This window comes from Meriones unguiculatus, chromosome 2 (genome assembly GCF_030254825.1).
Source record: "Meriones unguiculatus strain TT.TT164.6M chromosome 2, Bangor_MerUng_6.1, whole genome shotgun sequence".
NCBI lineage: Eukaryota > Metazoa > Chordata > Mammalia > Rodentia > Muridae > Meriones > Meriones unguiculatus.
This window is the reverse complement of record NC_083350.1, coordinates 93,660,126-93,730,933: the sequence shown is the minus strand read 5'-3', so window position 1 is coordinate 93,730,933 and position 70,808 is coordinate 93,660,126. Positions and strand designations below refer to the sequence as shown.

The window sequence follows — 70,808 nt, the reverse complement described above, 5'->3', positions numbered from 1 at the left end:
GATAGTTTACAGCTGGTTGAAGGTAGTTGACAGCTGGTCGTAGATAGTTTACAGCTGGTTGTAGGTTGTTGACAGCTTTTTGTAGGTAGTTTACAGCTGGTTACAGGTAGTTTACAGCTTGTTGAAGGTAGTTGACAGCTTGTTGAAGATAGTTTACAATGGGTTGAAGATAGTTTACAGCTAGTTGAACATATTTTACAGCTGGTTGTTAGTTGTTTACAGCTGATTGAAGGTACTTGACAGCTGGTTGAAGATAGTTTTCAGCTGGTTGTAGGTAACTTACAGCTGGTTGAAGATCGTTTACAGCTGGTTGTAGGTAGTAGACAGCTGGTTGAAGATAGTTTACAGCTGGTTGAATGTAGTTGACAGCTGGTTGAAGGTAGTTTCCACCTGGTTTAAGATAGTTTACAGCTGGTTGTACCTAGTTTACAGCTGGTTGTAGGTTGTTTACATCTGGTTGTAGGTAGTTTACAGCTGGTTATAGGTAGTTGACAGCTGGTTGAATGTAGTTGAGAGCTTGTTGGAGATAGTTTACATTGGGTTGAAGATAGTTTACAGCTGGTTGTAGGGAGTTTACAGCGGGTTGAAGGTTGTTGATAGCTGGTTGAAGATAATTTACAGCTGGTTGAAGATAGTTTACAGCTGGTTGTAGGTAGTTTACAGCTGGTTGAAGGTAGTTGACAGCTTGTTGAAGATAGTTTACAATGGGTTGAAGATAGTTTACAGCTAGTTGAAGATATTTTACAGCTGGTTGTAGGTTGTTTACAGCTGGTTGAATTTGGTTGACATCTGGTGGAAGATAGTTTACAGCTGGTTGAAGATAGTTGACAGCTGGTTGAAGATAGCTTTCAGCTGGTTGTAGGTAATTTACAGCTGGTTGAAGATAGTTTACAGCTGGTTGTAGGTAGTAGACAGCTGGTTGAAGGTAGTTTCCACCTGGTTTAAGATAGTTTTCAGGTGGTTGTACCTAGTTTACAGCTGGTTGTAGGTAGTTTACAGCTGGTTGTAGGTAGTTTACAGCTGGTTGTAGGTAGTTGACAGCTGGTTGAATGTAGTTGACAGCTTGTTGAAGATAGTTTACATTGGGTTGACGATAGTTTACAGCTGGTTGTAGGGAGTTTACAGCAGGTTCTAGGTAGTTTACAGCTGGTTGAAGGTAGTTGACAGCTTGTTGAAGATAGTTTACAATGGGTTGAAGATAGTTTACAGCTAGTTGAAGATATTTTACAGCTGGTTGTTGGTTGTTTACAGCGGGTTGTAGGTAGTTGACAGCTGGTGGAAGATAGTTTACAGCTGGTTGCAGATAGTTTACATCTGGTTGAAGATAGTTTTCAGCTGGTGGTAGGTAATTAAAGCTGGTTGAAGATAGTTTACAGCTGGTTTTAGGTAGTAGACAGCTGGTTGAAGAGAGTTTACAGCTGGTTGTAGGTTGTTTACAGCAGGTTGTAGGTAGTTTACAGCTTGTTGAAGGTAGTTGACAGCTTGTTGAAGATAGTTTAAAATGGGTTGAAGATAGTTTACAGCTAGTTGAAGATATTTTACAGCTGGTTGTAGGTTGTTTACAGCTGGTTGAATATAGTTGACAGCTGGTTGAAAATAGTTTAGAGCTGGTTGAAGATAGTTGACAGCTTGTTGAAGATAGTTTTCAGCTGGTTGTAGGTAATTTAAGCTGGTTGAAGATAGTTTACAGCTGGTTGTAGGTAGTAGACACCTGGTTTAAGATAGTTTACAGCTGGTTTATGATAGTTTACAGCTGGTTGCACATAGTTTATAGCTGGTTGAAGATAGTTTACAGCTGGTTGAAGATAGTTTACAGCTGGTTGTAGGTAGTTTACAGCTGGTTGTAGGAAGTTTACAGCTGGTTGAAGATAGTTTACAGCTGGTTGTAGGTAGTTTACAGCTGGTTTTAGGTAGTTGACAGCTCGTTGAAGATAGTTTACAGCTGGTTGTAGGTATTTGACAGCTGGTTGTAGGTAGTTTACAGTTGGTTGTAGGTAGTTTACAGTTGGTTGAAGATAGTTTACAGCTGGTTGTAGGTAGTTTACAGCTGGTTGTAGGTAGTTTACAACTGCTTGAAGGTAGTTGACAGCTGGTTGTAGATAGTTTACACCTGGTTGAAGATAGTATACAGGTGGTTGTAGATAGTTTACAGCTATTTGTAGGTAGTTTACACCTGGTTGTAGTTGGTTTACAGCTGGTTGTAGGTAGTTTACAACTGCTTGAATGTAGTTGACAGCAGGTTGTAGATAGTTTACAGCTGGTTGAAGGTAGTTGACAGCTGGTGTTAGGTAGTTGACAGCTTTTTGTAGGTAGTTTACAGCTGGTTGTAGGTAGTTTACAGCTGGTTGTAGGTAGTTTACAGCTGGTTGTAGGAAGTTTACAGCTGGTTGAAGATAGTTTACAGCTGGTTGTAGGTAGTTTACAGCTGGTTTTAGGTAGTTGGCAGCTGGTTGAAATTAGTTTACAGCTGGTTTTAGGTAGTTGACAGTTGGTTGAAGATAGTTTACAGCTGGTTGTAGGTAGTTTACAGGTGGTTGTAGGTAGTTTACAACTGCTTGAAGGTAGTTGACAGCTGGTTGTAGATAGTTTACAGCTGGTTGAAGATAGAATACAGCTGGTTGGAGATAGTTTACAACTATTTGTAGGTAGTTTACAGCTGGTTGTAGGTAGTTTACAGATGGTTGAAGATAGTTTACAGTTGGTTGAAGGTAGTTGACAGCTGGTCGTAGATAGTTTACAGCTGGTTGTAGGTAGTTGACAGCTTTTTGTAGGTAGTTTACCGTTGGTTGTAGGTAGTTTACAGCTAGTTGCAGGTAGTTTACAGCTTGTTGAAGGTAGTTGACAGCTTGTTGATGAATATTTACAATGGGTTGAAGATAGTTTACAGCTAGTTGAAGATATTTTACAGCTGGTTGTTGGTTGTTTACAGCTGGTTGTAGGTAGTTGACAGCTGGTGGAAGATAGTTTACAGCTGGTTGAAAGTAGGTGACAGGTGGTTGTAGGTATTTGACAGCTGGTTGTAGGTAGTTTACAGTTGGTTGTAGGTAGTTTACAGCTGGTTGTAGGTAGTAGACTGCTGGTTGAATGTATTTGACAGCTTCTTGAAGATAGTTTACACTGAGTTGAAGATAGTTTACAGCTGGTTGTATGGAGTTTACAGTGGGTTGAAGGTAGTTGATAGCTGAATGAAGATAGTTTACAGCTGGTTGAAGATAGTTTACAGCTGGTTGTAGGTAGTAGACAGCTGGTTGAAGACAGTTTACAGCTGGTTTCAGACAGTTTATAGCTGGTTGAAGATAGTTTACAGCTGGTTTAAGGTAGTTGATAGCTGGTTGAAGATAGATTACAGCTGGTTGTACGTAGTTTACAGCTGGTTGAAGATAGTTACAGTTGGTTGTAGGTAGTTTACAGCTGGTGGCAGAGAGTTTACATCTGGTTGTAGGTAGTTTATAGTTGGTTGAAGATAGTTTAGAGCTTGTTGTAGGTAGTTTACAGCTGGTTGTAGATAGTTTACAGCTGGTTGAAGATAGTTTACAGCTGGCTGTAGGTAGTTTACAGCAGGTTGTAGGTAGTTTACAGCTGGTTGAAGGTAGTATACTGCTGGTTGTAGGTAGTTTACAGCTGGTTGACGATAGTTTACAGCTGGTTGAAGATAGTTTACAGCTTGTTGTTGGGAGTTTACAGCTGGTTGAAGGTAGTATACAGCTGGTTGTAGGTAGTTTACAGCTGGTTGAAGATAGTTTACAGCTTGTTGTAGGTAGTTTACAGCTGGTTGTAGGTAGTTTACAGCTGGTTGTAGGTAGTTTACAGCTGGTTTTAGGTATTTGACAGCTGGTTGAAGAGAGTTTACAGCTGGTTGTAGGTATTTGACAGCTGGTTGTAGGTAGTTTACATTTGGTTGTAGGTAGTTTACAGTTGGTTGAAGATAATTTACAGCTGGTTGTAGGTAGTTTACAGCTCGTTGTAGGTAGTTTACAACTGCTTGAATGTAGTTGACTGCTGGTTGTAGATAGTTTACAGCTGGTTGAAGATAGTATACAGCTGGTTGTAGATAGTTTACAGCTATTTGTAGGTAGTTTACAGCTGGTTGTAGGTAGTTTACAGCTAGTTGTAGATAGTTACAGCTGGTTGAATGTAGTTGACAGCTGGTCGTAGATAGTTTACAGCTGGTTGTAGGTAGTTGACAGCTTTTTGTAGGTAGTTTACAGCTGTTTGTAGGTAGTTTACAGCTGGTTGAAGATAGTTTACAACTGTTTCTAGGTAGTTTACAGCTGGTTGAAGATAGTTTACAGCTAATTGCAGGTAGTTTACAGCTTGTTGAAAGTAGTTGAAAGCTTGTTGAAGATAGTTTACAATGGGTTGAAGATAGTTTACAGCTAGTTGAAGATATTTTACAGCTGGTTGTAGGTTGTTTACAGTTGGTTGAAGGTAGTTGACAGCTGGTTGAATATAGTTTAGAGCTGGTTGAAGATAGTTCACAGCTTGTTGAAGATAGTTTTCAGCTGGTTGTAAGTAATTTACAGCTGGTTGAAGATAGTTTACAGCTGGTTGTAGGTAGTAGACAGCTGGTTGAAGACAGTTTATAGCTGGTTTCAGACAGTTTATAGCTGGTTGAAGATAGTTTACAGCTGGTTGAAGGTAGTTGAAAGCTGGTTGAAGATAGATTACAGCTGGTTGTAGGTAGTTTACAGCTGGTTGTAGGTAGTTTACAGCTGGTTGAAGATAGTTTACAGCTGGTTGTAGGTAGTTTACAACTGGTTTTAGGTAGTTTACAGCTTGTTTAAGGTAGTAGACAGCTTGTTGAATATAGTTTACATTGGGTTGAAGATAGTTTACAGCTGGTTGTAGGTAGTTTACAGCTGGTTGTAGGTAGTTTACAACTGCTTGAAGGTAGTTGACAGCTGGTTGTAGATAGTTTACAGCTGGTTGAATATAGTATACAGCTGGTTGTAGATAGTTTACAGCTATTTGTAGGTAGTTAACAGCTGGTTGTAGGTAGTTTACAGCTGGTTGAAGATAGTTTACAGCTGGTTGAAGGTATTTGACAGCTGGTGTTAGGTAGTTGAAGCTTTTTGTAGGTAGTTTACAGCTGCTTGTAGGTAGTTTACAGCTATTTGCAGGTAGTTTACAGCTTGTTGAAGGTAGTTGACAGCTGGTTGTTGGTTGTTTACAGCGGTTTGTAGGTAGTTGACAGCTGGTGGAAGATAGTTTACAGCTGGTTGCAGATAGTTTATATCTGGTTGAAGATAGTTTTCAGCTGGTTGTAGGTAATTTACAGCTGGTTGAAGATAGTTTACAGCTGGTTGTAGGTAGTAGACAGCTGGTGGAAGATAGTTTACAGCTGGTTGAAAGTAGTTGACAGCTGGTTGTAGGTGTTTGACAGCTGGTTGTAGGTAGTTTACAGTTTGTTGTAGGTAGTTTACAGCTGGTTGTAGGTAGTAGACTGCTGGTTGAATGTAGTTGACAGCTTCTTTAAGATAGTTTACATTGGGTTGAAGATAGTTTACAGCTGGTTGTATGGAGTTTACAGTGGGTTGAAGGTAGTTGATAGCTGGTTGAAGATAGTTTACAGCTGGTTGAAGATAGTTTTCAGCTGGTTGTAGGTAGTTTACAGCTGGTTGTAGGTAGTTTACAGCTGGTTGAAGATAGTTTACAGCTGGTTGTAGGTAGTTTACAACTGGTTTTAGGTAGTTTACAGCTTGTTTAAGGTAGTAGACAGCTTGTTGAATATAGTTTACATTGGGTTGAAGATAGTTTACAGCTGGTTGTAGGTACTTTACAGCAGGTTGTAGGTTGTTTACAGCTGGTTGAAGGTAGTTGACAGCTTGTTGAAGATAGTTTACATTGGGTTGAAGATAGTTTACAGCTGGTTTTAGGTAGTAGACAGTTTGTTGAAGAGAGTTTACAGCTGGTTGTAGGTTGTTTACAGCAGGTTGTAGGTAGTTTACAGCTTGTTGAAGGTAGTTGACAGCTTGTTGAAGATAGTTTACAATGGGTTGAAGATAGTTTACAGCTAGTTGAAGATATTTTACAGCTGGTTGTCGGTTGTTTACAGCTGGTTGAAGATAGTTGACAGCTGGTTGAAAATAGTTTAGAGCTGGTTGAAGATAGTTGACAGCTTGTTGAAGATAGTTTTCAGCTGTTGGTATGTATTTTACAGCGGGTTGAAGATAGTTTACAGCTGGTTGTAGGTAGTAGACACCTGGTTGAAGATAGTTTACAGGTGGTTTAAGATAGTTTACAGCTGGTTGTACGTAGTTGACAGCTGGTTTAAGATAGTTTACAGCTGGTTGCAGATAGTTTATAGCTGGTTGAAGATAGTTTACAGCTGGTTGAAGATAGTTTACAGCTGGTTGTAGGTAGTTCACAGCTGGTTGTAGGTAGTTTACAGCTCTTTGAAGATAGGTTACAGCTGGTTGTAGGTAGTTTACAGCTGGTTGTAGGTAGTTTACAGCTGGTTGAAGATAGTTTACAGCTGGTTGTAGGTAGTTTACAGCTGGTTGTAGGTAGTTTACAACTTGTTGAAGGTAGTATACAGCTGGTTGTAGGTAGTTTACAGCTGGTTGAAGATAGTTTACAGCTGGTTGAAGATAGTTTAAAGCTTGTTGTAGGTAGTTTACAGCTGGTTGAAGGTTGAATACAGCTGGTTGTAGGTAGTTTACAGCTGGTTGTAGGTAGTTTACAGCTGGTTGTAGGTAGTTTACAGCTGGTTGTAGGAAGTTTACAGCTGGTTGAAGATAGTTTACACCTGGTTGTAGGTATTTGACAGCTGGTTGTAGGTAGTTTATAGTTGGTTGTAGGTAGTTTACAGTTGGTTGAAGATAGTTTACAGCTGGTTGTAGGTAGTTTACAGCTGGTTGTAGGTAGTTTACAACTGCTTGAAGGTAGTTGACAGCTGGTTGTAGATAGTTTACAGCTGGTTGAAGATAGTATACAGCTGGTTGTAGATAGTTTACAGCTATTTGTAGGTAGTTAACAGCTGGTTGTAGGTAGTTTACAGCTGGTTGAAGATAGTTTACAGCTGGTTGAAGGTATTTGACAGCTGGTGTTAGGTAGTTGACAGCTTTTTGTAGGTAGTTTACAGCTGGTTGTAGGTAGTTTACAGCTGGTTGAAGATAGTTTACAGCTGGTTGTAGGTAGTTTACAACTGGTTTTAGGTAGTTTACAGCTTGTTTAAGGTAGTAGACAGCTTGTTGAATATAGTTTACATTGGGTTGAAGATAGTTTACAGCTGGTTGTAGGTAGTTTACAGCTGGTTGTAGGTAGTTTACAACTGCTTGAAGGTAGTTTACAGCTGGTTGAAGATAGTATACAACTGGTTGTAGATAGTTTACAGCTATTTGTAGGTAGTTAACAGCTGGTTGTAGGTAGTTTACAGCTGGTTGAAGATAGTTTACAGCTGGTTGAAGGTATTTGACAGCTGGTGTTAGGTAGTTGACAGCTTTTTGTAGGTAGTTTACAGCTGGTTGTAGGTAGTTTACAGCTATTTGCAGGCAGTTTACAGCTTGTTGAAGGTAGTTGACAGCTGGTTGTTGGTTGTTTACAGCGGTTTGTAGGTAGTTGACAGCTGGTGGAAGAAAGTTTACAGCTGGTTGCAGATAGTTTACATCTGGTTGAAGATAGTTTTCAGCTGGTTGTAGGTAATTTACAGCTGGTTGAAGATAGTTTACAGCTGGTTGTAGGTAGTAGACAGCTGGTGGAAGATAGTTTACAGCTGGTTGAAAGTAGTTGACAGCTGGTTGTAGGTGTTTGACAGCTGGTTGTAGGTAGTTTACAGTTTGTTGTAGGTAGTTTACAGCTGGTTGTAGGTAGTAGACTGCTGGTTGAATGTAGTTGACAGCTTCTTGAAGATAGTTTACATTGGGTTGAAGATAGTTTACAGCTGGTTGTATGGAGTTTACAGTGGGTTGAAGGTAGTTGATAGCTGGTTGAAGATAGTTTACAGCTGGTTGAAGATAGTTTTCAGCTGGTTGTAGGTAGTTTACAGCTGGTTGTAGGTAGTTTTCAGTTGGTTGTAGGTAGTTTACAGCTGGTTGAAGATAGTTTACAGCTGGTTGTAGGTAGTTTACAACTGGTTTTAGGTAGTTTACAGCTTGTTTAAGGTAGTAGACAGCTTGTTGAATATAGTTTACATTGGGTTGAAGATAGTTTACAGCTGGTTGTAGGCAGTTGACAGTTGGTTGAAGATAGTTTACAGCTGGTTGTAGGTTGTTTACAGCTGGTTGTAGGTAGTTTACAACTGCTTGAAGGTAGTTGACAGCTGGTTGTAGATAGTTTACAGCTGTTTGAAGATAGTATACAGCTGGTTTAAGATAGTTTACAGCTGGTTGCAGATAGTTTATAGCTGGTTGAAGATAGTTTACAGCTGGTTGAAGATAGTTTACAGCTGGTTGAAAGTAGTTGACAGGTGGTTGTAGGTAGTTGACAGCTTTTTGTAGGTAGTTTACAGCTTGTTGTAGGTAGTTTACAGCTGGTTGTAGGTAGTTTACAGCTGGTTGTAGGTAGTTTACAGCTGGTTTTAGGTCGTTGACAGCTGGTTGAAGATAGTTTACAGCTGGTTGTAGGTAGTAGACACCTGGTTGAAGATAGTTTACAGGTGGTTTAATATAGTTTACAGCTGGTTGTAGGTAGTTGACAGCTGGTTTAAGATAGTTTACAGCTGGTTGCAGATAGTTTATAGCTGGTTGAAGATCGTTTACAGCTGGTTGAAGATAGTTTACAGCTGTTTGTAGGTAATTTACAGCTGGTTGTAGGTAGTTTACAACTGCTTGAAGGTAGTTGACAGCTGGTTGTAGATAGTTTACAGCTGTTTGAAGATAGTATACAGCTGGTTGTAGATAGTTTACAGCTATTTGTAGGTAGTTTACAGCTGGTTGTTGGTTGTTTACAGCTGGTTGTAGGTAGTTGACAGCTGGTTGAAGATAGTTTACAGCTGGTTGAAGGTAGTTGACAGCTGGTCGTAGATAGTTTACAGCTGGTTTTAGGTAGTTGACAGCTTTTTGTAGGTAGTTTACAGCTGGTTGTAGGTAGTTTACAGCTATTTGCAGGTAGTTTACAGCTTGTTGAAGGTAGTTGACAGCTTGTTGAAGATAATTTACAATGGGTTGAAGATAGTTTACAGCTATTTGAAGATATTTTACAGCTGGTTGTTGGTTGTTTACAGCTGGTTGTAGGTAGTTGACAGCTGGTTGAAGATAGTTTTCAGCTGGTTGTAGGTAATTTACAGCTTGTTGAAGATAGTTTACAGCTGGTTGTAGGTAGTAGACAGCTGGTGGAAAATAGTTTACAGCTGGTTGAAAGTAGTTGACAGCTGGTTGCAGGTATTTGACAGCTGGTTGTAGGTAGTTTACAGCTGGTTGTAGGTAGTAGACTGCTGGTTGAATGTAGTTGACAGCTTCTTGAAGATAGTTTACATTGGGTTGAAGATAGTTTACAGCTGGTTGTATGGAGTTTACAGTGGGTTGAAGGTAGTTGATAGCTGGTTGAAGATAGTTTACAGCTGGTTGAAGATAGTTTTCAGCTGGTTGTAGGTAGTTTACAGCTGGTTGTAGGTAGTTTTCAGCTGGTTGTAGGTAGTTTACAGCTGGTTGTAGATAGTTTACAGCTGGTTGTAGGTAGTTTACAGCTGGTTGTAGGTAGTTTACAGCTTGTTTAAGGTAGTAGACAGCTTATTGAACATAGTTTACATTGGGTTGAAGATAGTTACAGCTGGTTGTAGGTACTTTACAGCTGGTTGTAGGTAGTTTACAGTTGGTTGTAGGTAGTTTACAGCTTTTTGAAGATAGTTTACAGCTGGATGTAGCTAGTTGACAGCTGGTTTAAGATAGTTTACAGCTGGTTGCAGATAGTTTATAGCTGGTTGAAGATAGGTTACAGCTGGTTGAAGATAGTTTACAGCTGGTTGAAAGTAGTTGACAGCTGGTTGTAGGTAGTTCACAGCTTTTTGTAGGTAGTTTACAGCTGGTTGTAGGTAGTTTACAGCTGGTTGTAGGAAGTTTACAGCTGGTTGAAGATAGTTTACAGCTGGTTGTAGGCAGTTTACAGCTGGTTTTAGGTAGTTGACAGCTGGTTGAAGATAGTTTACAGGTGGTTGTTTGTATTTGACAGCTGGTTGTAGGTAGTTTACAGTTGGTTGTAGGTAGTTTACAGCTTTTTGAAGATAGTTTACAGCTGGTTGTAGGTAGTTTACAGCTGGTTGTAGGTAGTTTACAACTGCTTGAGGTTGGTGACAGCTGGTTGTAGATAGTTTACAGCTGGTTGAAGATAGTATACAGCTGGTTGTAGATAGTTTACAGCTATTTGTAGGTAGTTTACAGCTGGTTGTAAGTAGTTTACAGCTGGTTGAAGATAGTTTATAGCTGGTTGAAGGTAGTTGACAGCTGGTCGTAGATAGTTTACAGCTGGTTGTAGGTAGTTGACAGCTTTTTGTAGGTAGTTTACAGCTGGTTGTAGGTAGTTTACAGCTATTTGCAGGTAGTTTACAGCTTGTTGAAGGTAGTTGACAGCTTGTTGAAGATAATTTACAATGGGTTGAAGATAGTTTACAGCTAGTTGAAGATATTTTACAGCTGGTTGTTGGTTGTTTACAGCTGGTTGTAGGTAGTTGACCGCTGGTGGAAGATAGTTTACAGCTGGTTGAAGATAGTTGACAGCTGGTTTAAGATAGTTTACAGCTGGTTGTATGGAGTTTACAGTGTGTTGAAGGTAGTTGATAGCTGGTTGAAGATAGTTTACAGCTGGTTGTAGGTAGTTTACAGCTGGTTGTAGTTAGTTTTCAGCTGGTTGTAGGTAGTTTACAGCTGGTTGTAGATAGTTTACAGCTGGTTGTAGGTAGTTTACAGCTTGTTTAAGGTAGTAGACAGCTTATTGAACATAGTTTACATTGGGTTGAAGATAGTTACAGCTGGTTGTAGGTACTTTACAGCTGGTTGTAGGTACTTTACAGTTGGTTGTAGGTAGTTTACAGCTTTTTGAAGATAGTTTACAGCTGGATGTAGCTAGTTGACAGCTGGTTTAAGATAGTTTACAGCTGGTTGCAGATAGTTTATAGCTGGTTGAAGATAGGTTACAGCTGGTTGAAGATAGTTTACAGCTGGTTGAAAGTAGTTGACAGCTGGTTGTAGGTAGTTCACAGCTTTTTGTAGGTAGTTTACAGCTGGTTGTAGGTAGTTTACAGCCGGTTGTAGGTAGTTTACAGCTGGTTGTAGGAAGTTTACAGCTGGTTGAAGATAGTTTACAGCTGGTTGTAGGCAGTTTACAGCTGGTTTTAGGTAGTTGACAGCTGGTTGAAGATAGTTTACAGGTGGTTGTTTGTATTTGACAGCTGGTTGTAGGTAGTTTACAGTTGGTTGTAGGTAGTTTACAGTTGGTTGAAGATAGTTTACAGCTGGTTGTAGGTAGTTTACAGCTGGTTGTAGGTAGTTTACAACTGCTTGAAGGTAGTTGACAGCTGGTTGTAGATAGTTTACAGCTGGTTGAAGATAGTATACAGCTGGTTGTAGATAGTTTACAGCTATTTGTAGGTAGTTTACAGCTGGTTGTAAGTAGTTTACAGCTGGTTGAAGATAGTTTATAGCTGGTTGAAGGTAGTTGACAGCTGGTCGTAGATAGTTTACAGCTGGTTGTAGGTAGTTGACAGCTTTTTGTCGGTAGTTTACAGCTGGTTGTAGGTAGTTTACAGCTATTTGCAGGTAGTTTACAGCTTGTTGAAGGTAGTTGACAGCTTGTTGAAGATAATTTACAATGGGTTGAAGATAGTTTACAGCTAGTTGAAGATATTTTACAGCTGGTTGTTGGTTGTTTACAGCTGGTTGTAGGTAGTTGACAGCTGGTGGAAGATAGTTTACAGCTGGTTGAAGATAGTTGACAGCTGGTTTAAGATAGTTTACAGCTGGTTGTATGGAGTTTACAGTGGGTTGAATGTAGTTGATAGCTGGTTGAAGATAGTTTTCAGCTGGTTGTAGGTAGTTTACAGCTGGTTGTAGGTAGTTTTCAGGTGGTTGTAGGTAGTTTACAGCTGGTTGAAGATAGTTTACAGCTGGTTGTAGGTAGTTTACAGCTGGTTTTAGGTAGTTTACAGCTTGTTTAAGGTAGTAGACAGCTTGTTGAACATAGTTTACATTGGGTTGAAGATAGTTTACAGCTGGTTGTAGGTACTTTACAGCTGGTTGTAGGTAGTTTACAGCTGGTTGTAGGTAGTTTACAGCTTGTTGAAGAGAGTTTACAGCTGGTTGTAGGTAGTTGACAGCTGGTTTAAGATAGTTTACAGCTGGTTGCAGATAGTTTATAGCTGGTTGAAGATAGTTTACAGCTGGTTGAAAGTAGTTGACAGCTGGTTGTAGGTAGTTGTCAGCTTTTTGTAGGTAGTTTACAGCTGGTTGTAGGTAGTTTACAGCTGGTTGCAGGTAGTTTACAGCTTGTTGAAGGTAGTTGACAGCTTGTTGAATATAGTTTACAATGGGTTGAATATAGTTTACAGCTAGTTGAAGATATTTTACAGCTGGTTGTTGGCTGTTTACAGCTTGTTGAAGGTAGTTGACCGCTGGTTGAAGATAGTTTACAGCTGGTTGAAGATAGTTGACAGCTGGTTGAAGATAGTTTTCAGCTTGTTGTAGGTAGTTTACAGCTGGTTGAAGGTAGTATACAGCTGGTTGTAGGTAGTTTACATCTGGTTATAGGTAGTTTACAGCTGGTTGAAGGTAGTTGACAGCTGGTTGAAGATAGTTTATAGCTGGTTGAAGATAGTTTACAGCTGGTTGTAGGTAGTTTACAGCTGGTTGTAGGTGGTTACAGCTGGTTGAATGTAGGTTACAACTTGTTGAAGATAGTTTACAGCTGGTTGAAGGTAGTTTACAGCTGGTTGTAGGTAGTTTACAGCTGGTTGTAGGTAGTTTACAGCTGGTTGAAGGTAGTTGACAGCTGGTTGAAGATAGTTTACAAACTGGTTGAAGATAGTTGACAGCTGGTTGTAGGTAGTTTACAGCTGGTTGTAGGTAGTTTACAGCTGGTTGTAGGTAGTTTACAGCTGGTTGAAGATAGTTTACAGCTGGTTGTAGGTAGTTTACAGCTGGTTGAAGATAGTTTACAGCTGGTTGAAGATAGTTGACAGCTGGTTGTAGGTAATTTACAGCTGGTTGTAGGTAGTTGAGTGCTGGCTGTAGGTAGTTTACAGCTGGTTGTAGGTAGTTGACAGCTGGTTGAAGATAGTTTACAGCTGGTTGTAGGTAGTTTACAGCTGGTTGTAGGTAGTTTACAGCTTGTTGAAGATAGTTTACAGCTGGTTGTAGGTAGTTGACAGCTGGTTTAAGATAGTTTACAGCTGGTTGCAGATAGTTTATAGCTGGTTGAAGATAGTTTACAGCTGGTTGAAGATAGTTTACAGCTGGTTGAAAGTAGTTGACAGCTGGTTGTAGGTAGTTGTCAGCTTTTTGTAGGTAGTTTACAGCTGGTTGTAGGTAGTTTACAGCTGGTTGCAGGTAGTTTACAGCTTGTTGAAGGTAGTTGACAGCTTGTTGAATATAGTTTACAATGGGTTGAAGATAGTTTACAGCTAGTTGAAGATATTTAACAGCTGGTTGTTGGCTGTTTACATCTTGTTGAAGGTAGTTGACAGCTGGTTGAATATAGTTTCGAGCTGGTTGAAGATAGTTGACAGCTGGTTGAAGATAGTTTTCAGCTTGTTGTAGGTACTTTACAGCTGGTTGAAGGTAGTATACAGCTGGTTGTAGGTAGTTTACATCTGGTTATAGGTAGTTTACAGCTGGTTGAAGGTAGTTGACAGCTGGTTGAAGATAGTTTACAGCTGGTTGAAGATAGTTTACAGCTGGTTGTAGGTAGTTTACAGCTGCTTGTAGGTGGTTACAGCTGGTTGAATGTAGGTGACAGCTTGTTGAAGATAGTTTACAATGGGTTGAAGATAGTTTACAGGTAGTTGAAGATATTTTACAGCTGGTTTTAGGTAGTTTACAGCTGGTTGAAGGTAGTTGACAGCTGGTTGAAGATAGTTTACAAACTGGTTGAAGATAGTTGACAGCTGGTTTTAGGTAGTTTACAGCTGGTTGTAGGTAGTTTACAGCTGGTTGTAGGTAGTTTACAGCTGGTTGTAGGTAGTTTACAGCTGGTTGTAGGTAGTTTACGGCTGGTTGAAGATAGTTTACAGCTGGTTGAAGATAGTTGACAGCTGGTTGTAGGTAGTTGAGTGCTGGTTGTAGGTAGTTTACAGCTGGTTGTAGGTAGTTGACAGCTGGTTGAAGATAGTTTACAGCTGGTTGAAGATAGTTTACATCTGGTTGAAGATAGTTTACAGCTGGTTGTAGGTAGTTGACAGCTGGTTGAAGATAGTTTTCAACTGGTTGCAGATATTTTACAGCCGTTTGAAGATAGTTTACAGCTGGTTGAAGATAGGTTACATCTGGTTGAAGATAGTTTACAGCTGGTTGAAGATAGTTTACAGCTGGTTGAAGATAGTTTACAGCTGGTTGTAGGTAGTTGACAGGTGGTTGAAGATAGTTTACAACTGGTTGCAGATAGTTTACATCTGGTTGAATATAGTTTACAGCTGGTTGAAGATAGATTACAGCTGGTTGAAGATAGTTTACAGCTGGTTGCTTATAGTTTTTCGCAGTACAGTTCACCCTGCCCTTCAGGAGCTCTCTGCACCTGGCTTCAGTTCACATAATCACAGTTGTTTTTCTCTTTCCTTTGCGGCCCCTCACTACCTGTGAGTGCTTGTTAGATGGCAGGATCTGTCCTAACACCGGAATGTGGGTTTGTGTGCGTTTGTGTGGGTTTGTGTGCGTCTGGCAGGAAGTCTGTTCCATTCACTTTTTCTTCTTGGTCTCCCCTCTCAAAAAGGAAGTGCTTGAGGTGCTAAGATGAGAGGCAGCCAGAAGCTATTGAACAGGATTACTTTTCCCCCCAAACAAGATTGCTTGAATAATCTTTTATCTCATTTATTGACTCCTTCAAACACATTCTCTCTGGACTGACTCTGGGACTTGGGGAAATTTGTTGACCTGAAAATTAATAGCTCAAGTTGATTGAGACTTCCCGGTGTGTCTGGGGTTCTAGGAATGCAAAATCAAATAAAACCTTGACCTTGCAGGATCCATATTTTTATTTGTGGTGGTGATTGAAAGGAAATAAATAAAATGTGGTGCTACAGTGTGTTAAGAAATATGTCCAGATACGGAGGGAGGCGACACTCACTCTTCCTGGCCAGACAGACACTTGCCAGAGAGGGGGACTTGACGAGCTGTGCTCGCTCTCTGCTGCTGGGAAGAAATACCTGATGTAAATAAACGAAAGACGGAAAGAATTTTTTGCCAGCTCACAGTTCATTGGGCTCAGTCTATGGTCACTTGGCTCTGGGTCTCTGGAACAGCTGGTGGCAGAACCACGTGAAAGAGCTGTTTCACCTCATTGGGGAGATGACAGGACGGGACAGAGGAGGGAAGGAGAGGAGAGGAAATGAAAAGAGGTGAAGAGGGAGGGGAAGAAGAGGTGGTGGTGGTTTGACTGAAGGGGAAAAAGACAAGACAACCCTGAGCCTCTGACCCAATGACCTATTTCTTTCCCGCTAGGCCTCCACCTCCCAAAGTTTCCATGACCTCCAAAAAACAGTGCAACCAACTGGATACTGTATTTTCAAAACATGAGCCCATGGGGGACATTTCATATTCAACTCACCACATGGCCTTTGGTCAAAATATGGCGGTGAAGGTGTCCAGGGGAGGAGGAAGAGCACACCCACCAAGAGCTCCTGTGCTAACCCAAATGCGATCCTGAATGTCTGTTTGAAGAACTCATGAAAAGCTGGAGGTCGGACAAAAGGAGGCAGGGTCAGACTATGAAAAGGGTGGAAACTATGCCTGGTGGTGAGCCCTGATCGTGGTAGTGGTGGGAGCAATATCAGGCATTCAGTAGCAAAGTCATATGCATTAAGGCAGGAAGAACAGTTGGCATCAGGCTGGGTATGTCTGCTTCCTCTTCAGGGTACCATACCTGTCTCCTCCATCTGGATAGCATCACTCAGTTGATGTGGCCTCCTGGAGGCTGTCTTGCCTGATTTTCCTCATGGCCTTCTCACCATCCTCTTCTGTGGGTCTCTACCAAGTCCTGGGTGTGTGTGTAACAGAGCACACTTCAGCAGCCTGAGAGCTGGCATTTTGAAACGGTCATCACTTAGCATCCTGCATTCTACTATGGCTCAATAATATTTGTTCTCAAATGAATGAGAATAATAATCCTCTCCTTTAAATTTCCTGAAGTCATACATGAATGATAACTCCCAATGATCAAATGCTTACGTACCATTTGTGGGGTGCTTTATGGTCCTGGTTAATCCCCACACAAAATGATTAGCTAGTAACAGCATGGTATTCCTATTATATTTTTATTCTTAAACAAACCCTCATTAATAATTACCATGTGCTGGGCATGCTAACTCACTTAATTCTCAGAACAACTTGATGCAGGTACTCACTTATTTACCTTTTTGACAAATAGGGAAACTGAGTCACAGAATGACCAAGTAACTTGCTAGTAGATGGTGAGGTCAGAATTTGGACACAGGAGATCTGGCTTTTGAAGCTCTTTGTTGCATCTGTTCTGCCCATGCCGTAAGCAGAAGAGCTTAGGGACTGTGGACCAGCCTGCCATCCGTGGTGGTTGCTGTGTCTTTGGCTCCCAAGCTCTAAGCCTGCAATTTCCTGCCCTGGTCTAGTGTAAACATAATGTGAGCGATCACCAGGGTTATTGCTGAGACACTCAGAAAACTGGATTTCAACTAAATAAAGCCCCACAGGGAGAAATCTGACTCAGGGCTGGCAGAGGCACAGCTGGCTCTGACTACTGGTAGCTTAAAAGCTCGAGTGAGAAGAAACGGGAAAAAAAGGGGGGGCTGGGAAACTGAGTCTGTAAGGAGTGGGGCAAATGGGGAACTGTGGGGCTGGGGAGGTGCTTCGGCGGGCACAGCTCTTGTTGAGTCCATGTGAAAACCAGGCACAGTGCTGGGGCTGTTGGAGACAGGCGGATCCCAGGGTTCAGGTGCTAGGTCATCCAACTAAAATAGGGCTCTCCAGGTTCACTGAGAGACCCTGTCTCCAAAAATTAGGGGTGAAGCAATAGGTAGACATCTGATGCAAGTGTACCTGTAAGTATACCTGTGTGCCCATGTTTGCATGTACACACACACACACACACACACACACACACACACACAGGAATGGGACTCAGAAGGAAGCTCTGATCTAGAGGGGTTTGGCTTGAGATGACCCATTTTAAGGTCTTTAAGCTTGGAAGCCCCTCAGCCATTTAATCTTGAGGTCTCCTTATGCTTCCTGACATCTGCTGTAGCATTTCCAATCAGAAAAGGATGTCCTCATTATGCGTCTATGCCCCGCCTTGTCTCCTCTGCTCGCAGGGCTTTGCCTGAATTAGGAAATTGCTTCCTTCGGAAATCCTCTAAGTCCAGGTTCCAGACACAGGATTCCAAATGTCTTCTGCCTTAGCTAATGACTCAGCGGCTGCCTCTCCACCTTTCCTTCCTCTCTTCCAAGCGATTTAATCATAACTGCCCCTGGATGTTGTTTAGTTAGTCATGGTAACAGAGCCATTTCATAGGCCAATTAGCAACACAGACACGATTGACATTCTGGCTGCGTGAGGCGCATTTCTGAGATCCTAGTGTAAAGGGCTGACTGATTTCCATGCATCTCCCAAAATGTGGCTGATGAGGGTGTCATGGCTGAGGACCGTCTCGCTCATATGCATGTGAGCACAGTGCTCTTGGACCCGTTTGTCAGGCCATCATGGGAGGTGGGAATATGGCATGTTTGGTCTCATTTAAAGTGCCTACGAAGTAAGGGTGCAGGGGGAGGGATTCCTTTGCGAGAAGAGGACTATCCAGGAGAGGCGTACGGTCCAGAATTTCAGTATCAAGCTTCTTTTCCCACGTAGAGACAAATCTGCAGCTGTTAAAATTCGGTTTTTGAAAATTGAACTTATAAAACCACAAACCACTGTGATGAAGACGTCAATGTACATGCACTCCAACTGCCGCCCGGGCTTCCCACAAGACTTCATAGCATTTTGCATTTAAATATGACAAAAAGAAAATAAAATTCAAATTAAAAGGCTACGTTCAGTAAATAGTTGTAGATAGATAGCAAATCAATAAATGGATTTTTACTTTATAGTGTTTTGTATGTGTTTTTAGTCATCAAAAATTATACAACCATATTTCAAATCTTTAACAGTAATATGCCAACATTTATAAATGGAAATTAGAATAAAAGATTTTAGGTGTAGGCTGGGTGTGGTGGTACACACCTGTAATCCCAGCACTTGGGGAGGCAGAGGCAGGAGGAGTTTGAGATCAGCCAGGTCTACAAAGTGAATTCAGGACAGCCAAGGCTACACAGAGAAATCCTATCTTGAAAAACCAAGAAAAAAAAAAGATTTTAAGTGTGTTCCATTCTGTAAGTGAGGAGACCAGTACATTTAACATCACTTAAACATTATTTGATGCATGCATGCCTTGAAATGTCACAGGGTACCCACAGGCACAAACAATTTCCTTCCTTCTTTCCTTCCTTCCTTCCTTCCTTCCTTCCTTCCTTCCTTCCTTCCTTCCTTCTTTCTTTCTTCTTTTTTTCAAGCCAGTGTTTCTCTGTGTTGCCCTGGCTATCCTGGAACTTGATTTGTAGACCAGCCTGGCCTTGAACTCAGGAATCTGCCTAGCTGGGATTAAAGGTATGTACCACCACCACATAACAAAAAGCTAAAATTTAAAAATATAAATTAAAAAATTTCAGAAAAATTAGTTCCTGCCCATGGTTTGAATCATAGTGTAATATTCCTTCAGTTATCGGGTACACTCATCCAGTTCTGTGGGCTAATAGGTGCCTATTATATTGTGAGCACTGATGCAAAAAAAAAAAAATGCTCTCAATTCCTCAGAAAAGAGTGAAGATGTTTCCTAAGTAATATACTTCCACGAAAAGGACATGCCGCCCGTTTATTTCACAAGTGTGTTAAACCGTCATCATGGTGCTGAGTAGGTGCTAGGCAATGGGTTTGCCTAGAACCCTGCCTCCTAGAAATCATTCTCTCCTTTCTCCTCCCTACCCCCCATCTCCTCCCCACACCCCTTAGAGAAACCCAGTGACTCTAAACAAACCTTTTACTTCAGATCTTAGTTTGTCCTGAGGGTCAGTAAGTCCACAGGAGCACAGAACAACGTGAAGCTTTCACGGGGTAAAACTTCTACATAATCAAGTGTAAAGGGTAGCAGTGTCTCTACTTGCATGAGAGGCAAATCTATCCAGACAGAGAGCAGACTATTGGGGGTGGGGTGAAGGGTTGGGGCATGGCTTTTGGTGGGTTCCAGGCTTCCTTTGGGGGAGGTGGACATGTTCTGGAATTAGACTGTGGCTTTGGCAGCACAACACTAAGGATGCTCTATGCACTTCGCATTGGTTAATTCATGCTTTGCGAATTTGTAGGTGCTGGCGATGTGAGGAAATAGGTGTTTTTAAAGGGGATCTGCTGCCTGGTTTGAGCCTTTGCTAAACCTTCCCTTAGTGAAACGGGGAAGCTATGTGACAAAGTAGACAGAGCCTAGATATCGTGGGATTGGAATGGAATCCCACCAGGCTCCTCATGTCAGAACTGGATCACTTTTCAGATCACTTTTCTCCATTCTCAGGGTCTGCCTGTGCTGCGGTTGCCAAGCATTGCACCCTGGATTCTTCTGGTGTGTGTGGGGGGAGTTGAGGATGGCTGCATTTGATTAAAACAAAGCCAGGGAGCTTTAAGGCCTGTTGATATAGTTCTTTGAATCGTCAAGTCTCTCCTTAAATGTCCCTGTCACTGTTTGACCTTGTGTTTTCAATCTCAGCCCTTTGTGTGGCCAAAAATACCTTTCATGCACTCATCCCAAAAAATAGTTAAAGGGCTCCCATTTGTATTTATATGGTTTTTATTTTATTTTATTTTATTTTATTTTATTTTATTTTTTTGTCTGTCTGCTCTAGAATGTGACCTTGGTGGGAGCACAGATAGAGGTTCTTCAATATCAAGCCAGGCCTGATCTCTGCCTTTAATAAACAACTTGTGGGAGAGAGTTGCATACTAACAAGAAAGTGTGTTACCTTCCGGGTCAAGGCTCTGTCACTGGGAAGGTGAGACAGGACTTTCTGAAGAAGTAACTCTGGAGTGAAGCATGAAGGCTGAGCAGAAATTAATTAGGCAAAGAGGAGAGGAGCCAGTATTCCCTGCAGTGGCAGGATGGTATGAAGAATCTAAGCACCTGACGGATGATGGAAAGAGGATAGAAGGGAAGAGATGGATAAAGGGCCTTACTGCCCAGTCAGACACTTTCATTTTGCTCTTAAGAATGATGGGGGGGGGGGGGCTGGAGAGATGGCTCCGTGGTTAAGAGCCCTGTCTGCTCTTCCAAAAGACCCGGGTTCAATTCCCAGCACCCACACCAAAGCTCACAACTGTCTGTAACACCGGTTCCAAGGGATCTGACTCCTTCACACTAATGCACATAAAATAAAATTAAATTAAAAAAAAAAGAATGATGGGAAGCTAGGGAAGGTATATGGAGAGCAGGAAGTGGTGATCTACTTGGATTTACATCTGAATATCCATGCTGCAGCGGTGGAAATGCCAAGGAAAGGACTTCCTGGTTGGATGTGTGCTGCCACTTGCTTCCCTTCCTCATTCTAAGCAGTTCACAAAGTGGACAAGGGGCAGGAAGCTCTGAGTTCAAGTTCTTGCTCTGAACAAGGAATCAACAGTGAGTGAGACTTCCATGGACCTCTGTTTCCTCATATTCAAACGATTACACACCATGGGACAACTGCCTTTCTAGCTACCCAGAAAACGAGCATTCTTCTCAGGGTCTGAGGAAAATCTTGTCCTTCTTAAGTCATCACTGGTCCCCAGCATTTTAATTTAAGGGATGGCAGCTTCTCTTTCTTCCTCATCTCAGAAATCATTTCACCTTGGGCTTTCCCTTTGGGACTTTGAACCTGGAGAAAATGACATGTGGTTAAGAACAGGTGGCACAGGCTTTTGATGGTGGTAAAAGCTGGGTGTGGTGGAGCAAGCCTATAATCTAAACCCGTGGGAGATCAGAGAGAACACCAGAAGTTCAAGCTGTCCAGTGAACCTGAGGGCAGCCTGGGTTACAGGAGCCCATGTCTCAAACAACCCTCTCAGTTAACTACAGTAATCCTCCCCTATGTATGTTGATCTTACCAAAGGCGCACTTTAGCTGCCTGAAGACACAGCTCTTTACTGATGTTTTCACACACACACACACACACACACACACACACACAGACACACACACACACACAGACACACAGACACACACACAGACACACAGACACACACACAGACACACACAGACACACACACACACAGACACACACACACACACACACACACACACACAGACCTACATGCACCGAGTTTAAAACTAAGCACAGTGAGAACTTAGCAACAACTAACTAATAATAAAATGAGACATTAAACATTTTAAGGCATTTATTTATTTTTACTTGTATGAATGCCTTGCCTGATGTGTATCTCCTGGAGGTCACAAGAGGACACCGTGTCCCCTAGAACTAGAGTTGGATGGTTGTGAGCCACCGTGTGTGCTGGGAACTGAATCCTCCCCTGGAACTGGAGTTATGGATGGTTGGAAGCTGCCGTGTGCATGCTGGGAAGAGAAGCGGCTTCTCTGCAAGAACACCAAGTGTTCTCCACTACTGAGCTGTCTCTCCAGGCCCAATGCAGGACAGTTTTCGTCAGATACTGCCATAAGATGATATGTGTGTGGCATGCCTCAGCGTTCATGCTTTTCCTCGTGAGGTTGTGAGGTGAGCTGATTGAATGACAGGCACTGCAGCACAGTGTTGAGCTACTGACCTTCTGAAGATCCATCGGAGGAAGGATGGTTCTGGCCCATGAGATGTGAGCAGAGTGCTAGGTTTCTCCTGACGTTGAAGTAAGCGCAAGGTGGGAATGCGCATTCACAGAGTGTCTTCTATGCAGTGTGCTTAGGGGCCAAGGCAGCTTTCTTGCCAAAGTAGAAAGAAGGAAAAATGTAAACGAAATCCAGGCTATCCAACATGGCCCCACACGGCGGGGAGACTTCCTCTGCTTCACAGCTTCCTGTCTCCTACAGAGCGGACTCAAACTCTTCTCTCTCCTCTCCACAAAGCGGTTGCTGTTCAAAGGCGGAAACAAGGCTGAGTGGTGTGGTTTTCCCACCGCAGAGAGCGAAGCCAACATTGATCAGTAAGGAAATGGGACACGCAGCAATGATTTGCTTTTGACCAACTATGTTTAGAAGCATCTAAATGTAACAAACTATTGTCTATAAGATAAAATAAAACAAAACAACTCCTAAAAAGGAAAAGAAGGCATCGTGCTTGCTCTTTGCTCTCTGTTTCCATCTGTGAGGAATTTTCATTGCCTCGCAGCTGACCCTGTGTAGCCCTTGGACTGACAGTCCTAGCACCCCCTCCCAGCCCCCACCTGGCCTTTAGCCTGGTCTCCTGGCCTTTTTTTCATTTCTTTCTTTCTTTTCCTATTGGTGGAGCATACTCAGCACACTCTTGCCTCAGGGCTTTGTCATTCTTTTTGTCTGGAATCTTCTTGGATCTTGGAGTCTCCCCCACCCAGCAGACCGCTCTAAATGCTCGTCCCATGTTACCACCTACTTAAAGCACTGCCATTTCTGTCTCCATCCTAAGCCGTTATTCCAGGAACTTGCTTTATTTTGTTTTTTTCCATTGGGTTTGTGGTGTCTAAAATTGCCTCGTTTTGTCTGTTCTTCCTAGACTTTTCCTTCATCTTGTTCACGGCCATCTCTCATGCATGTGGAAGGCTGACTGGCCCTGAGGGAGATGCTGAACAGTGTGTGTTCAAAGAACGGATACATGCTGTAGCAATGTCAGGGGGAGTAGGGTGTTAGCAAAGATCAGGGCTCCAGCCAGGGAACACATCTTTGGTTGAGCAGGTTAGGTCTATGGCTGCACATTCTCTCTCTCTCTCTCTCTCTCTCTCTCTCTCTCTCTGTCTCTCTCTCTCTTACACACACTCACAAATAGCTGCATGGAGAGCCATGAGCTATCTATAAGAGGATGTGGGGAGAGAACTTACATGATTTATGTCCCTAGAGGGTTCTTTTGCTGGGAGTTATGAACCGAGATTTCCCCCTGGGTTAGATATCACCAGGAAGCAGGGCAGTCCCATGGGTAGGTCGGGAGGACTAGGCCTAGACACAAACCATCAGCAGTTGGTAAGGTGGTGGCCGTTGCTCCACTAGCCAGGACAGGGCATGTTCTCTCTATGCAGTGACTTCTTGGCAGTACTGGACCGGGGTCTTGGTTTGTGTCTCTGCTCTCCAGTGAGAGTGGCCTGGGGTGGTGTTCTGTGCCATCATCCTGGGTAGAAACTGCCACAGAGCAGCTGGAGGTGTTGAAACAGCGTCTGGATCTCGTGGTATGCTTTCACTGCTCTTTCAGGAATCTCAAGAGAGGAGCTCGGTGTCAGACCCACAGACGTAAAGAGCAGTAATTCTGCCTATCTGGAAGTGGCACCACCCCTTAGGGGTGGCCCCTGGAACAAGACGGCAGAGACCAGGTGGAAACCAGCACACTGTGAACCAGCACACTGTGGCTTAGTCTCCGGGGGGCGTTCGGTTGGAAGCAGATCCGGGGGTGTGGCCCGGGGGCTCTCATACAGCTTCCTTTCCTGTCTGCTCTTTGCTGACCTAGTGAGACCAGCCACCTGAAGCAGCGGTTAGTTCATAATGGACCGAAGAGAAAAGGGCTCATGATGCAAACTCCAAGTTACTCACAGACATTGCAATGGGAATGGAAGTTAGAGTTCAAAGAGAATGCTCAGCTTAAAACAGTGAAGCCAGGAGCACGGAGGGCGAGAAAAGAGACACCTGCAGCCGGGTACAGGACAGTCGGGAGGACACCATAAGACTCAGACAGACAAGCCATGAGAGAAAGCAAGGAAATAAAGCTCCAATTTAAACTCGCTTGGAATTTATAGGGAAGCCCAGGTGGTGCCAAGATCTTTGCGAAGTTCTGGTTACAAAGATGAGGGAGACAGTCTCCGCAGACAGACAGTTTATAAACAGGTTAGCTACATTGCCACAGAGGACACCAACAGAGTGACACAGGGAGGAAAGGCTTTCAGCAACCACAGCATTGCTGAGTTTGCTGGATGGCCTCCAAGAGACCCCAGGCCATCGGGTAGAGGAGCCAGGCAAGAGAGAGTCAGGATAATACAGCATTTAGGGCTTGCACAGGGCTAGAGGTGACGCTGAGTGCTTAACTCTCTCACCAAATCTTTATATCTTAGCAACCTGCCTCATTTTCTCTTAATTTCTTACTATTCTGCAACTTTAGTTTTTATTGGCATAGGACAATGAGCTTGGAGTCACTGCCTCAGGCCACTCTTTGGTGATAGTTAAAGTCCAGGACTTTAGGATTAGGTGAGCCCCCTGGCAAAGAGAGGCTGTTGCTCTTCAGCCCTGTAACAGCTTCCGGTCCCCCCCCCCCCCCGACTTCTCCACCATAGAGGACTATATTCCCCTTTAACCAGCAGCCAGAGCAAAACCTTCCTTTCTCCAGTTGGCTTCTTGTCAAGTATTTGGTCACAACTAGAAAAAAGAAACTCACAACACTTGAAGAGTGCCCTTATTTTGTCCAAGAATAACAAGGTCACGGACACCTACGTTTCCATGGAGGATGCGGCATCAGTATTGCTTGTTTCCTGACTAACAGGATTCCCAAGTCCTGTTATCTCAGAGGTCACGATCAGGTGTCTGCCTGAGCTTTGATCCTGTATGCTTTTCCCAACACACCTACAGTGCTAAGCCCGTCTTGTAAGCCTTCCCTCCCTGTGTCACTCTGTTGGTGTCCCCGTGACAGCATAGTTCATCTGTGTATAAGCTGTCTGTCTGAGGAGGTTGTCTCTCTCATGTTTGTAACCCAGAATTCAGCAAAGGACTTGGCACAGCTGAGCTTCTCTATAAATACCAAGCGAGTTTAAACGAAGCAGTGTTTCCGGGCTTGAGTTCCCCTCTCAGTGAGTTTTATTGATTCTGCATCGTGAGCCAGTGGGACAGTAAGAAACAGAGGATCCTCCTCTTCAAGGAACTTGTATTCCTACTCAGAAGTCCAAGATGTGTAACAGCAGCCGTGACTGAGGCACAGATGCCGAGCGGGTGCTTAAGTCCGTTATCCACATCTCTGTATCCCTCCTGATGTCACACAGCTGTCAGGGGGCAGAACAGGGGTTGCGACCCCAGTTACGCGTGTCCACAGTCGTTCACAGACCTGCCTGAAATCGGAAAGCGGGGAGAGACTCTCGTTGCAGTCTGGGAGACACTGATTTTGAGGAGCAGCACTAGGTCTGACCAACCTGGGCGAGTTTTCTTGGTGAGGAGGTTGTGGGGAACGAAGCTGTCACCGCTTTCTTCGAAAGCAGGAGAGGTTTTGGCTTCGTCTTCAGACCTGAACATCATTGACTCTGTCAACCTTAGCCATACCAGACAGACGTCCATGTGCGCAAGGCAGGTGTTCCTTGTCATCTCTCTCCTCTAGACACCCCGGGGGGAAGGAGAACACTCGAGTAAAGGAAGGTAAGGCGAAGAGGTGGGCGGGAGGGCTGGTGAGCCTCGGGTACTCGGCGGCCCAGCTGCGGACCACGCCTCCGGCTTTGGCTGGCCCCCAGCCCCCACCCCACTTCAAACTCCCGCCCCCTCTGAACCCCCACCAATGGCCGGCCGAGGAGCGCGCAGGGAGCTGCGGATTGGCCGGCGCCTCGGTTGCCGCGGTGACGGGTGGGTCCGTGGGGGGTCCCCGCGCGGGGCGGGGCTAGGGCTGTCCCTGGTTCCCGGTGCCGCCTCCATCTGGGTCTCCGCCTCCAGGACCTGCGGTCGCGGAGAGGTCCAGAGCGCGGCTTCCCCGCAGGCAGCGTGATGGGTTGCGGGAACTCCACTGCCACCAGCGCGGGCACGGGCCGAGGTAAGCGGGGCTGCGGGGCGTGGGAGAGGAGGCGACAGCAGCGGGGGTCGCGCAGGTCCCTGGCCCCATCCTCATTCTCAAGACTGGAGCTTTTCGCCTGCATCTGGAAAGACCGAGAGGGAGCCGGTGCCCCGTGCGGGGGCGGGGGCGCCCGGATTCTGCGGGTAGGACTGTCGCCTGGGTCCTGCAACCGGGCTCTGCACCCTTCTGGGGGCCAGAATTTCTGGGACGCGTCTCTGGTCCTTCACATCTCCTTCCACTGGCGCGTCCCCGACCCCTTGGCTCCCAGACCCTGTTCCTGGAAAAGTGCAGCTGAGCAAGTCAGGACTTTTCTAGGCATGGGGGTGGGGCCGAGTGCCAGTGGGTTGGAACAGGAGCCTGCAGGGCTCCAGAAACTGCTCTGGTGGCTCTGCTTGCTTAGGAGACCCACCCGGCTGGCTGCCCGTTTAGGTTCTCACTGAGAAGCTGCGGCAGCTAGATGCTCAAGTTCGCGTGATAAAGCATTGATATTGGCCTCTGTTGATATATTTTCACTTAAAAATATAGCCGAACGTGTCTGTACACGACTTCATTTCGTTGATTGGCAGGGTAGGGCTTCTAGATTCCCCTGGCTAAGCCAGGCTTTGTATCAAGTAACTTACTGTAAGATTCAGCCCTTCTGATTAAACTAGCTTCTCTTGGATTTGCTTGGGGTATTCCCTGCTGACGTGTTTTAGCATCTTTTGGACAGGGTTCCCTAGCTTCTCTAGCTGACTTTAGTCAGATGTCACAGTCCGCCCTAGGCAGCGAGGGAAACAGCAGTCAGACCCTGCAGGGTTTACCAGGCTCATGTGGGTGCTCTGCTAATCTCTTTGAAACCTCGGGCTGCCACTTCCCTTAGCCAAGACCTTAAGGCTTGGCAGTTATTTTTTGATTGATTGAAGTGCTTAGGTCTGCTATGGTACATGCTGGCCAGGACTTCCACCATTGGGCTGTGTTCCCTGGCTTGCTTCTTACTTTGAGATAGGTTCTCACTGCGTTGTTCAGGCTTGCCCTGAATTCACTCCGTTGGCCTCCAGCTTGCAGTGTTCCTGGATCAGCTTCTCTATGTGAGCTGGGATGAACTGTCCGTGGTGCCAGGCCTGGCTAAACTTTTAACATTTGCACGATGGGAGCCATCCTGGAAATCTGCCCAGGTCACTGGCCAAATTTCATCTGTCTTTTTTAGCAGTCGGTGTCATACTTGTGGAATCAGTCTGTTTCAAGAGACACAAAAGAACACCTGGCAGTCAAGGCCCAGGGAAAGTTTATCCTCAGTAGGAGACCTTCCCGGTCTTGAAATAGGGTCTGCCTTTGGGATATGCAGGCAGCCACTGGGAAGCAGTGCTCCTAGAATCCTATAGCAGTGACTCAGCTCAGTTAGCACCATATGCAAATGAGAGCCAGGGCAGGATTCAAGCTCAGGAGTGGCCATGTTTCATTGAAACATGGAAATGAGGAAAATCTTCAAGCCTCAAGTGTGCAGGCCCCAGATTCTTTGGTACCATATAACCCATTGCATATGTGCTTGGTTATTTTTTTTTTAAAAGGCTGAGAATGTTAAAACAAAACAAAACAAAAATTGGAAGAAGGATCCATAACAGATTTTCTTAAAAGTGGAGCAAGGTTAGTGCATTTACATTTTCTAAGAATTTATTTTTATTCATGTGTATGTGTGGCCGTCTGTATACACGTAGGTACCCAGGAATACCACAAGAGGGCATCCTATCGCGGAAGGCTAGTTACACGCTCCTAACTGCTGAGCTGTTACTTCAGCCCCATGCCTTTACATGTTTATTAACAGCTCACATGTCAAATTTGGAGTTGGAGAGAAGTACTGTTGTTAAGTGAACAGAGCGATGACTAGGTAGTTCTGAATGTTAATGTACACATTACATTACAGTGTAGCCAAGCAGTCTAGAAATTGTATTTCAGGGCCAGAGAGATAGCTTAGTTGGTTCTATCTCCAACACCAAGCAAACTGGACATGGCAGTGTGGGTCTGTAAGACAGGAGGGTCAGAAGTTCAAGACCATCCTCAGTTGTTCCTTACTTCATAGTGAGCTCAAGCTATCTTAAAATCAAACAAACACATAAAACATCCAACAAAACAAAACAAAACCCATCTCCCACAAACAAACAGAGAATCGTGCTTCTTCTGCCAATCTTGGTAATCTGTGCCTGTTATCCTACACTCAGGAGACAGGGGCAGGAAGCTCACTACAAGTTCATGGCCATCCTGGTCTATGTGGGGGCTTCCAGGCAAGCTAGAACTGTATCTTAAGAAAAGAAAAGAATCCTATTTCTTGGGGCAAAAATAATTTTCTTTAAAAGTCTTTGATTGACTTTTTTTTTTTCCAAGAAGATCTCTCATTGGGTAAAGGGACACATAATCACACTGAGAAAGATCCCTCAAAGTGCGTGCTCTTAACGATTGCTTTTGTTTGTGAAGGCCGAGCACGCACCAGCACGCTGTTCCCTGGCTTGCTCTTTGCTAAAAATGACTCTATGTTCAGAGAGTAGGGAGTACATCCTGTAAACCAGGAAGGAGAGGGCGCCGTGAGTGGGCGTGTCTGCATCATCTCTAATCAGGCTCTGCCCTTGGCTTTGAGGAGTCGCCCCCAAATATCCCCCCCCCCCAGCCTGCGTGTCCAGCTGGCTGCTTTCAGGATTTGGTCATTGTTATTTTCTGTCTGTCAGCTGGTGGTCTGAATTTTAGTTTCTGAAAGGGAAAGCATCAAGATGAGCACTAGAAGGGCAAGAAAGGAAAGCCCTGACGCAGAGATGAATCTGTTCCAACTGTGACCTGGGATTTTTGCTATCACTGTAATGACCAGGCTGCAGACCCATACCAAGCCTATGAGATTCCATAAGCAGATGATGCCATCCAGACCACTGGGGATGAACAGACCACAGCATCTAACATGTCCTAGAAACCCTGCTTTCAATATTTCATACTTCTCAGTGGCCACACTGAAAGAAAACTAAGTAATTAAACAGGCAAAGAAGGTGAAGGAGAGCTGGTGACCTTGCCTGGAAGTGCAGGCTTCCACGCTGTTGTTGGCTGTGTTGCTGTGGGCATTTCGCTTTGTTTTTCTGAGCTCTGGTTCCTTTGTCTATATTGTGGGGGATAATTGGATGTACCCTGGTTCCTAGGGTGTGAAACTCCAAATCAGATAATGGAGGGAAACACTGTAAAATGAGATTACCATATTGCAGTAAGAAGTTATTAGCACATTGAAAAGAAGCTGATTTCCATGAATATTTTTCTATAAAAAAAGACAAATCTACTTTTGTCTCCAGAGGCCTGAAATCACCATTATAAACTCTATTTTAATATATATATATATATATGACAGTCTCACCATGCATCCCTGGCTGACCTGGAACTTGCTATGTATATTGGGCTAGCCTCGAACAAACCCCATTTTATTCCCTCCATATTCAGGCAAACCCAGATAATTATTCCTCTCTTCTCTCAGCTATCTAGACACTGCTTTTCCTGGCCATAGCCTAGTGTACTTGGCTGACCTGACAGACTGCCGTGGACTTGAGTACATGCTATCTGTAAGCCACATTAGTGGAGAAGCTGGAGTAGGACGTCCATGGCCACGAAGGAAGAAACGCATTGCAGCCCCTTCACTGTCCAGGTCCCTTGTGCCCTTGACTGCAGGTGTGCCTATGGTCCAGCCCTCTGTGCAGAACACGCTACGCGAGACTATAGGACGGGTGGGGCTGCCAGCAAGAGGTGACTGGAGAAAGGAGTCCGGTTTCCCAGCTTGAGACACTAAATGCAGAGGCTTAGTCTGTGAGAGCAGTTGCTGTGTGGTGTATGGTAGAAAATGCCTAGGTGACAGGGCTCATCAGGGAAGGCTTCCTGAAGGAGGAGTTGAGCTGTTGGTGCAGATGGCTTTGTGAGACTCATTTGAGGCTGGAAGAGCTCCCCATTTTAAGCACCCCCCCCATAGTGCTGGCTCCCCAGCTTGGGACCCTGCTCATCTGTATGTGTTAGACAAGCACTGTACCATGGCACCTGAGTTCTCTCCCCCTGCCCATTTACTTATCCATTTGATTTCGAGAACTGCTGATCCTCTTGCCTTAGTCTCCCACTCGCTGAGTTCCAGAATTTTCCCATCATTCTTGCGAACAGCTCATTCTGAATATTTTGATAGGAGCATTTCCTCCCTGCAGGAATTTGATTTTTCCCAACTTAGAGCCACAGAAGACGGCTGTTTGTGCTTTCCGTTTTGTGATGTTTTAGCACATTTCTCCAGAGAAACCGCTGTATAAAGCACTCTGGATGTTTATTCCGACACGGGGATCTGTGGGGTGCCCCTGCATAGGCATCCAAGACTTTCTGCTGCATGTTTTTCCTCCAGCTCTTCCCTCAGGAGGCAGAGATTGAAGCCCAAGGATGACCTCGGACCCCAGGCACAGGAGGGTGGCCACAGGTCACCTAGGTACATGTAACGCCCACACAGAAGTATAGCCAGACGGAACCCCTTCTTATGTGAGTCAGAAAATAGCAGTTCAGCTTGCGGAGATGGCACGGTGGTTAGAGCCTGGCCACGTGGGTGGGTGAACTGGAGCCCACGTATGTGCTGGGCAGGTGTGGCAGCCCCTGGACCTCCAGTGCTCCCTCCGCTTCTGTCGTGCTCTACTTTTTTAGAAGTCCAAGTTTCTCATTAAACAGAAACCCTGGGAGCCTTGTGTCTTTGCATAGAGCCCTGCCCCCACTCCCGTGCTGGGGTTATAGCAGGCTGGCTAGCCTCGTGAATAAGATGGAGAGAGATTAAGGTAGGACTTGATGTCACCCACGGGCATCCACACGTCTATGGACCTCTAGACATAAGAACATGCAACACACACGCATGTACACACACACATGCACACGCACACACACACACACACACACACACACACACATGCACGCACGCACGGAAGAAAAAAGTCCCAGCATTCCCAGATATCTGCAGTATCCCATTTCATTGCTGACTAATTGTTTACCTACTGGGCAGTCCTTTTAGAAACCCTAGGCGTGACATTTGAATCAGTTAGTCGTAATTTTTACCAGAGATAGATAATGGGCAACCATCTGGCCTTAATTTTGTGGGCAGTTTATTGTCACAGTGCTCCTGAGTTTTATATAACAGCAGTAGGAAGGGGAGGAGCTTAGCAACTGTCTTATTTATCAGTGTACCTGGGGAGTTAGTATAACGCTTTGGGGCCCAGTTATTTAACTTAGCTGCTGCATTGTCCTCAGTTAGCTAAGTAATCGTGTTCCCTTTAATGTAACCACAGAGGTCCAGCCTGATTGGCATCTGCGGATGGTCTGATAGTGTGAAGCGAGGCTGCCATCCTTAGCGCTAGCCAGGCCCGGTGGGAAACGATAGCAGACTGTCGTCAACGTGGTCACTTATATCTTACCGTACTCTCCCCTCCTGCCCCAGTGCTAGACAGGCCATAGCGCCTCCCTTCTGCTCTGTCAGCAGCTGAGCTCTGTTTTCTCTCTCAAATACATTTTGCTGGACAGACAGCTGCTGTTTCGTCATTTCCTGTTCCCACCTCCACTATGGGACATCCTCCTGGAAGCTCCTTACACTTAATTCCTAACAGCATCCTTGGCCCTTAGACCAGTTCTAAACTTGATTGTGTGTGTGACATGTGCCTGGAGGCCAGAGGAGACCCAAGTCCCCAGCACCGTGTCTTCTCCACCGCATTCCAGTGCGTCTCTCCCTGAAGTTAAAGCTTGTCATCTGGGCTAGACTGGCTGTCCAGCAAGCTCCCAGGGTCCGTCTGTGTCCAGTCCCCAGGGCTGGGATGGTGGTCATGTGTGTTCATGACTCGCATTTGTGTTGGGGATTTGAACTCAGGTCCACGTGGGTCTGTCATCGTTTCTTTTTCTTTTCCTTTTTTACCAATCTAAAGTTAAATCATTTAAAAAGGACAGCGTAGAGTAAAGGAGTTTTTCTGGGAGGGAGCATCTATACTTGTTGACATAATTGTCTATTTCTAGGACACATTGACCTGAAATTGTCACTATGTTGTTGGAAGAAACTTGGCTTATGGATTGGTTTTGTTTTTTGCTGGCGTATTAAAAAAAAAAAAAAAAGCCAACTCAAAATCATTGTTTTGAACTAATGAGCTGTTGTTTTACTTCTGGCCCCACTGAGAACATGACATGGATTTAGTACATTACTGGTCAGAGGAACCAGACTGAAGTGTTAAAAATGAAAGCGCATGCTTACCCATCGGTAGACGGTTACCTAGCTCGCAGCAGGAGTTTTCTTTTAGACAACAGAGTCGCTCTGAGTGTCCTCATCATTTCCCATAAGTACCAACGGGGTCTGGGTTCCTGATTGCTTCCACTTTAAGAAGAACAGTTTGTGAAGCTGTGCTGCATTTTTTCCCATTGTGAAAATGTGTGATTTTCTTTCAGCAGGGATAAGGGGCTCGGTGGCAGGCCTCTTGGGTTGGGTGGGCTCGGTGGTCATGCTCTTGCCTGGCATTCTTACAGTCTGGCTTTGCTGCCCAGTGCTCAGAGTGGGAGGAAAGAAGATATTCTCTTGGCTAGTGTCAGGGACCTCTCATATTAACAAGTGTGCGAATTTTCACCAACCAAGAACACTCTGGGCAGCCCGGCTCATTCTTCTTCACACTCACTCTGCATGGAGGAACATCTGCCTATTTGAACCAAGATGATGATGGTGATGATGATGATGATGTGTGTGTGTGTGTGCGTGTGCCTGTGCACGTGTGTGCGCGTGTGTGTGCGTGTGCGCGCGCTTCCAGCCATCTACAGGCTAACGTAGAACCGGCATGGTGATTCTCTAGTAATAACATTTGTCTGAGCTCCTGGAGCATGAGGTGTGTCACAGAGAATGTAGGCTTCCCAGATCTGAATTTTCCCATGAGCTTCTCTAAGCAATGAATGAACTAACTAATTTACTAGTGCTGGTAATTGAACCAAGCCCTCATGAATGCTAAGTGAGTGATCAGAGTTTAAAACCATTTAATTACGTTTCTCTGTGTGTGTGTGTTTGTGTGTGTGCATGCACACACCATGGCACGGTTGTGGAGGTCATCGTACACATTGTTGGATTCAGTTCTGTCCTTCAACTATGTGGGTCCTAGGTATTCAACTCAGGTCATCAGGCTACAAACACCTTTACACACTGAGCTATCTTGCTGGCCCAGGAAGTGTTTGGTTGTTGTTTTTTAAGGAGAGGAAGGACAGGAATAAGAGGTCATCATGGATTGAATGGTGTTCCTTAAGAAGCTGTGCCCCATCCTGACCCTTGGGATGTCTGAATCCTCCCCTTTTTGGATATATAGCCAAGTGAAAGACTTTGAGGCAAGTCTTGAGACTTTGATGACACCAGCTGGTCTGACTGAGCCCTGAATCTAATGAATATACTTGCTGGTTGTGCTTGTGCATACTTGCTGTCCCAGCACTTTGTGGGAGGTGGAGGCAGGAGGATCAGGAGTTCAATGCCAGAGGCTAGAGATCAGGGGTCTCTTTAGCTAAAGAGTAGGAAGCCAGTCTGGGCTACTTGAGTCTATGTCAAAAATAAATCTGGATGAGACACTAGAGGAGCCAGGGAACGGGGCAGGGAGAAGGCAAAGGTGGTGGGAGGATGGAATTAGAAGGAAGGTTGATGTGGCCCTAGCTGAAGGATGCCTCGGAGTGCCCACGCTCCCCAGGAACTGGGATGGATTCCTGGAGGTTGAGGAGCGTGCTCCAAAGCCTCAGGCTTCTCACGGTTTGGTCTTTTGGACACTGCCTCCCCATGCTGAAGCTGCTGAAGATCAGGACCTACCCGGACAAGAGTCTCTGCATAAAGAGTCCTAGCATGCTGCCCGCAAGGGAAATTCCAAGGGTTTAAGAACCAAGGGAAAAGACCAAACAGATCTCTATGGCATCCAAATAGCAGATTAAAAGTAAAATATTTGGCGGGATTGAGTTTGCAGTGCATTTCTACATGGCAGCCTTTTGCTTTTAAGAACTCATGGATACAGGAATGAAATTGTTCTGAAGTGTAAGGTGGAAGGTAAAACAATTAAGGTGAGCTCATGTGAACAACTCATCATGTTTAAGTCTTAAAGGAACAGTTACCTTCAGAAAGAAATGATCTCTCTTCCATAGTGGAAGCAGTTACAGTTTCCTTTCCATAGAAGACACTGTCACCTGTCCTCCATTGCTTTAAAGAGGAATTTTAAATAGTTTTATTTGATTTGCTTTTGTGTCTGAGTGTGCTGCCCGACTGTGTGTGTTCACCATGCTTCCCTGGTGCCCTCTAAGGTTGGAAGAAGGTGTGGGATCCCCAGAACTGGAGTTATGGGTGTTCATGAGCCATCGTGTGGATGCAGGTGATGGTGGCTGGTCTCAACCGATAAACCATCTATCTCCCCAGCCCCTCCCCTCACGTCTTGTTTTTTTCTGAGGCCTGCACAATGCTATGTTTAAAAGCAAAGAGGCAGTCTGGCAGGAAACAAAGGTTTGTTTTTTTTTAAATTTAATTTCATTTTTAGCAGAGATACATGATGTAGCCCTAGCGTCCATGGCGAAGTCGGCGCACCACTCTAAGCATTTGTTGACTAAATTGTAATCAAATGACTTGCAAATACAGTTTAAAGCACGTGGGATTTTTTTTCCCCTGCTATCTGAATAATTCTGGTCAATGCATTTTTGACATAAATTAGATTAGAAATCTTGATCTGTTTATCGTAATAAAGTAAATGTGATTAACATGCCACAGGGAGGAAAGACACTTGTAATTTTTTTTATTGTTTTATGAGCTGACACTTTTTCGGGATAAAGTGGGTTTAAATTTCACATTTTATGTACCTTTGTACTCTGATAATGTTGCCCCAGGTATCCAAACATGACACAGTTATCTTCAGAAAAAGCCCTCTGAAATGAAGCTTTCGTGAAGATCCTGACGCCCCCTACCCTGCCCTTAGCTCCCTGTGTCACCGGGTTTCTCAGAAGAGCTATCCCTTCTGCTTCTGAAAGTGACGAGTGCTTTCCACGCCGTCTGCTCTTGATGAAGTGTGCCTAGGCCTGCCCCCGCCCCACACCCCACCACAGTTTTTAAGCACACACTGCCTTTCACAGATACCCTGGAGGAGGAAAGCGATGTGGGCTTCTTGGGGAAGGAGACACAGTTTTTGAGCCCAGCAGGGGAGTGTTTGTGTCCAGGGCCTGGCGCAATCAAGGTGAAGAGGATGGAGAGTTCCTGATGGCTGACTGACGTGAGGGCTGATTACACAACACGGTTTTAAAAGAACGTGGTCCACACAGGACTGTGCTTTGCCCTCAGAGCTGCCCTTGTCTGTCAGGCTGTCTCCATTCACTAGACGTGGGAGCATAATGTTTAGTGAGTGTTACACAAACGCTGGAGAGAAGTCTCCCCTTGCTCAGAATGCTGCCCTCCAGCTCTGGGCCGAAGCTGCGCCCGCCGGCCCTGAGCTTGCAAGCTTCCGGACTGCCCCAGGTGCTCTGCTGCGCTGCGACTCAAACTCTCCCGCCTACCACACAAAGGAGCAGGGACCTCTCTCTTCCCCTTCCCATGAATAAAACTAAGAAGGATATTATTTCTTTCTAGTGTTTCTTCTGGATCCTCTGCTTGTTTCAACTCTGAAATTCCTCATTTTTGAGGCATTGGTTGTTTATTACTTATTTATACTATAAAAAATGTCTTGTTGCTGGTTGTTTTGTTTTTTTAATTTTAGGATGATGGTTTAAAGGATTTTAAATTCCGAAGTGTCTCTGCCTGCTTGCCTGTTTGTCTGTCTTTCTCTCCCCTCTGTCCTCCCTACCCCCAACATATGAATGTTCCAACCCATTAAGTAATGGACTTGAGTTTTAGAAATACCATCACACTGATACATTTTTTCTCCCCCCTCCCAGGTCCAACAGGAGCAGTTAAAGATGCGTAAGTACTTGACATTTTGGAGGTTTTTTTATAAGCTCTCTCTTCAAGAAAGGCTGTTTCTCATGGTTCTGACCTTTAGGAATCTAGATGTGGCTAAAAAGATATGGGACACATTCTGTGCTGTGCACTTGCAGACTTTTTATTTATTTATCGTTTGATTTACGGCTAAGTGCTATTTGAAGTACGTTACTATTTGTGACTTTTCATGTCAGTCCTTCAGTTACCCTGGCATGTTAACTTAGAAGAAGAGGCTGTCTGTGCATCCCAACCTGTGCAACACCTCATGACGACGGAGGCCAACATGTAGCTCCTGAGACTCTGCTGTGTCTCAGAGCTGATCAGGAGGAAAAGTGGAGCTGTCCTTTACTCCCGAGAACGCTCAGTCGTTTTGGTGGCAATACCTGGGTATTCCTAGACACTCAGGAGAATTGTGCAACCATTTTCTGCACCTTGACTGTGTCTTTCTGAAGTTCATGTGTTGGGAAGTCGATCCTCAGATCCCACTGTTGACACTTTGAAGCTCTGGGGAGGTAATTGGGGTTCTTGGGGTCATGATGGCGGAGGCCCTGTGATGGGATTATGGGGTAGCTAAGAAGGGGAAGAGAACCCAACCAAACATGTTTGCTTGTGTCTCCATGCCCTCTGCCGTATTCTGAGATGGCCCAAAGGCCCCCAGCAGACGCCAGCTTACAGCTCACTGTGCTCTTGGACTTTATAGAATCCAGAACCACAACTCAAATATGCTTCTATTATTTGCAGTTCATCCAGCCTCAGGCGATTTGTTATAGCCATGGAAACTGGGTCAAGACATCCTTCCATATAACCCGTGTTGAGCTGAACTGCAGGCTGAGGACTTAATAGTCACACGTCTGTGTGAGGTTTCTGATGCTCAGGATGCTGTCGGTGTCTCCGTTCTGCCTAACTGTCATCTGTATTCTAGATGTAAGAAGGCGGGTATAGGAGCTCATGGTTTCAGGGGTTTCTGCTCACAGTGCTGTCGCAGTTTCATTTCTGTTGCTATGATAACGTACCCTGACAAACAATGTAAGGGAGAGAGGGTTGCTTTCAGACTGGTCCAGACAGTCTGAGCAGGGCAGTCAGAGCAGCAGGCGGGAAAGGCGAGCCTAGGGACAGGAATCTGACCGTTCGCTTCGCCTCAGCATTCAGGAAGCAGAGAGGGTGGGAAGCGGGCCCACCCAGGACGGTGCTCCCTCCAGCCGGCCTGCACCCTCTAAGCGCCACAACCTTCCCAGACAGCATCATCAGCGGGAGGCCATGTGTGCTGACACGTGGACCTGTGTGTGTGTGGTCACCTCACCTTCAAACTGCAGCTGTGGAGGTTGTAATTAACGTTTCTGTCCCCAGTTAGTCACATGATGGAAAAGTTCTTTGCTGAGCTTCCTGGGGGGGATGAGGGTTGCCCCCAAGTGGTCCACGTAGATCGGGTGAGGGACGGACAAGCCTTTGGTTCGTGCTGTAGCGGAGAGCCTGCACAAGGACAGGGTTTGACCTTACAGGGAAGAAATGTGCAGTCTTTTGCCCGGCTTGGGTGGCTATCAGGCTGAAGGGGGAGGGCTGACGATTAAAGCTGTCAGTGCTCCAGTAATAAAAATAGAACCCGCCTTTTTCTTTTTTTTTAAACCACAAAGAAGAATTTAGAGAGGGCTAGAGCATTGTTGCAAAGATTGCTGGGAATTAACTAGCCATTTCGAGTGAGACTTTCGGGCACAAAAGAAACAGTAATCACTTGCTTCAAATTCCTGGTGGAATGCTTGAGTCTCCAGTGGTTTCTGGAACGACTCGAAACACACTTCTGCCCTTGTAAACTGTGTATCCAGTGAAGAGGCCATCTTAAGTGGTACTTATTATTAAAAATAAAATGTGATAAGCTGAAAACTGTTCAGGATGCTAGATGTCCTGTAGTGTCAGATTTCCAGCCAAGGCATGACTAATGCCTTTAAAAAAGTTTTTATTTATTTGTGTGTGCACGCGCGCATGTGTGCGTGTGCTCCTGTGTGCATGCTGTATATACGCACATCACAGCACACACATGGCAGTCAGAGGACAACTCTCCTTGCACCACATCAGCCCTGGGGATCAAACTCAGGTCATCAGGTTTGTCTGCAAGCACCTTTACTCACTGAGCCCTCTCACTGACCCAGGATTTGATTCTTTAGGTAAAAATAAGTAAGCACATCCATCTCATTAGTGAACCAATTTATTTCATCTTTAATATGTGGAAAAGTTCAATGAATTTTAAAGATTATTCTTTAAAACTTATTATTATTAAATCTTTCTATGTCAGCTTTATGCACCAGTGTGCCTGAGGCCATGTGACAGTTTCTTAGGCATAAAGTGGTGTCGAATAGAAAATGTTCTAGAAGTCTGGCTGTAGGGGAGGTGTCTAGTTCTCACCATCTTTTCCATTTCCTATTCATCCCCCTTTTTCTGTATGCAGCAAATCGGCATATAACAGAAGGTTCTTCAGTAGACTACTGTCTGCTGGTGACCAAAATGCAGTGATAGGTGCTCTTCCTGAAAACAGGCAGAATGCATGTGGCCTGGGGCTTCATGGGCGAGCAAGAATTCATGCAGAGAGGAAGGAAGAAAGGTGACCCTGTGTAGAGGGAAGAGCATGGGAGAAGGGTACAGGGTCAGGGCCTGGCCCTTCCTGGCCTCCTGGAGCCTCTGGTATGGGACAGAAGTGTAAATGGACTGATGTGTGAGGGGCCTTTGTTTACAGGCCGGTAGCGGTAGCTAGGCTTCCTGTATGGATGTTTTGGGAGCCATTGAAAACCTGAAGTTGGAGGAATTAGAGGAGTATGTTTGTGGTCTAGGGTTGTGTGAAATGGGGAGGACAGAGGTACAGGGGAGTTATGTTGGAGCCACAGAGGGCAGCCATCAAGTGGGGGCCCTGGAAAGAGAAGGCCTATAGAATTACACTGCATTAGAGGCCGCCCATGTGTTGAATGCCTGAATGGGGAAGGAAGAGAAGGGAACTGGACGATAATGCCTGACTTGAGTCAAGGACAGGGATGGTGGATGTCCTCAAGAGGTCAGCAGGACTGGAAAAAGAAGAGGAGCAGCTGGCAGTGGCTATCACCATATCCCTTCCCTGGGGCCAGTGGTTTCAGCTGAGTGGAGTGAGGAATGACCGAGCCAAAATAGAAAGGAGAAGCACTTAAAAAAAAAACAAAAAACAAAAATGTATTTCTACTCCAGAAGAAATAGCAGGTCAGAACTGATGTTTTCAGGCCTGTAATTAATCCCAGCTACCTGGGTGGCTGAGGCAGAAGGATGGCAAGTTCAAGGCCAGACTGGACAACTTAGTGAGAGCCAGCCTCAAAGAAACAAAAAGTAAGAGCACGTTGAGGCCGTAGCTCTGTGGTAGAATGCTTCCTAATATGCACGAAGCTTCAGTCCTCGAATCACCAAACAAAAAGCAGGAAGATCAGAAAAATTTAGAAACCACAGGAAATGATGATGATGATGATGATGATGATGACAGAGTTTTCCAAGTCTGTGTAGCTCTGGCTGTTCCAGGCTCACCAGAGATCCCCTGCCTCTGCCTCCTGAGCGCTGGGATTAAAGGCGTGTGTCACCACTGCCCACCTAAAAAGTACTATTTTTCTAAAGAGAAATCAGCTGTGATCTGACTATCAGAGACATCCACGCTGAACAGTTAACCACAGTTTTGTTAGTGTTTCTGCTTAATTATGGTCTCGTGTGGCTTTTGATATTGAAGTCTGTTAGTGATCCTTGCGGTAAAGGCAGGAGATCTGTGAAGGCTTCTAGGCTAAAGAGCAAGAAAGGCTGAGGCAACTGGGGAGTTGTCTGTGCTGAGGGAGATGACAGAACTAGGCCCTAGGATGGGGTGGGAATTAAAACACAAACCTTCAGAATGTGACAGCCTGGGTGAAGGCCCCAGGAGAGTAACTCCTAAAACAAGGCTGCATGGGGAGGTAAGCTCTGTCCCCGTTCCCTGCCTCTGCAAGTCGTGGCGCAGTGACAGGAAACAAGCATTTATAATTCATTTGGCTGATCACAAGCCTGCCAAAATCAAACATGGCTTTTCTTTTATTTCAACGAATTATGTGAGCTTCTTGGTAGGTTGTTTGGGGATATTTTGGCTGGCCATGGCGGAAGTCCAGCTTAAACTTGGCCAAAATAAACAAACAGTGACATATGTTGGGGAAAGGCTCAAGAGGTTTGGCTTCAGTCACAGCTGGATCTAGGCGGTGAGACCCAGGAAGCAGCTCTCCCCAGCTCCCCTGCTGCAGACAGCTTTTCCTGGGCCACAGTGGAGATGGACGCTTGGTGTCCATGAGCTTAGCAGCTATGTGAGAACAGTCTGCTTTTCTTTAGTTTTGTCAGAGGCCACCAGTGTCCTGTAGAGAGGACACTTGGCAGGTCTGAATCAGGGGCCAGGAGAATGTGGAATTCTCACTGGCCAGGCCTAGGTCATGTGCTGGACTTGAGAGCCAATCATATGGCCTCGTGTAACCATATGGCCAAGGCTGGGAGAGTGGTGTTTTCTCAAATGAAATGTGGTGGTGTGGAAAAAGGTTTTAAACCTTTGTGTCAACTTATTCTCAATGTCTGTCACTTTTTATATTTCAAAAAAATTATTATAATTAAAAATACACTTTTGTTAGTACATATATTAATTATGTATAATATTCTCTTACAACTCTTTCATATATGTATATTTGATATATTTTTTTATCATCTTCTGTTATCCTTCCTTGCTCCTAAGAATCTTTTTTTTTTAAAAGATTTATTTATTATTTATACAACATTCTGCCTGCATGTGTGCCTGCATGCCAGCAGAGGGCACCAGATCTCATTCTAGATGGTTTCAAGCCACCATGTGGTTGCTGGGAATTGAACTCAGGACCTTTGGAAGCACAGCTAGTACTCTTAACCTCTGAGCCATCTCTCCAGCCCCCTTGCCTAAGAATCTTTTAAAAATTAAACATTATTTGTACATTATGAATGTTTAAGAGAAGATACTATTAAATAAGTTAATTCAAATTTAATGTTTGTCTTTGAAAACAAACCAAGAAAAATCATATGCTTCAGATTTAAACAAGATATTTCAAATACTTCTTTCACTGAAAACTTAGAGTGACATTTTATTAAGAGTCTTTTTTTGGCAAAGCTATTTTATTGCCACAAAAGGTAATGAATATAGAGAAAAATATCCAGAAAGCACATTGACAAGCAACCTTAAAAAATGAAATTGTGAATATCCAACTTTGATTTATATTTTGTGCCTGGTGCACGCATGTGTTGTGTGTGTGTTGTGTGTGTGTGTGTGCATGTGTGTGCATGCATGCATGTGACAGGTACACACACCTGTACATGCACAGAGGTCAGAGCAAGATGCCAGGTGTCCGTCCCTTTGTTGCTGTCTTCTTTCTGTCTCTGTTGCTGTCTGCTTTCTGCCTTGAGACAGGGTCTTTCACTGTTTCGTTGTGCTGGCTAGCCAGCAAGCTCCTGGGATCTGCCTGTCCCCACATGCCAGTGCTGGGGTTATGGATATACAGAGCAGTGTCTAGGTTTTTATCAAACTCAGGTCCTCATGCTCAAAGAAGCCATCTCAATGTCATTGTCTGGCTTATATCTACCTATGGGCGAGCACCCACATCCATGAACACATGCGCAAACTGAAGCTGTTCTGTGGATGCTCTAGTCTCGGCTGTCAACTTGACTATGTCTGGAATTAACTAAAACCCCAAAATGGAGGGCACAATTGTGAGGCATTTTTGCTTAATTTGAAGGAAGATCCACTGGTCATCTGGATGCTTGAGGTGAGAAGGCATGCCTTCTTCTGAGATGGAAAAAACTCCTTTCATTCCTATTATTGGAGCTGAGAAAACCCACCTCTATTCTGGGTCACATTTTCTCCTGAAAAAGAAGAAAGCTTTTGCTCTTTGCCTGCTTGCTCTCCCATTGCTAGCAAGTTTGTTCCTTCACTGACACTAGAGCCTACTTCAGGACTGAAGCATATACCAAAGACCAGCTGAGACACTCAGCCTTATGGACTGAGCAACTACTGGGATTCTTGGTCCTTCAGCTCCTAGCCAGCCATTGAGGGATTAGCTGGACCACACCCTGAAAGTCATTCTAATAAATCCTCCAGCACCCCCCTCTCTATATACACACATGTATGTATGTGTGTATACATATATAAGTACATACAAATATACATATATGTATATATATGGTTCTCTAGCGTAACAGAACTTATAGAATGAATCTCTCTATAATATATACATTATATATATTCATTCTATAAGCTCTATTACTTTAGAGAACCCTGACTAATACATTCTGTGTTCTGCAATATCAAATGTCAGCCAAGATTTAATTCATTATGGAAGAATATAAAAGTACACCTGCCTCAGAAGTATACAAATCTGTATTTACCTTTAATAAATACTAAAATTATATCAAATAATTGTTTTTAAATACACTTATTTGTTACTAGTTTGGTTTGCATGTTTATTTTATATACTGCTATACCGAGAGTTGTGTGAAAACTGGGGAGAAAAGGGATTGGGAGACAGTATCTGGCTTCATGTGCACTGTGCTGGTGAATGGTGGCTGTAAGTTTTGCTGGCTTAACGAATGTTGAGAACACTTACTGGGTCTGTCATGACGACCTGATGGCACAGCTTATGGAGGACCTTGCTGTGAATGGGAGCCATCATTCTCGCTGCTTGTCATGACTGGGTTTTCCGTAAGTAGGGCCCAGCAGCATAGGCATGGGAAAGAGGGACAGAGAAGAGCAGCAAGGATGGGGAGGGTGAGCGGCGACCAGCAAATGTCTGACTGTAAGACAAACCCGGGAGAAAAGGGAGGGAGGTCAGAGCTGACGCACGGGACATATGGGAAGGGAGGGTGTGAGCTGAGGTGAAGGCCGGACAGAGAGCATGATTTCAGGAAGACTGGGGGAGCATTGTTTTCTCCCTTGGCAGTGGGATTTAATATTCCAGATTGTCACAGGTGACATAGTTTCGTGATCCAAGCCCCTCAGAGCAGCAATGGGATCTGTCACTGGTGTCATGCGAACACCTAAAATATCAGTGAAGGGTGTGTCGGTAGCTGGGACTTGATGATCATGTAGCACGATTGTGTTAGTTTCTATTGCTGAGATAAAACACCAGAACCAAAAGCAACTAGGGGCAAAGGGTGTTTTAACTCACAGCTCTCTGAAGTTCATCCCTGAGGGCAAAGGGTGTTTCAGCTCACAGCTCTCTTAATTCATCCCTGAGGGAAGTCTGAGCAGGAACTCAAGGCAGGAACCTGGAGACAGGAACTGAAGTGGACGCCATGGGGGATTGCTGCTTACTGGCTCGTTCCTCATGGCTTGCTCAGCCTGTTTCTTGTACCATCCAGGACCACATGCTCTGGGAGTCACGGGGTAGAGGAAGGTAGGAGACAGCAGCTCCTGCAGTGGGCTGGGTATCCTGCATCAATCATGAGCCTAGAAAATGCCCCTACCTACTGGCCTGGTGGGGACATTTTCTCAAATGACGCTCCCTCTTCTCAAGTGACTCTAGCTCTGGCAAGTTGACAGAACCCTAGGCAGCACAACAGTGTCTCCATAGATGTGTAGATGTATTTGTCATTTTTAAAAAAACTTCCATGATTTATGTAGTAGCTTAAGAAAAAACAAACAAACAAACAAACCAGAGGAACTCAAACTGTGAGACAAGAAGTTGGATGGATGGTTTTCATGGGTTTAAAACGGACTGAAGCAGTGATGGAGAGACAGACTTGGGGTAGAGGCCAGACTCTTCATTGCTTCTGGAGTTTTTGTAGCAGGGGAAGACTCCAGAGAGCAGTTTCTGAGTGCTGATGGGACTGGCCCTGCCTGTAAGCTCAGTGGGGAACTTAGAGCACGCTGGCTTTGTGCCCTGATTGGAGATGCTGGGAGTTTTGAAAACAAGCTGTGTGTCCTTGAGGCTCTGGGCAGAACTGGTGTGACGGGGAGAGGCAAGGCTTCTGCAGGTCAGAAGACAGCATTTTTCTGCCTTGCTCATAGCAATGCATAGCTCTGCCACTGGCCTGAGGGACCCCACAACACCGTGGTTCTTCTCGATGAAGAGAGCAATTAGAACATCACTGGAAGGTTGGAGACGTAATTTAGCCCTTGATCCCTCTCCTCTGTGCAGAGATTCAAAGTACCTGCTTTGAAGCCGGCTTTTCTTGTGGTCTTCAGGGAAAAGAAAATGCAGACAGTCTTCGCCGACTGGAAAAGAGTGAGAATTAGAATGGCTGGGAGAAGGCTTGAAATTTTGGATCATTGAATTAGATTGAGTACAGCCTGTGGCAGAAGAATAATTGAGTTGGAAATCACCTATAACTGGTAGATTTGATCTGCACCACAATGTTGGTTCCATTTCTCATGACTGCCTCAAAAACCCTGACATAAACAGTTTAAGGGAGGAAAGACTGATTTTGACTGAGCTTCTGACGCTCAAGACAGGGAGGGCGTGGTGGCAGGCAGGGCGTGGTGGCAGGGAGGGGATAGGAGGGCGTGTGGCCGCAGGGCGTGGTGTGGGGGTGTGTGTGGGAGGGCGTGGTGGCCGCAGGGCGTGGTGTGGGGGTGTGGGGGAGGGCGTGGCGGCCGCAGGGCGTGGTGGCAGAGGGTGTGGGCGGGCGTGGTGGGGTGTGGGGGAGGGCGTGGCGGCAGAGGGTGTGGGCGGGCGTGGCGGCAGAGCCTATTTATATCACCGGGTAGCAGGGAGTGAGGCAGGGCCTCCCTGGTGGTCCCCTCCTGGTGAGCTCTTTGGCCAGTAGCCCTACGTCTTAATGTTTCCACGGCCTCCAGAACCACCAGGCAGGGCAGGGTAGGGCACAGGCGTTTAAAACACAAGCCTGTGGGGGACAGTTTCAGATTCAAACTATAGCACTGCTCTGAGGAGCTGGGGGCACCTTTAAAAACATTCTAAAGAAAGTTAAACGATTCGGTTTACATGCAGATAATTATAATTACAGCAAATATATGGTTAATTAGTGAGCTTCTCTCAGCAGGGTGAGAGAGTTCATGCCTTCATCCCAGGGCTCCGGGGCAGTGGAGGCAGAGGGTTTGAGGCTAGCTTGGGCTATCTTGTGAGACTGTCTAAAACAAACAAAACAACAACACACCCAAAGCAACCTCCCCTGCACCAGAACAAAAAAAAACCCATCTCAAAAGATTATCATGAAAAATAAAAACTAGGCAGCCAGAATGGAGGGCTGGCTCTGGCCGCTTCTGTATTAGATTTGTGCTGTTTACAAATTGAGATGAGTTCAGCTTCCTCGGTGGCACACAGATGTTGACGGCGAAGTCGCAGGCAGTGGGTTGTTTTTCTGCTTCTCGGAGCAGCTCTGTAAGAAGAGCTTTATATTTAGAACACTTTTTCCTTGATGAATAAGTAAAAACAAAACAAAACATGTTTTTGCCATGTAAAAATGTTTGTTCTGGGAGATGAAGGAAAGCGAGAACCTTCTGAGAGGAATTAGAGAGCGTTCTTTAGGACAGCTGCTGTGTCTAGTGATTTGCCATCAATATTTGTTTTGAAACATGTCATGGTTTTGTGATTTTAACCCTCAAAGGCTTTGGGCATTTACGATAGTTCATTCAACCGGAAAGCTGAGAAAACACAATGATGATGATATTTTTGATTACTATAGACTATCGTTGAAGAAACAAATGATGTGTACACACACACACGTGTGTGCAGGTATGTATGTCGGTGCATGCACACACACATATATTGGCAGTTCTGGGGACTGAACCTAGGGCATCACATGTCCTAGGCAAGCTAAGTTACATCCCAACCTCTCTTCTTGATTTTAATTTTGAGATAGTGTCCCACTAAGTGTCCCAGGCTGGACTTGAATTTATAACCCTTGAGCCTCAGCCTCTTTTCATGTAGCTGGGATTACCTGTTTGGGTCACCAGGCCTGGTTGTAGTTTATATCTGATGGAAAAATGTTGAAAAGGTTTCTTTCAGAGAACATCCTAGCTGCTGATAGAGTAAAAATCATAGTATAAGAGAACTGAAAGATTTTGTTGTGTCCTGTGCTGATGATTGTTCTTAAATGGCCATGTACAAGATACATTGCTGAAATGCTGGGTGGGGGAAAGCCTACCTTTTGCTGAGCAACCACAGGCTGTGGCCAGTGGGGGAGGTCCATCTTTCAGAGGCCCGCCTTAAAAGAAAATAGAGCTTATTTATGACTGAGGAGAGGTTCAGGAAAAGTCTACAAGTAGAGGATGAAGCAGAAAGGTGTGTAATTATCTGCAGCCTCTGGATCAATGTGTGATTGACTCTGAGGCAGGGGGATGGGCGCCATGCTGGTTTTGGCAAGCTCACAGGAAGTAGCTGCAAGTGGGATCAATAGGCACCATCTATAATCTTAGATGCGACGGCCACATTGCTACTTGTGTGTTCTCAAATACTCTTCCTTTCTCAGTCTGTCTGTCCCTCTTTTTCTATAAGACACCCTTCTCTGTGGAGGGGCTCATGTCTCACCTGTGAGTGGAAGATGTACCCACAATCCCAGGACATTGAGAGCAGGAGATATTTGCACTACAGTGTCTGCTCCACTGTCAGGAATATCTGTATTTGCAAGTGTCCTCATTGACGTTATGCCGGAGTTCTGATTCATAGTTCTGGAAGTTTGTGATCTTAATCTTGGAAATTAATCTCAGTGGGTGGCTGTAACCTTGACATCTTCCTTGAAAACCTGTTCTTTGGTGAAAGAAGCTAAGTATTTCTAACAAAGAGAGACCTCATTTCAATGAACTGCTCAATGTGTTTTTATAAACTTTTTCTCAGTGGTTAGTGGTTGATTCTTTGGAAATGTTTCTTTGGGTGAGAACTTTTTAGGCTTACATCATAAAATGATTGAGAATATTTCCCTCACATTTTTTTCAAATATTAAAGCATATTCCACATAGTTTTCAAAGGTGGGGGTGATAAAAAAAAATGAAACACAGTCTTGATACCAGAATAGGAGTCATGCTCCCGTGAGAAAGACAATGTCTCGTACACATTGTTCTCCAGCTTAGTGGGTCACATGTCACTATGTAATGGAGTCATGCCTCCCAAAAACTGCTGTCAAGCCGTTTAGTGACTGCTTTAGACTTGAGAGCTAAGTCTTCTTTGCAAGATGGGTTCTGCGAGCAGCTGTGGAATGGACCGTTCATGGTACCAGCCCCTTCCCCAGGCTCTTCCCTTTCCCTGCTAACTGGCCTCTCCTTACGTAGATTTTGAGACATTCATGATGAATAATGGATAACTTGAATCTGTGTCTTCAGCCAGCCGACAGGCGGTGAACTCCATTCAAATCCCCACCTTTCTAGGCCTTTAAAATTACTTAAACAGGGCTCAGCTGATGGCGGTTCCGGTCACTTGGGCTGGCCACTTGAGCTTGATCCCTGAGACCCACAAGGTAGAGGGAGAGAACTGGTTCCTGGAAGCTGTCCCCTGACCTCCAGGGCACAGCGTGACTTATATGTGCACACATAAATAAAAATGCAATAACAATTTTTGCAAGTCCTTAACTGGGTGGTTTCTGTTATTGCTGTATAGAAAAGGCCGTTCTGTCGGACTCCACCCACCAATCCTTCCCTCACTCTGTGCTGAGCTGTGGGAGATGGAAAGCAAGGTGGGCTTGTTGAATACAGCCAGTAAACTGTGTGAAGTTGGGAGTGGGGCCTACCCAGTGGGAAGGTGCTGCTTAGTGTGGGCCCTGAGCTGTGTGCCGGGGTGGCTGCTTGTGTGGGCAAAGCCCTGGGTTAAATCTGTGGCATGAAGACCCAAACCCCAAAACCTAACACCACAGACGAACGGAAGCCTCCAGTGTTTCTCGAGCAGGCTTTAGATTTAGTTCCAAGCTGCAGGGGTGTCTCATAGCCATTTGGGCTCTGGTTAGGTAAGAGGCAGCTGTTGTAGCCTTTTCAATTTCCTTTATCCTCTCTCAAGAGTGCTAGATGGTCTAAATTAGAACAGGTGAAATTAATGAGGAAGAGCTGGCTTTCTTGCTTCATTTTGCCAGCCAGCAGCTTCGCTTCTTTGGCAGGGCCATAAGCATCCTGCAGCTGCTGATGGGAAAGGTCTACTTGGGTACCTCACCTGGGTGGGGGTGGGGTGGTGGTCTTGCCTTGCTTGGGGTGCTTGGCTCCTGCTCCAACGTCCTCATAGTTCTTAGATTTGAAGATGCCACATCAGCTCTCTGACCCGTGAAGTCAGGGCCATCATGGTGGGAAGGGCTGAGACAGCAGAGTAAGACTGGATCTATGCACTCCTCAGGCTAAGCACAGGGGAACTCACTCTGCCAGATAATCATTGAGTTTCCTGGTACCTAAAACTGGAAGCCTGGAGAACGTGTGAATAGTCTAGGGAAGCAGAACACGAAAGAGGCTCTGCTGAACTAGACTTGGCTTATTAATGCATTGTAACAAACAGAATCCAGACCTAGTACACTGAGAATTTACTGCTACTACTTTAATCTGTTTGGCTGTGGAAACCCAGACCTCTGAGCTTCTACTCTAAGCAGGGAGCCACGTGCTGGGATGGCTGTCAGTTTCTCCATTGTCACAGAGCCTCGCTAAGATGGTCCAGAGAACTGAGAAGTATATGAGCAAAGGAAGGGGCTCCAGGAAGCTCTGGGATGGTGTCCTTTAGACACTGACAGTTGTGGTGGGATCCCAGAGGAGCTGCAGACCAGAGGGAGAACTCAATAATGGGCCCGGCGGTAGTAAAGAGCCGCTAAGATGCTGTATCCCGGAGCTCTGATGGCAGCTGGCTCCCAGAGGCTCCCCAGGGGTCAATTAGAGGCACAGCCTTCTAAACACTAGGTATTGCCTCTCTAGATAGGTTTACTTTTTTATTATGGTTAGACACACATAATCTAAAATTTATATGTATTTCTAAACGAAGAAAAATAAATCTGTACCCATGGATGGACCAGAAGCCTGATTTGGGTTACCATGTTAGAAAAGGCATGACATTTGATCTAAGTCTCCAGGCCCAAGTCAGATTCAGCCTCCTGGTGAAGGGGAGGCCAGCTTGCCCGAGGAAGCCTTCAACACAGTTGGGGGATGTGCTGGAGAAGGGCCTCGACGTCTTTGCACACACACTTGCGTGTACTTGGTGAGGTGACCACGCCCAGAGCAGAAGGCAGGAACTAGACCTCGTACAGACTCCTAGCCCCCGGGCCTGAGCGGCTAGCACTGGAGGGCATCATTGCAGCTGTTGCCGCCATTCCCAGGATGGCTTGTGTAGTCCAGTAAAGAAAATGGAATTCGGGCCAAGGTTGAATTTGGAGCGGATGTGGTAGCCTGCAGATCCAGGCTCTGGGTGCTTCCTGCGTTCTTAGCGTCATGAGTGGGATGGTTGATCTGTCAGCTGCCGGCATTCCCCAGTGGCCCTCTGACCACAGAGTCAAGGCCACAGCAGCTAAGGCCAAATGGAAACCCACTGAATTTTCTTCCTCTGCTGGGATAGCGGGCGGAAGGTCAGAGTGCATACAGGGCATTGCTGCGATTAAAGTTCTCCAGAAAGACTTGGGCGCGCTTTCACATATGGATCTGACTGGGCTGTTGGGTGGTGTATAGGCAGGTTCAGCTTAGAGCGGATTTTGGGTTATTGCACATTTCACCTGATGGGGACTCAAATATCAACTGGAAAGGAATGGTGTGTGTATGGGAAAAATCAACCAAGCCCCACACGGCCCGTGGTATTTTAGCATGTTTGCTTCTGCGTTAGATGAATCCCTTGGTTTTCCCCACCTTCTGTTCTGCAGTGCTTTGAACTTACTGACACTCTACAACCGTTCAGCACATACTGTGTTAACACTAGCAGCCAGTGAACAGAAAGCAAGAACTATAAATAACACACACTTGAAACCAAGTGATATATTAGCGGACAGTCAGCAAAAAGAACCACAACTGACCATTTGTGTGTGTTTTCATGTATGTGCCAGTGGACATCTGTGTTGGTTGTGTGGGTGTGTGTGTGCCTGCACATTGGAGGTCAGAGGATAATCTTGGTTAGTGTTCAAGAATGCCATCTGCCTTTTAAAAACTGAATTTCATTTTCACAGCTTCATACAGGAACGTTTCATCTGTGCCCCGCCCCCAGTCCCTCCAACTCCTCTTCGGTCTCCCTCCCTCCCAGATTCATGATATCATCCTTATATTGTAACAGACACATATGCGTGTACATGAGTCTTTATACAGGCACACACACATACAGTGTTGGTCATTCGTGCGTGTGTCTAGGGATAACCACTTGGGATTGGACGACCTATGTAAGCACTCATCCCTAGAGAAACTGACTCTCCCTATCTTAACAGCATTGGCCGTCTGTAGCGTCTTGTTTAGGAAAGGGACCATGTGGAATTTTCTCTGTTCATGTTGTCCTGTCAGTTGGTGCTGTCAATTCTGCCTGTCTCCTTCAGGCAATCTTGTTTTTGAAGCAGAGTCTCTCATTGGCTTGACACTTGCCCATTAGGCTAAGCTGGCTGATCAGAAAACTGCCAGGATTCGCTTAGCTCCACATTTCCAGTGCTGGGATTACACACACACACGTACATACACATATGTATATATAGACACACTTACGCATATATACAGACATACATATGTATATACATGTGTATGCACACATATGTTTATATATACACATATTTCTACACACACACACACCCCTTACACACACACACACCAGGTATCTGAGGACTAAACTCAGGTCTTTATGTTTGCAAGACTAGCACCATACCTGCTATCTCTTCAGCCCTAACGTTGACCATTTGATCAGGATTTGGCTAAGCAAGTCATGGAGGGTCAGAAATGTTAGGAAGAAAGGCAAAAGTAGCAGAGATGATGGTAGCGGGCTGTCTCCACAAGACCTGGGGTAACCAAAGCAGGAGATTGGCGGCATCAAAACAGAGATGCTTGGGAGCAAGAGGGCTCCATAGAGCTGGGCCCCCAGACCTTGGAGCAGATGCCTTTGCCAGGCTGGGCTGTCAGATCTGAACTTTCTACCTGTCAGTAAGTTTTGCTGCAGGCCTCACTGTAGCCAGTGTAGGCCCCTGTGTGCTGTAGTGATGAGAGCGGGTAGGGATGGCCTGTTCTGGGCATGATGAGAGAAGGCTGGAATTGTGGAGCTTGTACTGTGATGCAGAGCATTCCTTCTGCATCTCCCATAGGTAGAACCCTACATGGTGAAGGAGACTGTGGGCTCAGGTTCCCGGCCCAGCATCATGGAGAGTGACAAGACGGACAGTGGTTTAGCATCCAACATAAACACGTCTGAAAATGTGTCTGTGGCGATTGGCATGGTCACCTCCACAGGATCTAGACTCACCTCGGGGACAAATCTCTGGTTGTGTTTCTAGTGAGGGCTAATGGGTTTAGGAAGGCCCACCCTGAATATGGGCTGCAGCATCCCATAGTGGCTGGGTCCCAGACTGAGTAATAAGGAGAAAGCAAGCCGAGCGCCAACATCACTTCTCTCCTTTCCACTGTGGACACGAGTGCTGTTAGGCCCAGCAAAAGCCTAAATATAAGAAGGTATGAAGAGAACTCAGGAAACTAATCATCCATCGATGCAAAAAAAAACGCAAGAGGTTACTCTTGACCATTGCGCAATGGGGTCACCCCTGCTGGTCAGCTAGGAGTGGCACCGGGAGACAAAGACCTTAGGTTTTTAAAAGGCAGAAGGCGGGAATCTCCTGGGGTTGCTATCTTGGCAATTTAGGATTGGAGGAGGTGTTTAACTTTTAAAATAATTGGTTGGTTCTGGGCACCCTTAGGTCCAGTCAGTCCTGCCGTAAATATCTGATCTCCAAGTCAGTTTGGAATTTCTTGCCACATGAGATATAGCCACAGTTAAAGATGGGAGAGTAACAAATTTATCCCGTGTCTATTCTGAGGAATGGGGGTTACAGGCTTTGGATTGGATCAAAGGTCAGGAGCTATGCAGGAGAAGGATTGGGGTCATTTGGCCCGGTTTTCAAACAAAGCCCATTTCACAGGCGCCAATCGGTGATTTACTCTTCATTTAATAGGGATCTCTGCTTGTTCTCTTCCTTATCTCTGCCCTCACAGATGGCTGATGGCAGGAACTTTTACATTCCTCGGCTCTCTGGAGAAGCACTAAAAGGCTTTAATTAACATAGGCCTAAAACTGTAGGTTATAAGGCAGTTACAAGAAACATCGGTTACAAAGTTAGTCTGATTCTTTCAGTGCCTGCTGCCACCATAATGGACCGACTGTGCTTGAACTGTGAGCTAAATAAACCCTTTCTTTCTGAAGCTGCTTTTGTCGGGGCTTAGTTGCTGCAGTGGGGACAGTAGCTGGTTGCTTCTGGAACACTCTGACCTCTGAGTAATGTGTGTCTGTTTCCCATCTTCATCCCCGGCTCCAGCCTCCGGCTCCATGATAATGGGACTGGTGAGGCCCAACCAAGGGAACTTACAGAAGAAAGAGTTCATTTGGGACTTAACGCCCCAGAGGGGCAGAGTGCATTCTGGCAGAGACAGCAGGCAGCAGCCATGGAGGCTGGAGCCGGGGCTCACATCCCAAGCCACAAACGGGAAACTGAGAAACTGAACTCAAAAATGGCAAGAGTCTTTAAACTCTCAAAGCCTGCCCAGCGACTCAATTCTTCCAGCAAGGCTATGCCTCCTAGACCTCTTCAAACAGCACCAACTGGCGGCCAAGTGTTCAAATGCCAGAGATTATGGGGACCCTTATCCCTCAAACCGCCTCAGGTGATGGTAGTTTACAAGACCCGGTGCCTTGTTTCCCATGGCTCTGCCTTTGGCAAGCCTCCTTCTTCCTCTTGTTTCCAGTTCCTCCTCATGCATGTTCCTTCTCCGAGATTCTGTGTGTACATGTGCTCCTGAGTGTTTGTGTGTGGGGATGCTGGTGTGTGGACCCCACAGAGGACAAGACTCAGAGCTGATCTCACCTTCTCACTTGTTTGAGACAGACTTTCTTGCTGCTGTTTCTCTGCGTATGCCAGGCTAGCTAGGTTACTACAGGGGACTTCTTATCTGCCTTCCGTCTACACACAGCAGCACTGAGATCGCGGGGCACAGACTGCTGCACCCACAAGGCACTGCACCTCTCCTGCAGTGCTGCCCACGTCTGCCTCCAGCTGGGGTAGCCGCTGTGGAGGGAGGCGGCTTAGCTGGTGGAGGGTGAGTGCACAGACAAAGAACACACCTGGGAACAGTTTCGGAGAACTGGTTCGGTTTATTGGGCATGCGGGGGAGGGGGTAGGTATTGGGGCAGGCTTTGAGAGTTTATGCCCCTGGGGAGGTGGCCAGGGCCTCAGGGGCAAGGTTTGTGTGGCCATGTACCATTGGCCAGGGCAGGGATGTTGGAAGATGGGGAGGGGAAGGCTCATAAGGTCAATCAAGGAGCCTGACAACTGTCAGGGTAATAAATTCTCACTATTTGGTGGGAGGGGAGCTGGCTTTGTGGCACCAGGTTGGGAGAGGAGAGGTAGCCAGCTCCTGTCATCCTCATGTCTGAGGTGTCCGGGATTGAGGCTCCCCTTGACCTTTTCTCTGTAACCCAGGGCTGTTATGGTCTCATACTATAGGGTGACGTTATGAGGAGCTGAGCGCCCTGAGCTGCCTGGGCCAGCTGATAACTCCCTGAGCCCGTTATCAGGGCACAGTAGAGCCGCCTGGCCCCCTTTCTGGTTCATGCACTTTCTGCCTCATTTTCACTTTATCTTTTGCAGCTTGGAACCATCTGTAGGCTCTCTCCTCTCCAAGGAGGAACTCTGGGAGGTAACGTCACTCTGTTATCCGAGTTTCTCAGTGTGCTTTGGTTCTGGCAGAGAGCAGTGCTGCTGCCTGCTCTGGAGAAACTTCTGGACTTTCCTTCCCTTGGTAGCTCCATTCTCATAGAGCTGGGGGAAGTGTGGCTCAGTGTTCTGTTGGTCTGACCCTGGTGTCCATGGTTCCTACACTGAACACAAGTCTCCGTGTTTACAGGGCTGCTTCCGGGCCTACCAAACCTGCCCTTTGTTCCAAAGTCATCTGTGTTCCCTGTGGGACAAATGCTAGTGACAGAGCCCTTCAGACCGTAGAGGTCCATGGGGGCCAAGACGGGTCATCACACGGTGAGCATAGTGTTCTGAGCCTGTGTGTGAAGACACATCGAGCCCCAAGACTTCCCGTTTCTCTCTAAGTCCCTGGGCAAGTGCTGAGATTAATTTACCTTTGTGGTTTTGAATCTCTGCCGGGTAATGTGCACTTCTAACAGGACTGAAGCAAGTGCTCTAGAGCAAGATAGTCTGCCCCACTGACCTGTGTATGCGAGTGCCTGTGTGTGCGCGTGTGCCTGTGTGTGCGCGTGTGCCTGTGCATGAGTGCATGTGCAGTGGTATTTGCAAGCTTATGTTGTATGTTGCATGTATGTGCCTGTTTGTATGGGTGCATTTGTGCCTTTGTGTTTGTGCGTTTGCATTTTTGTGTGCATGCCTTCATATGTGTGCCTGTATTTGTGTGTGCATGTGAGTATGTGCGCATTATTTGTGTACATGTGCATGTGAGCAATATGCACATTTATACCTTGTGTACATGTTTGTGATTGAGCACATGTTTATGCAATTGTGAAATGTGTGTGTAGGTGTGTTTGTGCATATAGGTATGTGCACGTATCTGTATCCATGTGCTTGAGTATAAGTGCATGCAAATGTGACTGTGTACATATCTGTTTGTAGCTGTGTTTTATGTGCATGCATGTTTGAGTTTGTGTGTGTATGTATTTTTATAAATGCATACTTACATGCAAATCCACGTGTGTTTGTATCTGTGCACATGTGTGGATTTGTCAGGACACATGCATGTTTTGGTGCATACACATGTTTCTGTACATGAATGTGTATATGTGTGCTTTAATGTGTGTGCACCTGTGCATGTTTGTGTGTGTGTTTGTGTTTATTGTGTTATATGTTTGTGTGTGCAGCCATGTGTTCTTGTGTGCAGGTATGTACTTTTGAGTGTAGGTGCACATTTGTGTTATATGTTTGTGTGTGCAGCCATGTGTGCATGTGTTCTTGTGTGCAGGTATGTACTTTTGAGTGTAGGTGCACATATATGCTTTTGTATACATGCATGTATATGTGTGTGCGTATTTGTGTGTTCTTGTGTTTTTTGCACTGAACCTGTGTTTTGTGTGTACATGCTTATACATGATGGAATCATGTTTGTGTAAGTGCAGTGTGTACATACAGGTTCATGTGTATGTCATGTGTGTTTAGTATAGGTATGTCTTTGTATATTTTTTCGTGTGTGTTTGTGTCATTTATGTTTATATATGCATGTGGGCATGAGTGTGCATGTTAGTTTCTGTGTGCACTTATGTTTCTTATGTGTGCCTGTGTATGTATGTGTTGTTTTTGTGTTTGCGTGTGTATTTGCATGTTTGTATACCTTTGTTTTTGTGTGTGGCTGTGTTTGCCCCCACACACACATGTGTATATATCCACACATGTGTACATGTGTGGAGGACTTCTGTTGGAAAATGACACATACTATGCATATCTATATGTGTGCTTATGTGCATGTGTGTGTACATGTGGTGGGCTTCTGTGAGAAAATATCACATTCCAGTGACCTGGCATTCCCGGGCAGCCTAGCAAGGTGGCTTCTGGAAATCCAGACTTCTGCACTCCTACTCCGTGAGCTCCATCGATGGCTCTTCACTTGCTTCTTCCACACTCTGGCTGTCCTGGACACAGGGGTGCTAACTGTGGGCAGACAGACCCTCCGCTGGGGCCTGAAGCCTGGCCATCTTAAGGCAATCCCATTGGCCTGGTGGCCTTTGCCTCCACATCTTCAGGCCTGCCTCAGCTTGCCAAAGCTTTTTTCTTCCTGCGCATGGCCCGTGTGGCTGGCAGATCCGCTCCAGCCCAGCAGGAGCAATCTTCCATATTGTCAGGGCAGTGCTTGGCCTCTGCTGGCAGCTAGATGATGGCTTGGACTTCGTTTCCCAGAGCAGAGTCCATCGTGAACAACCAGCTGCTTCTGTTCGGTCTCAGCCTGGACCTGGTTTTCCGGAGATTCTAATGTAACTATTGGTCAGGGCAGCCCTTGAATCCAGGGAAAATGGAGTGATGTAGCAACTGAAAAAAAAAAATGCTAAGATTGATGGCTCCCAGCAGTGGCTAGAGGCTTGTTCTAACGTGAGTACTGCCCAGGCAGGATTTTCCGCCATCTTTGCTTCCCCCTTCCCTTGAATGGGATAGAAGAGCTGTGGCTGGGGTTGCTCAGGCCTCTCTCGCAGAAATTAACAGGGTCACTGTGTCTGCAAGCAGGAGGTGGAACCACACAGACGGCTTCAAATTCTGGCTCTGTTCTGTCTTGTAACCTTGGGGGTGCTGTAGGCCTTGTAGCTTCTCGGCTTTTCATCTTTAAAGGGAAGCTGGCACTGTTGGGAAGGATTGGGATGAGGGCACCTGGAATAGCCTCATGAGGCAGCTGAGTCAGTAGGCAGGCTGGGAGGGAGGGAGGCTGGGAGGAAGGCTGGGAGGGAGGCAGGCTGGAAGGGAGGCTGGGAGGAAGGCTGGGAGGGAGGCAGGCTGGGAGGCAGCCTGGGAGGGAGGCTGGGAGGCAGGGTGGGAGGGAGGGAGGCTGGGAGGGAGGTTGGGAGGGAGGGAGGCTGGGAGGGAGGTTGGGAGGGAGGCAGGCTGGGAGGGAGGCTGGGAGAGAGGCAGGCTGGGAGGGAGGCAGGCTGGGAGGGAGGCAGGCTGGGAGGGAGGCAGGCTGGGAGGCAGGCTGGGAGGGAGGCTGGGAGGCAGGCTGGGAGGCAGGTTGGGAGGGAGGCTGGGAGGCAGGCTGGGAGGCAGGTTGGGAGGGAGGCTGGGAGGCAGGCTGGGAGGCAGGCTGGGAGGGAGGCTGGGAGGCAGGCTGGGAGGCAGGCTGGGAGGGAGGCTGGGAGGCAGGCTGGGAGGGAGGCTGGGAGGCAGGCTGGGAGGCAGGCTGGGAGGCAGGCTGGTGCTTGGTGCCTTCCTGAGCTTGGCGTGTAGGCAGCTTCACCTCTGAGAAACCACCGCAGAGGTCTCTTGCCGGAGCTAGTTTGGGGTTTTTCTCTTTCTCCTTGAATAAGAGGTTGCGGAGCATAGTTTGAGGGTCCATCAGAATGTATTTGAATTCCAGGGTTCTCTGCACTGATCTCTGAAGCTCTCAGAGCTATTGGGGAGAACACTAATGTGGCCCATCCGTACCTATACCCAGGAGGGCACCGTGTTCTCTAGAGTCACACACAGAATTAGGGAATGGATGTCTCTCTATCTCTTTCTCCCTCCTCTCTCTCTCTCTCTCTCTCTCTCTCTCTCTCTCTCTCTCTCTCTCTCTCCACAAACACACACACACACACACAAACATAAGGGCTTTATTGGAATGGCTTACAGGCTACAGTCCAACTAATCCAACAATGGCTAGCTGTGAACGGAAAGTCAAAGAATCTAGTAGTCAGTCCCACAAGGATGAGTGTCTCATCTGGTCTTCTGTACATGCTGGAATCCCAAAGAAGCAGGCTCTAATGCCAGTAAAGGAATGGATGTGCTAGCAATGGTGAGGGCCAGCAGGCAAAGAGCAAAAGCTCCTTTTCCCAGTGTCTTTATATAGGCTTCCAGCAGAAGGCCTGACCAGATTAACAGTGTGTCTTTCAGCCTCAAGATCTGTATCAAAAGCCTGTGTCTTCCTGTGTCAAGATCTGGACCACAGGTGTGCCCTTAGTTTCTGGATTGTAGTTCATTCCAGATACAGTCAAGTTGACAGCCAACAATGGTTATCACAGACCAGTTGACAATGACTTGTTTTGTTTTAAATTTTGAGTAGACATGGTGTCTATCCCAGTCTTGCTTTAAGCTCACTACAAAGCCAAGGATGACATTATGCTCCTGATCCTCCTTTTTCTTGAGTGCCAGGATTCAGATATGTGCTAGCACACTCAATTTATGTGGTTCTAGGGATTGAGCCCTGGGCCTAGGGTACACTAGACAAACATTCTATTAACTGTGTTTCAATCCCAAGCCCACTGAGGCCTTCTTTTATTTAAGACCGTGGCTCCAGTATCAGAATTAAGAATAATTACTTGTAGAAAGTGGATGAGGTAGAGCTCTCATACATAGAGGTGTGTATAGCGAAGCAGGCTTCTTCATAGCTTATCTGAAAGTTTAGAAGACTGGGCATCTTGTGTGTGCATGTAGAGGCTCAGAGATGACGTCAGTTCTCTATTGCTCCTTATGTTTTGAAGCAGGGTCTCTCACTGAACACAGGATCTCCCTCTGATTCCAGCTTGCCCGCTCACCAGGATGCCTGGGGAAGTTCCGTGTTTCTGTGTAGTCTTGGGATTGTGGCCCACCTGCTCTGTATGGATGCTGATGATCCAAACTGCAGCGCTCACCTTCACGCAGAATGCACACAACTCCATTTCCAACCCAGCGTGCTTGACACTCCTCAGTTACAGAAGGCTCCTCCCCACGGGCGAGGGAGCACATGACCGCGTGCTGTGTAGATACTGGGCTCGGTTTGGGAAATGACATCTCAGGATGGATTTCACACCTGATCTCAGTGTCACCGTGCTCTGGGGCAGCATCTATCAGGTCGCTGTCAAGTTGGTTCACAGTGAGGGAAATCACAGGGCTGTGCACAGCTTCGGTGTAAGCTGACTCAAGTCCTAAGTGGTGAAACCTCGGTGAGGTCACCCCTAGGATCAGAAGAGTCAGTGAGGGTGTTGGAGGTGTTTGGTGTGTCTTCTGACTGAGGCCTGTTCCGGATGACCTCCACGTTGTCTTTGGAGCAACCTGTGTGTGCTAACAGGGCCCTGGGATGGTGTCCTCTTAGAGACAGGCTGAGGAATTTCCATGGAATGTACGTTCCTTTTGCACAAGGGAAGAGTCTATTAAAAGTACCCAGAGCCTGACATCCAGCTAGGGGTTGTTTTACAGGACACAGGCAAAGGAAAATCAAATTGGATATATCAAGTGCTGTTTTACAGGTTTTGAGCTCAAATAATGCCAACATCAGGTGTCAAATCAATCCTGAGATATTATTTATTGAACTGAGCCCAGGATGCAATCATGCTGTGTAATCAGTTGTGTGTATACCTATATGTATATTTGTGTGAGTGTGTGTGCATGTGTGCACGAGGTCAGAGGTCAAGCTCAGGTGTTTGAGTGGAGGTGTCCATTTTGTTTCCTGAGACAGGCTGTCACTGGCCTTTGGCTTAGCAATGTGGCATTGCTGGTCAGCCAGCAACCGCCTCGGGTCGGGCTGCTTCTGCTGTGCCACTGCTGGTGTTTCAAGCATGCACCGTCATGTCATGACTGGCGTCTGCGGACCAAACTGGGGTCTTACTGCTCGCTCATCTCAAGCCCTTTAACAACTGAACTATGTCTCCCACACTGTGAGGTTTAAGGAAGAGAGACCTCCTAAGGGGTTTCTTTGGAATGTTTCCTCCTCTTTGTAGTAGAATGCATGTTAAGTAGCAAAGGGAAGTCAAATTGGCATCGACTCTTCTTCACGAGAGCTCCTCTGCCATTCTCAGTTGGGCTCCCAATGGCACGAGGGCTCCCTCCATACCACAGTGAGTGCTGGGAGGGGTTTGAGGGCTCACTGCTCCGCCCTCCAGGCAACTTGTCACTGTCAGTCATGGGGTGGGGGGTGGGGTGACACCTTTCTGCCATTAACCCACGTGGCTCCTCCCGTCTCGGTTGCCCCTGTTCGCTATTTGGCTTGCCAGCTGGGCTGGCTGGCATTTATGGCCAGAGCCAGCCAGAGCACTGTGGGCATAAATGGGGAACATGGGCACCATCACCCCAACTTGGCTTGTGAGCGCGGATGAAGGGTCTGGTGTGTGGCTGAGCGGCTCATGGCGATTGTTTTTGGCCTTTTTAGGACAGAAGACTCGATAACGGAAGACGAGAAGAGGAGGTACGTGAGCTGTGAGTGAGTCTGGCCGTGTGACCCACGCTAGCACAGGGTGGTAACATCCCATCAGGTGGGACGCTGCGAGGGATGTGAAAAGACAGCAGCCCAGACTGAGGGTCTCGGCTGCGGCCATGCTGGCTTGTGCTCCGCCCTGTGGACGTGGCCCTGGGTCCTGGAGCTGACTTCCCTTCCTCATCGCTCCCCTTCTTGTTCCTGTCACGCTTGGTCAGGTCCATTCTATTCTGTGTTGCGCTCCTGGGCTTTCTCTCTTAATATCACACACGTCTTTCCCTATGAGAAAGTGGTTTTTGTATCTCCACATTACCCGATAGTGCAGGGATCTCTGGATTTGTCATAAAGGGTGATAGACACCTGTCACATATTTGACACATCGCTAATTTTACCTAGCTTACTTCTTTTCTTCTCATTACAAGCAAAACATTTAAACATTTTACTGATTTAACATAACTATTTTTCCCCGAAGCTTCCTTCTAACATAGAGAAACAAGAATCCTCAAGAAGATATGAGTTATCTTCATCCTAATTATTTGGAGTGGTCTAGGCTTTACTTTTGATGCTTCTCTCTTTTTTAGCACCCCTTAAATTGGTCTGATATTTTTTCTTAAAGAAACTATGGAGGAGTGTATGTTGGCCTGCCCTCTGAAGCCGCCAGTGTGGTGTCTGGTCAGGCAAAGACTGTACGAAAAAGTAAGCAAGGGTTATGTGGAACGATTTCCAAAACAAACAAAAACGAGTGTACATGCGTGTGTGTGTGTGTGTGTGTGTGTGTATTAATGGGCATGTCTATGTGGGGGGGGGTTATGTATGGCTGTGGGTGTTTCTATGTGTGTGCATGTATAGGTGTGTCTGTGTATATGTGGGTGTGGGTGTATGTATGGGTGTGTGTGTGTCTGCATGCATGTATGGGTGTGTAGGTTCACATGCATATGAGGGTCAGAGGAGAGGCTCTGCTGTTCCCTGGGAGATGTCCTCCGGCTTTCTTGGAGATGGGATCTCACACACTTGGAACTTGTGGAGTCCTTTTGTCTGCCTGGCCATCGAGCCCATGGGTCTACCTGTCTTTGCCTCGTGAGCACTGGGGTTACAAGGGCGTACCACCATGCTAGGCTTCTTTTGTAAGATGTGGCTCTGGGGGCTCGAACTCAGGCCATCATGCTGGCTCAGCAGGCGCTTTACCTTACCTACTGAGCTATCTCCATGGTCTCAAAAACTATGCAATTCATATTTTCCCTTCGCCCAGCCTAACCCACCTGCTCTGCCACGGCAGTGAGCCGTGTGAGGACTCCTAGTTTCTTGTCAGTGTTTCTTGAAGTCGCCACCCCCTTGTTAAAGCCCAGTTTGTGTGGAGGCTGCAAACTGTGATTTTATTTATGTATCTGTGCCAGGGAGACTCTTAATTTCTTGTTAATTTTAGTGCTGGTCAGTGTGAAATGGAAAGCTAGCATTAAAGTTGATGGGATGCTTGTGAACATGGCCTGTATTTTCATAACAAATCCTTTGGGCATCAGTTCTCTACCTGTGGGTTCTAGGATGAAGTTCAGGCAGCAGGTGCCTTTATGCTCTGAGCCATCTTGCCAGCCCTACTTCATTTTGATGAGCGTGTGTGTGTGTGTGTGTGTGTGTGTGGTGTATGTGTGTGTGTGGTGTGTGTGTGTATGTGTGTTTATGTGTGGTGTATGTGTGTGTGTGTATGTGTGGTGTGTGTGTGTGTGTGTGTGTGTGTGTGGTGTGTGTGTGGTGTATGTGGTGTGTGTGTGTGTGTGTGTGTGTGTGTGTGTGTGTGTGTGTGACTATTTGTAGCCTTTGGAAAATCTAATGAGCTTTAAAAAACCTAAACACTAACTGTTCCTAATTTTCTCTCTAAGGTTAGGGGAAAATGCGATGGGTGGACACTCCAGAAGGTACTGTGTTTTCCTGAATTGTCCCCTGCACTTACTCCCAAGGATGTGATTTCGGCATGTGTCTTAGATATCTTGCATGCCAGGTTGAGAGTCTCCTGTGACTTGAGTGTTTCATGGTGAAGAGACTGGTGCTCAGGTCCGTTGTCTTCCCGGCTCCCATTCTTTCACAGAAACAGTGTAATTTGTTTAACAAGAGCAAGCTGCATGCCTGCCTAAAACACCAGGGCTCACCAAAACCTGGGAGGGCCTAGGACTGGGTTACAGGTGGGAGATCTCCATCACAGACACTGGCTAGAATCAGGTTAGGATCAACACAGTGTGCAGCAGAACGTTCCGGAGGAGACGAGTTTGCAGCAGGGCATAGTGGGCGTGGACAGTCGTCCTGGTCTACCCAGGAGCAGACACGTGGGGAGGAGGAATTTCTGTTCACTTGGTCCCATGGCACATTCTGTGTTTGGCTGGCCACTGTGTGTTGGTTTTGCCAGACACACCCAGCCTCTTCTGAATTCTCCCCTTTCTGGAGTGCTGTTTCCTGAGAGAGCCCTTTCTCTCTTCAAAGTCAGCCTTGGGCTTGAATTCAGGCTCCCCCAGCAGCTGGCTGAACATTTCCTTCTCTTGTGTGGACTCACTTTTGTAATCTGTGGAAGGGCTTTTTTCGCTTAGCCGCAGGGTTGCTGTCGGGAGTAAATGAAGTGGACGGTACTTTTGCCTTCATCATTGCCCTCATCTTCTGTCTCCCTTCCTGCTCCTCTGTCTTTCCCTCTTCCCTCACCTTTTCCTCCACTTCCCCCTCTTCCTCTTCTTCCTCCTCTACCTCCCCTTCTGGAACCCAGACTCTAGCAGACCAGAAACAAGAGTTCTTTGCTATTGAAGCCACGTCTTGTCCAGGGTCAGTCCTGGAGCTGGTGTTTGGCTGGAGGCGCAGGCCACAGATGGGGAAGTGTGCCTGCTGGAGGGCTGGGGCCCACAGGCGTACTTCTTAAGGGAGGCCACAGCAGCTGCAGAGCAGTTCACTGGACAGGCAGCCTGGATGTTTAGAAGTCCCTGCCAGCAGAATTCACTAAGGAGTTTTTTTTAATTTTTTATTTTTTTATGTTAATTACAACTTATTCACTTTGTATCCCAGCTGTAGCCCCCTCTCTCATTCACTCCCAATCCCATCCTCGCTCCCTCATCTCCTCCCTGCCCCTCTCTAAGTCCACTGATAGGGGAGGTCCTCCTCCCCTTCCATCTAACACTAGCCTATCAGGTCTCATCAGGACTGACTGCATTGTCTGTGGCCTAGTAACGCTGTTCCCCCATCAGGGGAGGTAATAAAAAAACCAGCCACCGAGTTCATGTCAGAGGCAGTCCCTGTTCTCCTTACTAGGGACCCCACTTGGATACTGAGCTGCCATGGGCTACATCTGTGCAGGGGTTCTAGGTTATCTCCATGCTTGGTCCTTGGTTGGAGTATCAGTCTCAGAAAAGACCTCTGGGCCCAGATTTCTGTTTCTGTTGCTCTCCTTGTGGAGCTCCTGTCTTCTCCAGGTCTTACTATCTCCCCCTTCTTTCATTATCTTCCCTGCACTCTGCCCAAAGTTTGGTTATGAGCCTCAGCATCTGCTTTGATACCCTGCTGGGTAAAGTCTTTCAGAGGCCCTCTGTGGTAGGCTCCTGTCCTGTTTCCTATTTTCCCCTTCTTCCAATGTCCATCCTGTTTGCTTTTATGAGTGAGGATTGATCATCTTACCCAGGGTCTTTCTTCTTGCTTAGCTTCTTTAGGTGAACAGATTTTCGTATGTTTATCCTATATTATATTTCTAATCTCCACTTATAAGTGAGTATATACCATATGTGTCTTCCTGTTTCTGGGATACCTCACTCAGGATGATTTTTTTTAGATCCTACCATTTGCCTGCAAATTTCATGATTTCCTTGTTTTTAATTGCTGAGTAGTATTCCATTGTGTAAATGTACCACAATTTCTGTATCCATTCCTCAGTTGAGGGGCATCTGGGTTGTTTCTAGGTTCTGGCTGTTACAAATAAAGCTGCTATGAACATGGTTGAGCATATTTTAGATATATGCCCAGGAGTGGTATAGCTGGATCTTGAGGAAGTGCTATTCCTAATTGTCTGAGAAAGCACCAGACTGATTTCCACAGTGGTTGTACAAGTTTACATTCCTACCAGCAGTGGAGGAGGGTTCCTCTTTCTCCACATCCTCTCCAGCATGTGTTGTCACTTGAGTTTTTGATCTTAGCCATTCTGATGGCTAAATTTCAGGGTGAAATTTCAGGGTCATTTTGATTTGCATCTCCCTGATGACTAAGGACACTGAGCATTTCTTTAAGTGTTTCTCTGCCATTGTATATTCCTCTACAGTGAGTTCTCTGTTTAGCTCTGTACCCCATTTTTTTTCAGTTTTTTTATTTTAATTTTTATTAATTATACTTTATTCACTTTGTATCCCCCCGTAAACCTCTCCCTCCTCCCCTCCTAATCTTACCTTCCCTCCCCCTTCTCCACGCATGCCCCTCCCCAAGTCCACTGATAGGGGAGGTCCCCCTCTCCTTCCTTCTGATCCTAGTCTATCAGATCTCACCAGGAGTGGCTGCATTGTCATCTTCTGTGGCCTGTAAGGCTGCTCCCCACTCAGGGGGAGGTGATCAAAGATCAGGCCAATCAGTTTATATCAGAGGCAGTCCCTCTTCCCATTACTAGGGAACCCACTTGGACACTGAACTGCTGTGGGCTACATTGTGCAGGGTTTCTAGGTTATCTCTATGCACGGTACTTGGTTGGAATATGAATCTCTGGAAAGACCCCTGTGTTCAAATTTTTTGGTTCTGTTGCTTTCCTTGTGGAGCTCCTGTTCTCTCCAGATCTTACTATTTCCCACTTCTTACATAAGAGTCCATGCACTCTGTCCAACAGTTGGCCATAAGTCTCAGCATCTGCTTTGATGGTCTGCAGGGCAAAGCCTTTCAGAGGCCCTCTGTGGCAGGTTCCTAACTTGTTTCCTGTTTTCTTCTTCTGATGTCCATCCTCTTTGCCTTTTGGGATGGGCCATTTTTTTTTAAAATTGGATTACTTAGTTTGTTGCTGTTTAACTTCTTGAGTTCTTTATATATTCTGGATATTAGCCTCCTGTCAGATATAGGGTTGGTGAAGATTCACAATCTATAGGCTGTCGTTTTGTTCTGATGACAACATCCTTTGCTTTACAGAAGCTTTTCAGTTTCATGAGGTCTCATTTATTGATTGTTGATCTTAGAGCCTGTGCTGTTGGTGTTCTGTTCAGAAATCTGTCTCCTGTGGCAATGAGTTCAAGCTCTTTCCCATTTTTTCTTCTAACAGGTTTATTGTGTCTGGTTTTATGTTGAGGTCTTTGATCCACTTGGACTTTGGTTTTGTGCAGGGTGATAGGTGTGGATCTATTTGCATTTTGCCAAAACCAATCTACAGATTTAATGCCATTCCCATCAAAATACCAACACAATTCTTCACAGACTTTGAAAGAACAATTCTCAACTTCATATGGAAAAACAAAAAACTGAGAATTGCCAAAACAATCTTGTGCAGCAACAGATTGTCTGGAGTTATCTCCATCCCTGGTCTCAAGCTGTACTGTAGAGCAACAGTGATAAAAACTGCATGCTACTGGCATAGAAACAGAATGATGGATCAATGGAATCGAATAGAAGACCCAGAAATAAACCCACACACCTACAGATACTTGATTTTTGACAAAGAAGCCAAAACCATATAATGGAAAAAAAAGACAGCATCTTCAACAAATGGTGCTGGTCTAATTGGCTATCTACATGTAGAAAAATGCAAACAGATCCATTCTTTATCACTAAGAATTTTTTAAGTGTAGTGTTTGAGTAGAGCAGAGCCCCTCCCCTCACAGAGTTCCGGGTTTGCTGTGGTTTTGTCCCTGTGTGATCTGCCTACTGTGTAGCTGAACTGGTGGGAGGAGGGCTTGTGCTATGGACTCCCCTCTTATAACAAGGGAGTGTTTCAAATGTGTAGGAACTGATCAGAAGAGGAACCTGCTCACCTCTGCTGTGCACAGACCCTGGGTGAGCTATGCTGGGCCTCAGCTTTCTCACTGGACAGTGAGATTTGATAGCCAGCTGCCTTTGTGTGGGGGTTGGAAGTTCCCCAGTAACAGTTAGCAGTTATTGCTGACAGCCCACATGGCTTTAAGTAGCTGGCTGGACCTGCTGCTCAGGGATCTGAGTGTGCCCTTTGTCTATTGCCCTCTTCTGTTTTCTCTTTTCTCTGATCATATTGCCGAGTAGTCAGTTTGATCCTGGTCTTCATTTTGCCTCACCTTTGAATTGCCTGAGAGGTTTCTCAACTGAATGGCTTGGCTTTCCATTTTCCTGGGTGGCTGCACGCCCATTATTCCACTTGTCTAGGACACGCCTACACCATGGCTTTCCAGGCCTCTCATTGGACAGAATCTTGGTGGATGGGCTATCCTGGGAAGCTTTTGATACCAAGGACAAGCTACACTATTTTGTGGCTAACACATAGTCTTTATGAATGGGACGCACTCCATGAGCTCATTTGGCTATTCTTTGGGCAAAACCAAGGAATGACCTCAGCATCTTGGCATCACTTACGTGATGATACAATGTGTAGTTTCTTATGCACCGTACTCCGGAGCGGACACCGCAGCCAGATAGCTGTGGCTTTATGAGAGGCATCCTCTACCTAGGTGGGAAGGGGTAGCATAGGCCTGCTTTCCACTAAGCCAGCAAACAGCAGCTGAGGAGATGGCTCTCAGACTCCAGTGGGGACCAGTCCCGTCAGTATCCCCCGGCGAGGGGCTCCACAGGCTGTGAGTGGTGGGCCCCTCTGCATTTAAGGCTGGGAATGTCTGTGTTTTGAGTTTCATGCTGACTTGCACACAGCCTGGTTTGACCACTGTTATTCTATACAATTATAGTTTAACTATAACTATACAATTATAGTTTAATTGTATTTTTATAAGTCTCTCAGCATCAAATTTGATCTCTTTATATAACTATTACCAACATTCAGAACTATGCTGCCCCAAAGCAAATCTTAAGTAGTCGTGATTGGATGTAGAAAAATGCAAATAGATCTATATTTATCACTAAGGATTTTTTAAGTCTAGTGTTTGAGTAGAGCGAAGCCCCTCCCCGCGCAGAATTCCTGGGTTTGCTGTGGTTTTGTCCCTGTGTGATCCGCCCCCCCTTTGTCCTTCTTTATCTGAACTCTATTTAAAAGGGAATCAGTATATAATTTGCAGGCTTAACACATGTGCTTTTATCTAAGTTGTGATTTTTGAGTGTGTTAATTCTTTTTCCCCCTTTCCTTTTTTTCCTTTATAGCTTGCTCATGAATTTGGAAGGAATTTGGCTCCATGGACATTGTATGTACACAGATATCTTCAAACAAATCCTGAGTGGTCTGTGCCACCTCCCCCCGATCCTAACTGTTTTAAAGCCAGGAGTCTACACCAAATTGTGGTCATAGGAGGAAATGGGTGAGACTCTGTGTCGTCCACCAGTGAAAACCATAAAGGCTGTTGCTGCCCAGCCTGCACCATCAGGCTCTGCACCATAGCATTCCCATCCTGGCCTTTCAACACATTTCACGAAGTCATGTCTTTTCACTGATACTCTTTTGATAGTTTTTATATAACACAGTCCTTCTTGTATTTATAACATGGTATTTGGGCCACGTAAAGGGGTGACCTGAGCTGATACATTGCCTCTTGTCCTTTGATGTTTCTACTTCATTATTTTTTAGCTGTAAAGTTGGTAAATGGATTCTTACAACTATCTCCCTTTTTTACTAGCTGATTTAAGTTTTTTATTTAAATGTCAGAGGATTCCTTTTGTTTAAGAACACTTCAGTACTTGAAAATGAACTTGTCAAGTTTGCATGCTGTGCCCACGTGTGGATTACGGTCCCATTTTCTTCAATCAAAGCTTATGTCATTGTAACATTCTGTAGCTGTCCAGTTGCCTCTTCTCCCCTCCTGGAATCGAAGGATGTCACTGTGCAAACTCCGAACTGTCTCTTAGGACTGTGGTTGATGTTTAGTGGGATATCTGGAAAGTTCTTAATTTGCTAACAACGTGTATATCTACTTATGACTGCAGGCTAAGCGACTCAGTTTACCAGTGTATTTCAACAATTAAATATTTTTATTCCTCTTTACCTGGATTTCTTAATTATTTTCAAGAGAACACTTTCAAAAGAAGCCATGTGTGTTATTATCATATATAAATAGAGTGTACCAATACTTAAAAGTAACACTGGTTGTCTTAGGGTTTTCTTGCTGTGAAGAGACACCATGACCAAGGCAACTCTTAAAAGGGCAAACATTTAATAGGGCTGGCTTATAGTTTTGGAGGTTTAGTCCATTATCATCACAGCGGGAAGCATGGCAGCATGCTGGCAGAGCTGAAGAGTTCTACATCTTGATCCACAGCAGGAGACTGTCACTGGACCTAGTTTTAGCATAGGAGACCTCAAAGCCCACCCCCACAGTGACACACTTCCTCCAACAAGGCCACACCTTTTCCAGCAAGGCCTCACCTCCTGACAGTGCCGCTCTTTATGGGCCAAGCGTTTGCACACGTGAGGAGCTTGAATGGGCATCCCTATTCACGCCACCACACTGGTTAAGCAGGTTACTTGGAAAACCGGAAATTTTTCCCAAAGAGAAAGGCATTATCTTCCATATGTGCTTGCTATAATAATTGTAGAACCATCAAATTGCTGAAAAATAAAAATGTCAAAAGTAAAAAAAGTCAGAACTTATGAGACACGTGTTCCTCTCAACGTCTACAAGCTCACGATGTTTATATCATTAATAATGACATCCCCAGGAGCCCGAGGAAGGATAGTCAGGGGTTCAAAACCAGCTGGCTACACAGTGAGTTTGTGATCAGAATGAACTACATAAGACCTTGTCTCAAAAAAAATTTTTTTTAATTAAAAATAACAACTGCATAGACGTTGGAAAACTTAACTTACAGATAACTCTAGATTGATAGAACTCAGCTGGGGACACAGGTCAGTTCTAACTGAATTCCATCAGTTTTTTAATCTGTCTTTTGTTAATGTTCCCATCCCAGACTGCACTATGTCCTGATTAGATTTATCTGTTTTGTTTCCTCCTCTTTGTGATGTTGTTTCCTGGGCTCTTCCTGAGGCTTTTGAAGAGATTTTGTATAGAGATTTTGGAATGTGCCCCGTGCTGTGAACCTCCGTGTGCTCTTACAGTAGACAGGGGTTACAGATCTTGAGGGAGACCCCCACTGAGATGGAATGGCCCCTCCCCACCTCACACCGTGAGCTCTCAGGAGCCCATCTGATTACTGGTGACAGTGACCTTGGGCCGTTGGTTGAGAGAAATCTCAGCTCTCCCGATCCTAGCTCCTAGTTTTCTTTTCCTTCTGAGCCAGCGCTTCCCAAACTTCCTGACGCCTTTAATACGTTCCTCAAGTTGCACTGACCCGCAACCGTACGTTTATTTTTCGCTGCTATTTCATAACTGATTTTTCTACTGTCATGAATCATAACATAAATATCCGATCACACCCTGCCCCCAAAGGGTCACGATCTACAGGGTTGAAAACCGGTGTCCTGAGTGACTCATGAGTTCAGACCCTCTTCAAGGTTGTGCTCTGTCCCTTGGAGAAATTTGGGGTGTTTATTAAAAGCATGGTGGTGTTTTGCGATATTCTTGTTGTCATCAGAGTTCTAGTTATTTTCTAAGTGTGTGGAGGATGGTTTATCCAGTGTGTACATGAAGCCAGTCACAGACCAGCTCCCTGTTCTGCGTCTCACTGGAAAAGAAACACCGATTCTATTTGATTCCATTCATCCACGTTCTGTTTCTATGCCAGTCCATGCCATTTTTACTACTGCTGCTCTACAGTACAGCTTGAGATCAGGGATGGAGATACCTCCAGAAGATCTCTTATTGTAGAGGATTGTTTTAGTGATTCTGGGTTTCTTGTTATTCTAGATGAAGTTGAGAATTTTTCTTTCCAGGTCTGTAAAGAATTGTGTTGGTAATTTGATGGGCATTCATTGAATCTGAAGATTGCCTTTGGTAAGATGGCCATTTTTACTATGTTAATCCTACCAAGCCATGAGCATGGGAGATCTTTCCATCTTCTGATATTTTCTTCGATTTCTTTCTTCGGAGACTGAAAGTTTTTTTCATACAAGTCTTTGACTTGCTTGGTTACTTTATGTCCTCTGTGGCTATTGTGAAGGGTGTTGCTTCCTTAATTTCTTTCTCAGCTCATTTGTCTTGTGTATACAGGAGGGCTACTGATTTTTTTTTTTTTAGTTGATTTTGTATCCAGCCACTTTACTGAAGGTGTTTATCAGCTGTAAGAGTTCCCTGGTAGAATTTTGGGGGCCACTCATGTATACTATCATATCATTAGCAAATAGTGATACTTTGACTTCTTCTTTGTTGAACTGAGTCCCTTATCTCCTTTAGTTGTCTTATTGCTCTAGCAAGGACTTCAAGTACTATGTTAAAGAGGACACCTGATTTTTGACAAAGAAACCAAAACCATACAATGGAAAACAGATAGCATTTTCAACAAATGGTGCTGGTCTAACTGTATGTCTACATGTAGAAAAATGCAAATAGACCCATACTTACCACCCTGCACAAAACTGAAGTCCAAGTGGATCAAAGACCTCAACATGAAACCAGATACACTAAACCTGTTAGAAGAAAAAGTGGGAAAGAGCCTTGAACTCATTGGCACAGGAGACAAATTCCTGAACAGAACACCAACAGCACAGGCTCTAAGATCAACAGTCAATAAATGGGACCTCATGAAAATGAAAAGCTTCTGTAAAGCAAAGGATGTTGTCATCAGAACAAAACAA

At 45.5% G+C, this 70,808-nt stretch overlaps 1 protein-coding gene across 1 annotated transcript; it reads left to right on the top strand.

Annotated features, from left to right (window-relative positions):
- The first annotated feature begins 25,910 nt into the window (after positions 1-25,910).
- C2H12orf75 (chromosome 2 C12orf75 homolog) lies at positions 25,911-68,102 on the top strand. The gene is made up of 6 exons (XM_060377836.1): positions 25,911-26,069; positions 36,000-36,024; positions 59,960-59,995; positions 60,621-60,700; positions 61,879-61,914; positions 67,268-68,102. The coding sequence occupies exons 1-5, from the start codon at positions 26,024-26,026 to the stop codon at positions 61,881-61,883; spliced, it is 192 nt and encodes a 63-aa protein (XP_060233819.1). The 5' UTR covers positions 25,911-26,023; the 3' UTR covers positions 61,884-61,914; positions 67,268-68,102.
- Positions 68,103-70,808: the final 2,706 nt, after the last annotated feature.

Coding starts and splice junctions, on each gene's coding strand:
- C2H12orf75 (XM_060377836.1), top strand. CDS start 26,024: ATGGGTTGCGGGAACTCCACTGCCACCAGCGCGGGCACGGGCCGAG. Junction 26,070..35,999: donor CAGCGCGGGCACGGGCCGAG/GTAAGCGGGGCT, acceptor CCCCCCTCCCAG/GTCCAACAGGAGCAGTTAAA. Junction 36,025..59,959: donor ACAGGAGCAGTTAAAGATGC/GTAAGTACTTGA, acceptor TGGCCTTTTTAG/GACAGAAGACTCGATAACGG.